Raw genomic sequence first — 62,082 nt, forward strand, 5'->3', positions numbered from 1 at the left:
GGCCCGGCCAGCGCGGCCCGGGAGGGCTGGTTCGAGCCGTTCGTAACCTGGAGGATTTAATTAATTACCTGGCGAACCGGACCACGTGGTGTCACATTCAGCACTTAAGAGAACGCAGGGCAGGGACTGAACACCCACAAATGTGCGAACACAAACAGGGACCTAATTAAAACTTGTCTATACTCCTCACGCCGTTTTTCCTCTTCGACCAGGACTTTCCTCTTCGACCGCTGTCCTGGGTTTTACCCGTGGCGGTTTCCAACCGTGTAACTTTGGACTGGTTTCTGTGTAAAATACCAGCCCTTGGCAGGATTGGAGCTTGTCAGGTTTTTGTAATCCTTTTTCTTCAGCCTTGAAAGGCTTTGGCAAGCCATGTTATACTTCTTTTTTTATATATATGTATATATACACACCTTTGTGGCTTTGATAGCTAGACTTCATTTAATTTACGTTTTATTATTGTGTGTGTTTTTCAGCTCGTCGCACATATTCTAAGCTTTCAGAAGCTCTACCAAGATATTTGCATGTAGTACTTGAAAACATTCTGAATTCTTAATGAACTAAAAGCGATCCTACGTAATTTTTCACAGTGTAAGTATTGGCAAAGCCCAGAATAAGAGACTGGTCCAGTGTTAAGAGCAAAGGCTTTCCAAGTGTCCGTATTTATGCCCCAAATTTGTTGTAGCTTGTAGTGTCCTGGGAGAGCAGGAGTTAAAAGCTCTTTGGAAGTTAACTGCTCTAAGGGTATAAAAGAAGCCTCCCTGGCTTTAGTTCCTAAACTCATGTTTGGAAATGCTCTATCTGCCCTAAGAAAGCTCTTCTTAGGGGACAAACTTCTTGCATGTTCAATGAGGTAAGTGCACAGACAGTCTCTGTATTTCATTCAGCATTCTGCAAGGAATTATAACTGCTACAGAACCACCAGCAGTAAAAGATAAACTATGTGTATTAGTATTATTTGCATTTTGCCATTTACCCTTCAAGTTGTTGTGATGTTTAAGCAAACCAAGATCTGAGTGCGAGTCATTTATTCAGGCAGCGTGTAAAGAGTCCTTTTGGCACCAGCGCTAAAGAGGTTGGGGTCAAAGGACAGTACAGACTGTCCAGCGCTGGAAAATACGACTTTACTGCTTTGTTTAATAAATTACTTACTATGATTAAACATCTGACAGCTTCTAAGTACAGCAGTAATACAGTTGAGTGTTTTAAGTATGCACTCTCTCCATACTAACTTGCTGTAAGGTTCCGCAAATCTGTATGCATAAGCTGAAACAGAGAGAGCAACTTTTGTAGGAAACATATTCCTGGCAGAACTTATCTAGATACATCCTATGTTTAGCTTTCTTCTCCTAGACCTACGGTCTGTCAGCCCGGGTTATAAACCCTCTCCCAGGCACTAGCCAGATACTCTCTCAGTCACTGGAATGTAATCTTAAAAAAAAGGAATTGTTACATAAATATTCTTTATTCTCTTGCAAGGTAACATTTTTTTGGTATTTATATTGTATGTCGGATACTAATTGCAAATACTTCTGTCATTTACACAGTAAAACTTATTTTCTATTATTAAGACCTATTCTAAATGCTTCAATCCTCGTCATGGAAGTTACGGCTGCTTTTTGGCACAAGTTTCAGAAGCCTATTTAAATGCTTTTGAAAATGGAAGAAGTCAAGTCATTGACTAAGGCTGTTTTGGGGGAGAACATTACTGTTGTCCCATTGCATTCTATATCTGTTTCCTATTTAGTAAGGGATTGCAGAAGTTAGACGGGTCATCGCTGGCAGAAGTTCTTTTAGTGTGTTAAAGGTTTCTGTTAGCAGGTCCCAAGATAGAGCTAAAGCCAGGAATACTGGGTAAGTCAGTCGTGGATAAATTGCACTTTAATTTCAGCTAGTGTTCCTTTTAATCACTGTTCTTCAGATATTATAAAACAAAAAAGGTCACGCAAGCAACAACATGCTTTGAGGAACTCAGCTGTTCTGGGTTTTTTTAGATGAAAGTCCGTGATGTTTCAGCATTATGTGTTGATCTAGAGCCAAGATATGATTCATATTTTGCTGGTTTCGTTCACTTTAAATCATTCTGCCCCTGTATACAGTAATGTTTATGTAACGTGAAACACACTTGAGTATACTTGTTACATCTAGTCTGCAATGCAAAAATGTCAGTGGTATTAAGTGCATTATTAAAGTTTACCTTTAAAAAGTCTTTCATACTGTCATTAGTACAAGATTTACCTCTGTATCATATATTAATAGAGCTTGCCTGGAGCAGTTAACTTTTGAACTGTGTAACAGTACCATTTACAGACTTGGAGATATTACTAAATATGGTAAATGAAGGGGAGGGCTCCTCAGGAGGGAGGAGTGTCAGGTTAGCAACTCCCTGCCTTGCAACGGGAGTCTCAAACTCTTAGAGAAATGTTAATTCGCTTTCATTCACATCTGACCTAAACAGGCTTAAAGAATTTCCTATTAGAAAGATTTATTTCTTTTTCAGAGACAGAAGTTTTACTTCACCATTATTTTCTCTTGCTTTCAGCAATTCTTAGAGCTGCTGGAAAGCATGACTTCCTCTTCTGTTGTTGATAAACCTCCGGTAAGACGGGTTGCAATCTTCGGGGGAACTCATGGGAATGAGTTATCAGGGGTGTTTTTGGTCAAGCACTGGCAAGAGAATGGAGCTGAGATTCAAAGAACAGGAATGGAAGTGAAGCCATTTCTTACCAACCCAAGAGCTGTGAAGAAGTGTACCAGATACATTGACTGTGATCTGAACCGTGTTTTTGACTCTGATAATCTTGGGTAAGAGTAGTTGTACTTTCTGTTGTTTTACTTCCCTGTTTTTAAAAAATGTAAGGAGCTCCCTTCCCAGATTAAAACGCTAACACAAGTTCCACTACTATTTTAACTGTGCAGCCACATAACTGAAATTACTGACCTTTAACCCAAAAAGAAAAATTGTGGGAGTGTTAACAGATTAATCTCAAAACTGTAGTTAGTAAAATGAGTCTCGAACCAATATATAATCCTAAAAAAGGAATTTAATATTAATATTAGATTAGCTATATTTGTATAAACTTAAGTACTGATGTTCTGAGTTGCGAAGTCAGCATTTTTTATGCCTTGCGCAATTCTGCTTTGGAGCTCTTCTGAAGGCAATTATACTTGCAGGAAGGTAGCAGATAAAAGCAGTTTAAAGGTAGTATCGGAAAGAATAGCATACAAATCAGGAAAGTGTATTAATTTTAGTTATATACAGTAAAAAGATGAAAACTTGAAATCAGCTAAGGTAGAAATAACGTGTTCTATGGCAAAATGATAGTCAAAAAGTCTTAATAATTTAACTCATTATTATAGATTGTATTTCTTCTAAAATTACTGTGAGCTAGTACTTTATTTTACATTTTCAATAGGATGTTATGTTTCTCTGCTTTTGAGACACCTATTGCAGAGGCGTACTTTGCTGTACAAACATTCTTAGGCTTGGTGTAGTTGCATGCTAAACAGGCAGTTACGCTTCGGAAAGGACATAATGGTAAAGGTGAACATCACTGAGAGAAATATGTATCACATAGATTTTATAAGCAGGGTTATTTTTACCCCTATCTTTTCATCTGGCTTTTCACCTTAGAATTTTGTTCTTTATTATTATATATAAGATAAACGGACTTTTAAACACGTAAGTGTTGAGGCCATTCTTTTTAATTACCTACTTAGGACAAACGTATTTTTAAAAAAGCAGGTTGGTTTGTTTTCAGCTGCTTTGAACATAGAACGCTTAAAAAAGAACAGATTAATACCCTGAAGGTTGTTTTAATTTTTTAACTATATTCCTCAGTAAATCCTATTAAATTGCTCAGGCCTATTACAGCACTACTGCCTGTTTGGAACACGTTCACTTGATCCCTTTACTTGTAGACCTTTCAAGATTACAAATGATTTTATGAAGCAAGAAGGAGGAGAGTGAAATCCTGATAATACTGAGAGTAATGGTGGGAGTCCCATTGGCTCAAGAAATTTAACAGCCTTATGTGAAGAGCTTGGCAACTTTTTCTAATCCTTAAATACCCATGCAGTTAGTAAGGCGTTTTGTTAGTATTTAGCAAAACTTCCTTTATGCAACTTACTGCTAATATTTCTTAAAATATTACAAAGCTTGAGCTGTACCACAAAGAAAACTCTATATTGTACTTGGGTAGTATCCAAGTTGTTGAACATCAGTTTCCTATAGAGCCCTTATACAGACAGGAAGCAGATCTCAGGCCTTTCCTTAGGCCAAGACCAGATTTTTTTAAAAGGGTAGTACAGACCTGGTCACCTGGGATTATAAGTATTAAAACTTTAGAAACACAGATTTGGGATTAAAAGTATTAAAACTTTAGAAATACAGATTCGAGGTAGCAAAATCTATGAGCTTTGAGGGTCAGGAGGGCTCAAACCAATAGACTGTGAAAGTCTGATCAGAATAGGAGAAGACAAGAAATAAAACAAGTTACAAAAGCCCTTGTGAGTGATGTCCAAGGTTAAAGGGTATCTACATACCATCTTTGGCAGGAAGTAGATCCAGTCTTGGAAGTGGTTTAAATTGTGGATAAATATTGAATTAGTTTTTGGCATGGGGGAAATCCTGGGATGTAAAGAAATAAAAGTGAAATAAATAGTCTCCAGCTAAAATCAGATAAAAAAATTCTTACTACCCTTCTACATAAGATACAGAATAATAAGAGCTGTTTAACAACCATACATGCTTTTTCCAGGCACAGATTTGTCAGGTTTTAACAGTTTGGTAATTAAATAGGTGATTTCAACTCCAGTCAGTTATGGAATTAAAGTAAAAAGAAAAGGGTATACGTATTTTGTTGACTGTAAAGCCGTGGAATGAGTTTACTAATTTCTTTGTACTGATATTAACAGCAGGACAGTGGTGGAAGATATTCCATATGAAGTGAGAAGGGCTCAGGAAATCAATCATATATTTGGTCCAAAAGGTAGTGATGATGCGTATGACCTTATTTTTGACCTTCACAACACCACTTCTAACATGGGTGGTACCCTTATTCTTGAAAACTCCAGGGATGACTTTACAATTCAAATGTTTCATTATATCAAGGTAAAATTAATTTAAATGAACTATTAAAATAGATTATTAGTTGTAATGTTGTATTACTATATATTACTTTGTAGTTTCTTTAAATATACTTTTTATCCTGCAAAAAATAGTTAATTATTCATAGGGTGGGTTTTTTTAAATCAGAGATGATTAATAATTTGATTATAATATTAGGTAATTCAGATTTAACTCATAATATTCATGTATTAAAATGAGTGTTAGTAAGACTGATGGGCAAAGAGGAATGCTTAGAATAACATCTATGAAAATGAATGTAATTTAATCTGCTTTCTCCCAGATACGTCAGGAACTTGGATAGATTTGGGTCACACATGCTAAATAATGTAACATTAATTTTATGAAATAAAGACACGTAAAAACTAATGGAACTAGGTAATGACAAACATTCCCTTCCTCAGTATTTATAGGAGTAGAGAGATGTCTCTAAATGTCATTTGATGCTGCTGTTCCGTTCCTAAAGCTGATAAGTAGCGGTGAGCGAGCGAGTTAGCAGCAGTGCCGGCTTAAGCGTGATCTGGCTGAAGTACTAGTGACCTAGACCATGACGATGAAATCAAGGTTAGGCCAGTAGCCTGGGATTTAAAATGTTTTTTTCCGTAGAAACAAGGTCTGTTTTAAACTTGGAGGTTTTTTCTGATTATATGTATCCCATTTAAATGTTTATAAATTATTTGAAAATATAGAAAGCTTATGACTGAAATTGCGTGGAGAGGAATGGTAGGCAATCATCAGAAAAGAGGCCAGAAAGAGGTTTCTATGTTAAAAAAAAAAAGTTAAAATAAGGGTTAATTTGCAATCTATATCCCCATAAGAGAATCCAACACAAAAAGTACTTGAAGTCTGCTTTAAGGTATTTTGATTCTAGGTTTTGAAACTCTGACAAATAGATTTTTCTCCTTGTTAGCTCTTAAAGACTAGAACTGTCTTCAGTTATATTAGGAGACAGCAAAGTTCAGTGGAGCGTGCCTGGCATGAGTTAAGGGAAAGGAGAGCAACAAATACAGCTTTGTGTGCTTTCTAAAGATGTCCTACTTCTCTGAGGGCCATGAAATAAGGACAACACATTGAAAATGTTGTGTAAATCACTTCTGCATCAGTAATCTTTTGTGGCACAACATTCTGAAATATTTGCATAACAAAGCAATTTTTTGACAATCTCCACAGAACGCTTTGGCTCCAGAACGCTGTCCTGTTTTGCTGATTGAACATCCTAGCTTGAAATATGCAACAACTCGATCTGTAGCAAAACATCCTGTTGGTAAATATAAAAAATTTAAGACTATATGAACTCATCATAAATGATTTTAAAATATGCCTGTTTCTCAATGTATTAATTTCTTAGAGTGCTCTGATCCCCAACAGTCATTTGTATGACAATATATTTACCAAATCAAATGTATACTATTATATCTTCTTCAGAGTTCTGATTTATATTTGGTTTACAAAATACAGAAGCCAGATGGAAATTCTTAAACTCAGTTAACCCACTGTTTGCAGAAAATATTTATAATACATGAGGATAAGGAAGGAGCAACAGCTTCAGAAAAGAAACATTTACATCCTCTAAAAAAGCCTTGGCTGAAAGGCTGGTTGCTAGCCAAGAAAGGGAAACGAGGGGATAAAGGAAGGGGGAAAGGATGCTCTGCACACAGGTCCAGAACTTCCTGATTTATGGAATCAAAACCATAGCCATAGGAAAAACATGAGTTTGCTTTTCATATTAAACAATGAGTTCTGTAAAACGCAGCATGGAAAGATAAGTTGAGGAAAAGAATAAGGCAAATAAATTTACATAGTTTGTCTTTTTTCGCTTGCCCTGGTAGCACACTCAGAAATGTACACGTGGTTCTTTAAACTGATCCTGACTGGTGAGCTAAATTTTCTGCTTGCCTTTAAAAACCACATAAACTCTGTACTTTACAGTTCCTCTTCAACATGAAATACAGACCCAATCAGACATCTATTTTCTGTGTAACCTAGCATATGGTATATTTCAGCTCTACTGATAATCTCCCTCATCTGCACACAGGTGTGGAGGTGGGTCCCCAGCCACAAGGTGTTGTTAGAGCTGATATTTTGGACAAAATGAGGAAGATTGTCAAACACGGCCTTGATTTTGTGCAACTTTTTAATGAAGGTAAAGTAAGTAATGAGGGGATAGAGCCTCCTGTGTCATGTCAGTGGACTCTTTCAGGAGAACATTTTGCAGATAAAGAGGCAAAAGGGGCGGGGGCAAAGGATTATTCTCTACACCACCTAAGTGTGGCATCCGGAAGTCAGAATTCCCGTGTAGCTCTAGGAATTTTTCCTCTTTCTGAAGATTCAGTAAGTATACTTGATCTTAATCTTGTAGGTGTTTGATAATCTGAAATACAAAAATTCTGGAGCTAGACATTTTTCTGCGGTATGAGCTAATCACTAATGTGTTAGCTTTGATGAGGTATAACCTCATGACTTAAACTATTCTAAAGAGAATAAATAATGCATTGTTCTTTCCAAGAACCAGTTGTTCATTCTGACATTAAATTACATTTATTCTTTCTAGGAAAGGAGTTTCCACCGTGTACAATTGAGGTTTTTAAAATAATGGAGAAAATAGATTATCCCAGGAATAAGAATGACGAAGTTATTGCTATTATTCACCCTAAACTGCAGGTAAATTCTAAAAGAGTTTCCATTTGTGACATATTATATCTATTCCTGTCTTGCTTCTGCTGCATTGTAGTATCTTATAATACTGAATATCTAAAATTACAATATTGCCCATAGGCTTACTGAATACTTTAGACCTTGCCGATGGTAAGGTCTGTCACTAAGGTCAAACCGTATTTCAGTAACCGACTTGGGAATCAATGTATCTAACATCCCTTTTAAACCTAAAGCTGGAAAGCAAAAGGCAGTAGGATAGCTTATATTCAAAAATATAAATCTATTTTTGCACTCTAAACGAGGGTCTATTTTTAATCAATTGTGAGCACATGCAGTTTCCCTTTAGTTCACCTTTACCAGTGAGCTCTATACAAGACTGAAAATGGGGGCCAGAAGCCTGAAATTACATACTGGAGACTAAATGAATCCTTTTAAAAGCTTTTGCCATAAGCCAGAGAGAATATAATTATTGAGCATAAACTCAGAAAACACATGAAATATACAAAACCTTGAGAATAAATATATTCTATTTATTTTCTTTCTCAAAGGATCAAGACTGGCAGCCACTGAACAATGGCGATCCTCTATTTTTGACTCTTGATGGAGAAGTAATTGCATATAAAGGGGACTGTACAGTCTATCCAACATTTATTAACGAAGCTGCATATTATGAAAAGAAACAAGCTTTTGTAAAAACAGTAAAAATGAAACTCAACGCAAAACACATCAGATCCTCAGCCTTAGACTGAACACTTTGTAAAAGCTTTTCAATGTGAAAAGTACATTTCTTCACTGTGAAATCCAGTGTCATTCAGTAGTAATGGAATAAATGCATAAATGTAGAATCTAATTTTAAATTCTAATTTAATTAACATTGCTAAGCACTTTTAAGATGAAACATACTGTCATAATGCTAATTATGACTGTTTACTTGTTCTAATACATTACTACAGATGCGAAGAATAAATACTATTTTTATAAAGTTAGTTCACACTACATAAAATGATTAAACAATGTGCCACATGGCGGTTAGTGGCCATAAAAGTTATATCGAGTGACATATAGAAAGCTGCTCATCCACAAAACTACATTATATAAAAAAAATACAGCATTTCTGATTTATAACCTCACATCTCCAATAACTTAAACAGTTAAAATGAGGTGATCCTTGAAACTGATTCCTCAGATGAGCATGCAAAAGGAGAGACAAAGGAGAAGCTAGGGAGAGAGAAACAGAGTGAGGGTATGTATCTTAAAGTTATTTTATATTATCTGCATTTATGACTAACCCCTACTGTGCGCTCAAGTGGGAGCCTTAGGGTTTGTTCAGTTTTTATTTTATATCTTTCTAAGTACAAAAAGAAAACTTTATGACTTCTGAGAAAAAATAAAGTTCTTAAGTATTACAAGTTTAATCCCAGCTGTTCCCAATTTAGCTTTAACTTAAAGATAAAAAGGTTGAATTTAGAAAGTATCTCGTAGTCGAAAACATACTGGAGCAGTATTCAAATTCAGGAAAAACACTGCTTATACCATGGAAACTTCTGAAGAAAGTTTCTGTTGCAACTGAAACAAGGTTATAGCTTTCTAACTCTCTAGGTGTATCCAGCTGCTGCTTGTAACATTTTGCAGTTAAAGTTTTCATCAGCTGTTGTACCCCCAAAAGTTTTCAGTGAAGAAGGCACATTTATTTAATTACTCAGGTTTTGAAGAAGAGCAATGCACAAACCATACCTGAGTATTTCAGGATGGAAATTAAGAAGAATTCCATATGGGGACACTTCTCAGAATTTGGAGACTGACTTGTTCTGTAGTTGGAGAGAGAAAGCCTGCCATAGGAGCTGAAAAAGAAAAGAAAATGGAGATGTAATTTTCTGAAGCTTTTTAACATATTTGGTAATAATTGAGGATAGAGAAAACAAAGAACTTTGCATAAGGATACAATAATTAGCTATTTAATGAAAGATTCCTTGTTTCGATAACCCCCAAATTACATACTTTGAAGTGTGATGTCTTCCTTATTTACTACTAAGCCAAAAGCCTTTTTTTCCTTCCTTTGTGTAACTCCTACAGCATTAAAATAAAAACACAAGACGTTTATTGAATTACAAGTTTTATTTCTTTAATTTAAATAAGACATTGTATAAAAAGTACAGTATTATGTGCTCTAGTCATTATTCATAATGTTCTTAAGAACCTTAAGACAGGAGACAATACATGTGATCTCTCTGCACTTTCTCAGCAAAGAACTTTTAGAAGCAGCCTCCTGGCTTCTTCCTCCTTTTAATCATTGAGTTTTGTACCCGGACACTGGCACAGCACATTCCTTACATTTTTTTGTGCCTTCCCTGTTTCATGGCTACACCTACAGCGTGAGCTCAGTACAGGGTGGAGATACCTACCCCCAGCAGCACCGAGTACAGCGCACGCTGGTTTATTCTGGTTCCTGAGCATACGTGAAGAGGTATTTTTATTTTTGTACAAAAACTGGCACTCAGAAGAATCCAAACAGAACTGCATAGTCCTAAGGCAACATTCTCTGTTGGCAGTTTCAGTGTAAAATTAACCAGCAAATATGAAAGATTCCAAGCCCACAGGAATTTTTCTTCTCCTACTCACATACCCTGCTAAGACGCCAAACGACGCTCAGATATTACACTGGTGTCCTGACACTCGTAAATGTCTTTCTGCTCAAACTCCTGTGCCCTGTGAAAACCTCACTGAAGATTTCAATTTGATCCTGGCTGCACGTGGTAGGAAACGCAGGGAACGGCACCCCTAGGAGAGCAGTTGGGTAGTGAGAACCGTGTTCACCATCCCTGCGAGGAGCTCGGCACCACCCTTTCCGCTGGAGAGTTCCCTCAGGCTCTCTTCTGCGTTAAGAAAGTCTTTTGGATCGTTTTGCCCACAGCAGGCTTGGCTGTAAGAATCCAGTGCAATTCATATTATCATTCAAATGCAGGACAGAATTCACCTGAGTCTTTCCTAAACAGCACCTTTAAAACAGGTACCAAATGAACATATATGATGAAAAAACATGACACTGAAGGTACATGATGTATTAACTGAAATTTAAAAGTACATGGATTTTTTTTTTTAATACATATACACATAAAATAGAAAACTAAAAATCTAATTCATAGTACTAGGTCATCACAGGTAGGGATGTAAAAAGTGCTACAGAAATGCATTACATCGTCCTCCGAACAATAATTAAAAGAGCCGCAATTATATTGTATTTAACTTATTTTGTTCATTTTGGGAAGAAATACTGACATCTTATGTACTTAAAGTGGTTGAATACAGAAATTAATTTACTTTTAAACCAGAAGAACTTTCAATGTGCTAACTTATACAGCAAGACGCAACAATGTGGAAAAGCCAAGACATTGCAGCTGGAACAAACTCGGAATATTCTCCATCACGAATTATATTTCTGCCCTGTTATTTTACGGGAAGGCACATAGACATAATAATAAATAAAAAGCAGTAAACACCCATGCAGTTCCCTAGGGATTGCACACAGGAAAACAGATCAGGCAAAGCTAACGAGAGCTGGAGAGGCTTTCTCCAGCTTGCGGGAACAAGCCTCCGATAACACTGACAGTCAATATGAAAGCTTCAAATGTATCCAGAACATTGTTATTTCACAATAACCTACTTCATTTAGCAGTCTTCAGAATTGAAATGCCTTTTTCCATGACAAGAAGTTAACTTCTTTCAGCGTACAAAATATTTCTCAGGAGTTAGACATGTCAAAGGACAGTGGATTGGGATCACGATGATCTTAATTTTCCACAAAAGGAAGAAATAGCTCACATTTGACCTTTTTTATCCAGTAAACAGTCTAGAGCCAAGTTAGAGTAACATCACACAAACTTGGACAGCAGCGGTTTTCAAGAGGCTCAAAACTGAACCAGTGAAACAGTCCATTTCAGTTTAGCTGAGCTGCCCTGATTAAATGGGTTAAAGTCATCAGACCATGTCACTGAAAGTTTGTGTTGCAGCTGGTTCCAGCTGTCCAAAATATCAGCAAAGCTTTCAGCATCCACTGTTGATGCTTTTAACCTTCCGAACAAGCACATATCAAACTTAGCACAGCTAAACAGAGGTTTCGGGCAAATCATCCGTTTCTTCAAACGTGTTCAGGGTGTTTTTGCTATTAGTTCTTGAATTATCTTGAACTTTGCTTGGATCTGCAAAGAAATGCATTGTAAACAACATGGGATATGGTAGAAACTGTATTTGCAAGATCAAAGTTTTGCACATCTATTTTTTGTTAAAAGCAGGCCTGTATTTAAACAGCACCTTGTCAGTTTACTACCATATCGTACACAGAATTTCTTCTGTCTGCCCTTTTTCCTTATTACCGAGCTGATTCTCCCAGGCAATAAAAATGCTAATTGACTCAAGAACAACGTTCAGAACGAGTGTCTCAGGTCCTCACTTGCCCCTGTCCCTAACTTGGATGTCTGCTGCCAGGAGGACACCTGACACCTCAAAGTCAGGGCATTGCTCTGTTACATTTCCAACACTGTCAGCAGGTGGCTATCTTGAATTTCCTGGTCAACATTCACAAGGGACAATTTGTCATCTGATACGTATTAACCGCAAAACATAAACATGAACATTCTAGGGTTAAAACAGCGAGACTGTAGTATTGTCAGGGAGAATTGGTCCAAAATAATATTTTCTATCTATTAAAAAGCTCTCTGGCCTTACATCATTCAAATGCCATAACAGAATGTAGAACTTAAACCAAGTGTAACTGCTTAGCGAAAAATAAACCCACCATGTTTTGGCTCCAAGGTGCCAACAATGAGAGGTTTTAATCAACTGTTTCTTCAAATCTTTAAAAATAATTTAACACCCCTACCATATCAGCCAGTGAAGTGTGGTTGAATATCTCGATTACGAGAGTTTATATTTTAAAACTATATGAAAACATTTCTAAGAAAAAAAAAAATTTTCACAAATACAGTGTAAAATTCTGCAGTACCTGTTGGCCCTGGATCTTCATTAATAAATGAAACATGTGTTTTCCACTCAGTCCATTTCACTTCATTAATCCTGTTTATTTTGTACATAAGATGGGTTATTAACATGCATCACCTCCCAGCTACAAGGCTGCACTTCCCCTTTTATTGCTTTATTCCTTCTTGGGCTTGTCAGACTTTACCACCAGCCCCTGGTTTGCAGGTATGAAAAGGCTGAATGGCCTTTGCACTCTTATGTGCTCTATGAAGATAAGTACCAAGATTGCTTTATATTTTCACATATTATGAGTAGAGTCTTGAAACTCACCTAAAGTATTTAAGTACTTTTTCATAAAACAGCAGAGTAATATATGCTTTAATAAATATTCTTTGATAATTAGCTAAATCAATTAGCAGTTTAAATATTATTACTTTTAAGCTAACGTTCAAAGGAGATTGAGAAAGTGACATTTACTGCAAGCAGATTTGATACTTGTACATGGAAAACATATGAAGAAATCTCTTTTCTTACCAAAAAAGTCTACATTAAAAAAAGAGAAAAACTATAGGTTTTTTTAAACAATTGATCACAACTGAAAAAAAAATAAATTGATTTTTGCACATTTTAAGGAGGCTTTTGAGGAGAAATAACCTTGAAGAAACATAGAGAGCAGAACTGATAGCACAGTATTCTAGTTTTGCTTTACCTTAAACACACCCTGGTGTCATTTTCAGCAACTTTACACCGTTCTCCCAGTTGGAATTTTTTCCTCAAACATTTTGGTAAGAATTTTTCAAATTCCAAAATGGTTCTGGCTCTCTGTTAGCAAAGAGTAACACAAGTACGGTTAATCATATTCAAGATTGTCATTTCCTAGCACACAGTTTGCAGGCTCCACAGGTCATTAAAACATGTCAATCCTCCATCCACCATCCAGAACCAACACTGATTCCAACAGCACTAAATAACATCGCATGCATAGATATTTTATATATACATATAAAAATAATTGAAATAATGTTAGTATTAATTATTACAATACCCTAATACTAGCATGACTTATTTCCATTATTTGTACACATACACAAATGGGGATTATCATTGTTAATACCTCACCCGTTCTGTCAGCACGGTAAGTTACCGTACGGACAGCTCAAAAGATTTTAGCCAACGCATCTACGCTTCACTGAGCAAACTAACTCACAGACCAACCTGGAGTTTCCAGATGTGCTCGCTCTCTTTAGAAATGTCTTCCACCGTTTCTCCCATTAATGCAATCAGCATGTTCAAGAGGAGAACAAAAGTCAACACAACAAAAGTTATGAGGAGCAGAAGAAATAGCACAGGATACTTTGAATTTTGCTGGATCTCCAGATCACCCAGTCCTAGGGTGAGCTTAAAGAGATCCATCAGGACAGGTCCCAGACTGCTGTTGGAATGGCATTCGCTGCCCTCTTGGCACGTTTCAATCAACGCAGCAAGAGCTGAGAAGAAAGCACGAGAAAAATTTAATCACTCTAATGCTTTATATATACATGGCATTTTACCCCAAAGGATTCAAAAAGCGCTGCATAGCGAAGAGCTAGAGCTGCCCAGCAATAGATACAGCAGCTACAGGACAGATTGCCAGGAAGGAGAAAGAGCCCACGTCCAAATGAAATTGCAGACAACCAAGAGTCAAATTGACTTATCTGTTCAGATAGTCTCTAGACAGTTTAAATCTCTAAACTTGGATTTTTAATATCCAGCAGAAACCCCAGCATGAGCTCTCATCATGACAACAGGGTTCTTATTCATAACAATGCCAAAATTTTTACTCACACAGAGCATCAGTGCTTTTCTCCAGTAATATTTACCTACGCCAAATCCCAGCAAAAACACGATATAGACAACTAAAAATTTTATCACATCTTGCAGGATGACCTAAAAATTAAATTAAATATTTATCAGAAATGAAAATTGAGAACTAGTTTTATACGTATGATTTCTGCAGGGATACAGGTGTGGTAGAACTAAAGTATCAGATTGCTTTCGTTAAGCAAACTGGTTGTAGTTTTGGTGAGAAACCCAGAGAAGAAGATTTAGGTCTCATTTTTTTATCTCATGACTGAAAGCTTAGTGTGTTGTCCAAGGGTGACTAACTCTGTACAATCCAGGCATCACAGCATACGATGCAATTAAATAGTAGAACTACATTAGCTGAAAACCCCACAAGTTATTTACATATTTCACATAATGAAATGTTCATTTTGAGGTACAGACTAGTGTCTGCCCTTGAAGTTAAACAGCGTATTCAGCTGAAATAATATGCATGAACTTAAAATGAGAAATTTCCATATAAATTTTAAAATTCGTCTAAATTGCTGAACATGCTTGACTGAGATTATATCGTAACAAGTAAGCAAGGTAAGAAGGCAGGTAAAACAAAAGAAAACAAACTTGCCTTTTGAATCATAACACTGTAAATGCCCATGGACTGGAAACCTCTGGTGAAATAGAGCATATTAGCCCATCCTAGGGCCATTGCCAAAACAAGACACACAAGGTGTTCTTTGTAGGAAAACAAGTACAAAAAGACAGAGAAGATCACAAGCAAAGCTTGTATAAAACTGTTAAAAAACAAACACATGTATGTAAAAGGGAAATTACTAGCACACAACCAACAACATAATGGAAAAATACGAGAACAAGAATTCTTCGCTTCTTACACTGCAATTCTAATTTCACATTATGTTCTCCTCTATGAACGTTACTATTACAATTTAACAATAAAATAGACGATTGCAGGTAGCATATTAACCTATTAGGATTATATTTATTAAAGCTTACTTTAAAGTGAACTATTCTCCCCAAAATAGCTGGTCAGTCCAGATTTTGCTAACATTAAGAATTCTTCAGAGTATCTTTGAAGCCATTTTATTCAAGTTTTAGCTTAATCAATTGCTCCATTCATCACAGATTTTCCGTGAACAAGGAAGACTCTAGTGGAAGGTGGGACATGCTGAGACAAAATGTAGACCAGAATCTCAGCAGCACAAGACTGGTATCAGGATGGTGGTGGGAGGAGGAAGAACCATAGAGTTACGCCACCTCTCTTTTTATTGATCCTACAATCATATGCTAGAAACAAGAGGGAACCATCTGTGCTTCATCTAGGCCGGCTGATGGGACACTCCCACCTAAACCAGCGTCGTGCTATTTTTCTTTCCTGAAGGAGTTAAGGTTTCTAAAACACATTTCATTCTATACAGCTCTAAAGAGGTAACAGCATCAGGAGAAGCTAAAGACAGTGCTGTACTTCAGAAAATAATTGGTCTGTACGCATCAACCCCCAGTATTGTTACTGGTTTTGCAACCATTAGTGTGCATTACAGAAAAGCTGCGTGTAATATTACAACCACCCCCTTTAAAACTCAATAATCTAGAGAAAAAGCGAGTATCTCTGTGGCCCTGAGATAGACAAGCATTTTATATATAGTGTAACATACACGCACGACAGACTTACAATGCAAAGTGGAACCACGCGTCAGAGAGAATTGACTGCAGGTCTGAGGGCCGAAGCAGAAAGATGGCTACGCTCTACGTAGACAGAGATATAAAATACAGAGACAGTGGTAAGAGAAAACAGGCCTCAAAGTTGATTTTTCAAAATAATTTAATTGAAGTTGGTCTTCTAAAAAAAGAAAAAAAGATATCAGTCTACTGGTAAAACACAACTTCTAGAATTAAGAATCTTTTTATGTGGTCATAACTTCAGGAGTTTAAATTTCTATCATCTCTGGCACAATCTAACAGTTAGTTACTGATTTTAATTACTTATACTATATGGTAAAAATTATACTTTTTTTTAACCCCATTAAAAGTTCTAATGCAACAGCATCCTTAAAACCAGTAATTTGAAAACATTGATCTTATATAAATATAAAAAACTGATTCTTCAGAACTTCAAAGGAAAAACCCTCATATCTGTTTCACAGAGCGATAAAGTTACATTCACATACATACTCCCTGTCATTCTGAGTAAGTTACGTGTTGTGCCGAAGACCTTCAGACACTACATATATAAAGATAACCCAAATGTATTGCAAGGCCATCATCAGCACATTCATAAAGCTAGGGAAGTTCTTTACCTATTTTGTTATGTATTTGTTATTAAAAAGTCTTACCTCTTTTATGGCTAAAAATATTGCTCCCAACATAACCAGCAACTGTCCCGATAACTGCAGCCACCCCACACCACGTGTCAGAGCGAGCGGATAAGGTGGAGCCTGCAAGACACATCCAGAGTGAAAGACTGAGTTGCACACCCCAAGGGTAAAAGGTAACAGGAAGCCTCACGTACGTTGGGAGCTCTCTGGGTACCCAATTTCTTCCCTTTCCCTGACCGTTTTCTTCAAGGTGGATTTACAGAATCAGCCGTCTAACATGTATAAGAAAGAAACTTCTGGCATTTCGATTAAAAGAAAAAACAAAACCTCTCCAGACAGTTTTAGAAATCCAACTGGTTTTGTATGATGTATTTATATTTTGGGTCACTTCCACAAAATTCAAACCTCCTTTATTGCTGCTGCTCTTCCTTCCAGATATAAAGACCTGATGTGGGAGAACCTGGTCTCACTACAACCAGATATTCTCACACCTGGGTTTGGTTTAGCATTTTACGTACAATTCAGGAAATACTACTGCATTTTAAATCAGTAAAATTTGCTGAGGTTAAGCTGCCATACTCACTTCATTTTCATTAGGCCTGTGGTAGGAAACTAACGTTAATGTTACATTGTATAGAAAATAAAACCAGCATGACATAAAAAACATGTGTCTTGCAAACTTCTTCCATTTCATTCGCAGGAGTGAATTCAGAGGCTCCAGAGTCAGCATTTCATGACGGTTCTGTAGAAAACAAACAGACAAAAAGAATATAAGACTTGATCTCGATACAAAACTGAGAACCAAAAATTAGTTTACTCTTTCACAAGTAATTCAGTCAAATGTATAGCCTAAACACATCTGAAATGAGTGTACTGCTAGGAAAAAAAAAAATCATAGAAATAGGTAACTTACACCAATATTTGTATTATACACAATAATTTCCAACACTGAATTGTCGGCAGTGGTATCTAGTTCTGTCAGATCATAAAGAGAAGATTGAACAGGACCGTAAGCCCAGTCTGTGAATTTTCTTGACAGGCTCCTGTTAGGCTTATCTCTTATCTCTCTGCTCAGGATGTATTTCAGAATCTAAAATATTAAACAGAATCATTTGTAAGCAAAAGGGTACTTTACGGGAAAGGAAAAAGCACACGTGCATAATTGCCAAAGCCCCTACCTTGTAACTATTACATTTTCTACACTAGTGCAATTCAGTGGATTTGTAACTCTGTTATTCAGTAAGTGATGTCAGAGATGACAGACCTCTAGGAAATAAAGAATTGATCATGGCTCTGGATTTTCCATCAGAGACATTTTTCTAAAGAATGAAAGCACACTTTTCCATGCATTCATATTTACATCTTCCCTTAACTGATTACTTTCTAAATTATCCCATGGTCAAGTGTATGCCACAATACAGTTTGAGACCCAAATTCTACAGCAGCATAACAGAGCAGTTCTAGGGAGTTTTCTGAAATTATTCAAAGACTGTATATTGCATAAGTGTAGTACTGTAATAAATTTCTGAGTTTCTGTACGACAGAGGAGTTGGCAAGGCTGCTTTGAAGAGCATGTGTATTTTGTACAGAGTAGGACTGTTAAAGGGAAACCTTGAAGGGTAGAAAAAACATTGCAATAGAAATACTTGCTCGTATTTTGAACAAAATCAGCCCACCAAATACGACCGATCCGTACTAGAGCATAACCAGTGTGGAAAACGACATGTCAGAACACTAATGGCTGAGTATGTAGTTGGCCTTGACTCTTCCTCCATACTTATTTCTCTTAGATGCTCCTGAAATAATACCCACCTCTAATTTCCCAGTTTTTGCAGCTAATTGTAGTGGTGTCAAACCCTCCTTGTTCTTCGTTGTTTCCAAATTTCTGTCTTTGCTTTTCAACAAAATCATGTCGTACATTCTGATTACAAAGTCATTCTGGGTTTTGAAGTCCTCTGCCACAGTAACTAATGCATGGAGGATATTGTTTCCTCTGGAATCCTGAGAAGTAATATTAGTCCTGGTATTGTCCATTAACAGTTGAATTATGTCGGGTTGATTGGTGCATGCAGCTAACGCCAGTGCAGTTTCACCTACAAAATTTTAAAATAAAACGTGTTCTTGGTTTTTACAAGCATTTAAATCATATTATAAAGAGAGAGTGACTCTGTTAAGCACCTTAATATATGAAAGTGTATTTACATATTGATTGTATTGATTTTAATTCTTGTTTTATAAAAGCTTAATTTGTATGAAAACATTATTTGGAGAAAATCTTCCAAATCAAATTTGTTACCTTTCATTTGCCATTCAGCATTTACAATTATTTCTGAGTGTTTAGAATATGTTGCATTCTGCCAAGTTACCAGAAGTACTGTGCTGGTTTTATATATGGTGATGGCAGTTTCCTAATACAAATTTGACTTCAGTAATGACGCTCACTTGCCTGTCTTCCATACTGTCTGAATTGTTCGGGTACTCCTTCCCAGCCTTTCCAGACAGGTCACATTGTCACTTACCAAAATAAAAGCCTTCGTGCTTATGTTTGGGATTAAAGAAGATACCCTGGGCATGAGCATTGACATCAGCTCCTTTTTCTATAAGGTTCTGAGTTATTTCATACTGTCTTCTTTCAATGGCAATATTTAGAGCTGTCTGGCCTGAAACAACAGATATGGGTATTTAGTGTTGCACCTGGTGAGCACATTATGAAACATTAACGATGTTTCACAGTGGATAGTACCAGTGATAACAAATAAAATTCAGTTTAGAAATTTAAACTATCATTAGAATGTTGGAAGAAAACATTACTTATGGGTGGCATATTTAACCATATACCTGAAACTGGTATCAGATGGCAATACCTTTATATGCCTCTTCTGTATATGCTGCATTGATAAATCTCTCCAAAATACCATTTTCTTCTGCAAAGGATAGTAGCATATTCACTATCTCATTTGTGTTCTCATTGATGTTCAGCAGAGCTTTCATCAGACAAGTTTTGCCAGTATCTGCAGCTGTGAATTTTTTCATCAGGTAATCTACAAGAGTGAATTCTGAGATTAGATCATAATTATTCACTGAAGTGGATGGAAAAAAAATCTAATATTTTGTTTATTACAGGTGGAACCTGAGGGATACATATGAATGTAAATTGCCTGCCAGACAGTTGCTCCACCCTATTCTCTTTATATTTGAGCTACACAGACTTGGTGAGACGACGCATTCAGAGGTGTGATACCAACTCCTAAGGTTGGCTTTTCTTTCAGACATCCTACTGCCATGGTAATGCCAGACAGACCCAGAACCTTTTCCTAACTTCTCTCCCTGTTCTGCCACGCTGCGGACATCACAGGCCCTGTCTGTACCGCACTTGGGACAGAGACAGTGGCTCTGAGTCTCGTGCTGCAGAAGGTGAGCTGAGGTACGGCTGTGGGAAGGCCACGCAGATGGACCCTCCGTGCATCATAAGCAGGAGACAAATACTCTCCAGGGTTGTCTTGGAGGCAGCAAGGAGGTACCTTGAGCTTTCATTTAGAAATAGGAAATGTGACATACAGTACATTGCAAACAAGCATCTGCAAATTCACAGGGAAGTAGCTGCTGCACAGAGACATTTTCCCAATCTTAGACCAGACCTGTAGTGCCAGAAGAGCTAACAGCCTGCCTTCAGGTAACTCCACAGCTTACCTGGCACGGTCATGTTTGTACACGCGTTGCATCGCTCCTTCAGCTCTGCCAGCAGATGTTGCAATTCTTCTATATTCCCCTCAGATACTGCCCGAAATATGTATCTTTTCAACTTCTTCCGGGCACTAGTGTGCTCACGTCCTTGTGATATGTTAGCACTGAGTTACAAGAAATAGAATGAATTTAGCGATTGAATTTATTGTGGTTTATTTTCTACTAGAAGGAAAAAGAACTACATTTACTGGCCCTGCTTCCACATACGTCTTGGCACAGATCTCAGACTGCTGCTGCACATTACTTATTTGCAGGTAAGTAGCTATTGAGAGGGTTTTTATAATAAAATTATACACTTTTAAAGTATTTTGGTTTGCTTTTTTTTCAGTTTGTCCATTCTTTTAAAACAAAGGCTAAGAAACACTGCTCTGCTGCTCTGATCTGTCCACAGCTTGCTGCCTACAGTGCCTGAAGTTACTTGATGCTGCACTCCAGATGCACCCATCCCACCCACAGCAGAAGATAATTTTTAATCTCGCACCTTCTTACACAACTTTCCTGATCATACATTATTCTGGAATGGGAATGATTTAATATTTCCGCCTACAATCAGAAATACTCCTAAATTCATGCCTAGTTGCACATATATGACCTTATTTCTAAAGCATGGCAGGCAACACAGGTAATATCTACCCTATCATAGGCTTAATCCATTGAAAACGCGCTAAGAAATATTTCACGTCTTCACTCACCAACAACTCTCTACATTAGGGCTGTATTCAGTCGCATCGTCCTGAAGAGACTGTGGGGAATCCATATCTTCCCCATTTCCAGATGCACTACAGAAAACAGAAAAGCCCAAGCGCTAAGTCAGGAAGGTATCGGAAGACATTTTGGCAAACTGCATGAAGAATCGGGCAATACTAGGAAGCATTATCTGCAGAAGAGCTGAAATTAATTTGACATCGTGCTTTTTAATTCTATTATTTTATCTCCCCCATGAATTTTAAAGAGAGTGATGAGACTGAAGAGACTCACGGGATTTTATTATATTTAAAAATCATTAGCAAAAGAACCTGTTTTCTGGTTTACTATGCTATTTCATTACAGATCCTGAAAATGTGGGAAGTTTTTTCATTTATTTTTTTAATGACCGCTGCTTTTTATGCATCATCTTAAAGGCTTGAAGCTTACATTCCTCCTTTTCACAAGATTAATTTGTCATCTGCCACAAAACAAGTGCTAAATCAGTACCAGTGCAGGGCTTGCAAGCACACAAGTGATTCACCTCAAGATTTACTACACAGTACACTGCAGGCAACTCCAGATCATTTTGCAACTAACTTGAATGGAAGCTTCAGCTGAAAGAAAGAGGACTGAACCCTAAATACCTATTTAGGTAATAAATACGGAGGATTTCAATGGCTTTGGTATTTTGTAATGGCTGTACATAACTTGCAGACATTCTGAAAAGCAGATCTGACTTTAAAATTAATTTGCTATAATTTTTCTTGTATTTTTGGTTTCTATAAAGTTCGGATTTAATGAACTACCTGAGGGTAATAACTTATGGAGCCTTAACTATTGGTTATTGACAAAACAGATGTATGGACAGCAATGTACGGATTCAGCAACGCAAGGGTTCAGCGCTGCTCTGCAGATATTCCCTTCCCTGTGAAATAAAGCTGGTAGCTCAGAGTCCATTCTTATTCAGTCCGTCACTTCTCTGCAGAAAACCGTGAGGAATCTGGTGACAAAGAGTACGTGTCTTGTGCAAGTCAGTCCCTGAGCGAGAGGGAAAGATTTGGATACCTTCCTCTGAAACCAAAATGAAACGGTCAGCTCCTTGCAAAAAGCTGACCAGAGCTCCACCAGTCACAAAAACATTTGGCCATTCTGGGCTTATGCTGCTTTTAATGCATATTTCCTTTATTCGTAATTATTGGCTGTTAGTATCCCACACATTTTTAAAAACTATCATTCTCCCCAGTCATAATTTTTCTCTATTCATTTAGCATAAATGGCTGCCTTTAAATATTTCAGACTCAGCATCTTCATGTTCTTTGATTGTTAATGACGTGTAGAGGGAGGATGGCAGCACACAGCTGGGAATAGGGTTTGCTAAATCGAGCTGCCTTCTTCACACTGTAGAAAACACACAAATGGGTGTGCGGAATTTGTCCTAACATATCGTAAAGAAGAGTACAAGATTAAAAAAAAATAAAAATACACACACCAAAAAATCCTGCAGTGATGTTAAATTTATTCAAAACTGAGGCCTGATTTATTCAGTGTAAATGACAGCAGTGAATATACTCAAAGATAAGTCATCTGGCAACAACTGACCTCCAAGAGAGTTCTGACTCTGGAGTCACCAAAATCTAAGAAAGGCCATGTGAAATTATAGCTCTGAAGTCTAAGGAGGAATAAGAAGCTGCTGAAAAGAAAATAGATATATTTGCTGTACGACTATTGCATATGCATCTATAACTTACCATGGACGAATGTTTGAATCCATTGGTTTTGAAAACACAGGGGGAGACGTATTATTTGGAGTTGCATTGCTTTCAAACCCATCAATCTCCAGAAAAAAGTGTGAACTGTTGAACACAGTGCATTTAAAAAAATATTAGTAAAAAAAAGCAAGCTCAATCATAAAATAAGCAAAGTACAAGCCTAGGACAAGGTTAGCAATTTATGTTTTCTGGCATTATACCTAGTGGGATGCTGGAACAGTCTTATCTACTTTCCCCTGGGGGGATCCCAACCTCCAACACTGTGCCCAGCACGTTCATGCTGGCAGATGGGCAAAAGATCCCAGGATATTTTTAGGACATGTGGCATCAGATCCTGACATGTCTAAGCAGCTACCCCAGCAACGTAAAAAATCCCCCTCGCATCTGATGTCTGTGCAAAGAGCTGAACGCAACACCAGACAGTTACTGACCAGCCACAAATGTGTGCACACACACACACACACACGCTTTTTAATCTACTGCATTCCAGTCCCTGTTTCTCCATCCAGGAGCCATCAAGATGGATCATTCTGAAGCCATCAGCAGTGATAATCATTAAGTCAGAAAGCTGGAAAGGTCACATGTTAAATGACATCAGACATTTCCACCATCCAGGACTGAATGTGTAATCTTGCCAGTCCACATATGACATTTAACTATTTCTTTTCCCTATAAATAACTGTTTACAGGGGAAAAAAATTAAATTTGAAACAACACAGGGAAGGGAACATGAGAGTAGGAAGATTTCACCTTTTAAAAGCCTGCAGAGTTGCGGTAAAATATCGATGGCTTGATATTACTCGATCTCATTAAAACATTGCTACATTTCACCAGAGACAGAGGAGTTTCAGTGATGAATGCAGCGACTCCCACATGACCTATTGTTCAGAAACTGCATCTTCCCCAAAGAATCACGTACATGAACGTACTTTAAAGTACTGGTGCTAAAATGCAGTGTATCATTAGGACAGTACTGAACAACGTGTTGATAACTGCAAAAATAACGTGATGATAGCTCACCTCATTTTTCCACTGGCTTGTGTTAATTCACTAGGGTAGTTGTTTAAATATACAACCTTTTTACATTTGACATGTGCTTGGTGAATATATTCTAAACAGGCAGCAAGTAAAATGCCACTTCTGGTTAGCAGGACAGTGGCCCTGAAATAACCCAGGCAGGAGGTGCTTTTCAGAGCACCAGAAAAGCCTGGGCAGAAACGGGGCCACTGCCATCACTTACGCCAGCTGCTGTAAATCCCTGTTGTTTCTCTGGGATCTAGGCTTGGCACAGAGACTAAGGAGGAGTAGAAAAAACATGGTTTCATCCTGCTTTTTTGCATTCCCAGACTATGAAGTGCAGGAGCTGCCCCAACAGGCAAACACCTGTTGGAGGCTACAGGGAAACTCCACAGAAGCAGAAGAGCCGAGCTCGAGGCTTTGCTGGACGATCTCGCCTGCCCTCGGCTCAGCACCAGGAGGGGACAGTGCGCTGCAGGCTGGTGTCACCAAGAGCAGCTCCTGCTCTCCCAACAGTGTGATCATGCTGAAGTTTTTGGCATCCAGTAGAGGCAGAGCAGCTATGAAGTGAACCCTGCTTTGGTGGCTGACGTACCTAACCTATCATGGCATGTGGGTTATCTGGGGATACCACAGGGGGAAAAAAAAACCAAATAAAAAAATTCCAACCCCCCCCCAGAAACCCCACCACACCACAACAAAAGTCATCATGCAAACAAATACCCAAGTGCTTACGTGGCCGTGGTACACACTGTCAGAAACGCTGCCCACAAACATAATGGGGCTCTGACAACACTGGCAGCACCCCTCCCAGCCTGCCTGTCAGTTCTCCTGTGCTTAATTATACACTGCGAGGCCACACAAATACCAGGACCTTCAAGAAGGGGAAGTTGTCTTTTGAGAAAGTGTGTATTGCCCGTACATTTTGTCAAGTGAGAAATGCCACCCGTGGAAGAGCACTAAGTGCTTGGTACCACAGTAGAAGGAAGCAGTTTGAAGCAACAGAAGCACAGAAACACGTAATTAAGAGAACACGTTAAACCTCCGCGTTCAAATTCACGTGATCTTCGTTCCTTACATTAGAGGAATGTTGGCGGTCACACCCCAGTCACTTGGTTGAGAGGTGTCAAAAACCCCAAGGTTACTGTTACTGATGCCGCAAAATTGAATGTGAGATACGAGCTTAAGTAACCGAGGGGCAGCGCTTGCCAGTATTTGTTGTAACTACGCGCTTTTCCATGGAATTGCCCATTTTTGAAGCACTGGGCGTCTTGTGAGCTCCCCCTTAGGCAACCAAAGAGCTTCTCCTCTGGAATCTAATGACAGAAATAGAAATTGGGCCACCCAGGCAGTGGGTCTCAAATAACTAATGACACCATTTCTGTGGAAAGTGATTGCTCTGATTATTAAGAATGATAAATGTCGGAACAGCCGCAATTGCATAGGCCTTCGGAGTTTCAAAAAAATTGCTGTAATAGCTAGTAATTAGCCAGAGAGCGAAGTTTATGAATGAAATTCATCCTCACTCTACAGTAACTTAGTTGACTTCAATAGCATAGTATCAGGGATGAATTATTGCTTTATTTCTCCATTCACATTAAATACAAACCCTTACTCAATTAATTCTCTAGGATAAATTATGAAAGTATTTTATAAAATAATGAATAAATCTTGTTAATCAGAATAACGAAAAATTGAGCGAATTCAGGTTTCTGCTTGTGATAAGATTTTTCTCACCTCTTGCTCTCTCAGCCCTCATTTTTCATTCACCTCTGCCTCTCCATTATCTGTCACATCACCATGTAAGGCTAAATTTAAATGTTCCCTTTTTCAGACCAGCATCTCTTACATTAAGCCCAGTGTACCCTACCAAGTGATTCCTTTAAAAAAAGAACAAAAAAAAACCAAAAAAACCCCACCCAAACCCAACTCTACCTTCTCCTATTGAAACACTGACCATCAAGTGGATGCAGAAAGCCCAGGTGATATGAGACAAACTTAAAACACTGGTGCATGAGGGGTTAAATATTTGTCACTTTAGGGTAAACCCATCATATGTCTCCCTGGCCAGGATACTCTTTCACTTCAAAACAGCATAAGCATGTGTGTTCTTGAAGGCACCTTGTGCTCATCAGATCTCTCTCATTCATACAGGCAGTGTGAATAAAGACATTAGTGATTTTTCAGTACAAACATCTACTAAAGGAGATAAAACAGGGAGTTGCAGTGGTTCTGACTGCGTTACAGTCCTACCTTTTCTTTGTGGGCGTGCTTTCAGTCGGCTTTCTCTCCTGGGGGGGAGTACCAGATGGATTTGTTTTCTTGCCCATTAGTGGAATAATTTCGGTGTTATCTTTAATCATGTTTCTGCAGTAGATAGATTCACAGTTACTTAACTCCTGTTCATTTGAAGAAAGTACAGTGACCAAACTGCCTATTTACAGTCTCTTCACATGTAAGCACACAAACGTGGTATTCTGTCAAAGTTTTTAGTTTTTCAGTTATTAAGCACATACACACCATTTTTTTGTGTCAAGGCTGGAGGGTTATATTCATGACTGATTAAATTACATTCTAAGGAACGTGCTCTTAAAAGCGATACCATAAATCCAGGAGAACCATAGAGTTAAGTACGCACCTAAATTAAAGCGAACAGAGCCTAGTCAATCCCAATGACAGCACATGGTATGTAGAGAAAGAAAAAGAGCACAATGACTTCTATAACAAGCCCCGAAGTTTGTTCATATTTACAGTTAATCCAAGCGCCCTCCATACCCAAGGAGAACTGATAAAAATCATTGGCCTGGAAGTTTGAACAAAATTAACTACACACTGTTCCTCTCCTACCTCTGCTTTCCTTAACGTTACAAACGTACATGCAAACTTTATACTTCTGTCTCAGTTTTGTCAGCGTGCCTCAGCACTACAATTTCTTTGTTATCAATGAATATCAAGATAGAGAAAGCAGGTTGAAAAGACAAGACACACCTAGGCGAGAGAGGAGACTATTAATTCATAAACAGCAAATGTTTAAGCACAGAAGATTTTCAATCCCAAGTACAGGGAACTGAGAATTTACAAGGCCCAAACACATGTAAGTGCAGCTGTAACTTTGTGCCACCAAATGAAATAAGAATCTGAAATATTGGAAAATACTCCTTGCCTTGAAAAGGTTGGCTTAAACAGGCACGGAAATATCTTACTGTGTTTTCTACCAAGTACACTGTAGCTTTCACTGCAGTAAATGCACAAAATAACTCAACTTGGATATTACATATTCAAGGTGGGACAAAGGGGGTTGTCTACACCTTTGAAAATGCAATTTGTGTTGTCTTCAGATACATGTTGTATCAGTGAATACACCGATAAACATTTAGTCTTAACACAGCTAAAACAAATGACTGTTGCCTTGCTTAGTTCATAAATAATTCTGCTATTTACTTCTTACCAAATACTTTAAGAATATACAGCAGTTTATGAGCAAAGACATTTCCATCCACAGGAAGAGACAAATGTAACACTTGACATAAATACGGAGACTAAAATTAAATGGAGATAGGCGTTAAATAGCTTCACAAAAGAAGTGACTTTAAAGGAATAGTTGGAAACAGATGAACAGGTCAAAACGTGTGTCAGCAAAAGGAGTCACCAAGTTGGGAGCAGCACAGCTGGCAGGTGTGTGAAAGTGGAGACATTGGAGAGAGCTGGCAAAATAAAGGCCAATTAAAAAATCTCTAAAGCACACAATGGACACAGGGAAGAGCCTCTCCTTTGCGAGCAATGCTGGAGCTGCTTAAATATGGCAACACATTTCTGCATGGACCAGCTGTGGGGGGAACAAGGCAAAGCCCCACCTGCAGCCAGTTCTCACCACAGAGATTTTAACAACAGCTGGAGTACATCAGGCACATCATTTAGGAGAGGTGAAAATAGTCAGATAGCCTTGAAGTTGTTTTGGATGAAGAAGGACTATGGAATCACCAGTGATTTAAGGAAACATTTTGGGAAGGAAAGAGAGGAAAGATTCACTTTTTGAATAAATGGACTACCGCTTTCGAAAGCTCGTAGATTTGACTGCGTAGTCTCAGCTACAAAGACATTTTAAATGAGATCTCAGTCTGCACAAGTAAATAACTGCGGGCACAACAGTAAAAGTACTTTGCTACAGTACTGAAGTAGCGTCTGTTTCTCATTTTTAATCACAATTAATTGCATGCTTAGATGAAAACTAAGCTAAGGCTTTCATCATCATCTTGCATTTTCTGTAATCTATGACATACAGAGAAAAATAGTGCAACAGTCTGAAGAATGTCAAGTCGTAAGTAGCAGAGCTTATGTAACCTGATTCAGAGTGTCTTCTTTTGCTGTAACTATTTTCTACTCCCAGTATCTCGTTAGTTGTTACTTACAGGCCACCAGAGAAGTGGCTTATTCAAAGTGGGCAGCGAGACAACAATACCGCATTGATTTATAGTATTAAGAATTACTTTGAAGGGGATTCTGAGGACATTGAGGACTTGGTATCTCCCCTCCAGTGTGCTGGGCTGAGGGCATTTCTCTGTAACGGTGAATGGGGCTCCACCGCTCCCAGAGCGAGCGGCATTTCACACACTGTCACAGACTCACCTCGTGCTTATCTGAGAGCAACAAAAAAAATTAAAAACCATACATATCTATCTCTCTAGCTCAGTAACACTACAAACAAAGTGGATAAAGAGATGAAGCTACAAATCAAAAGAAACACTCCGCTGGGATACCATGGGTCAAAAGCTTCTCTTCTTCCTTAGGGGCAGGGGGATGGAAGTGACCATCAGTAGCTGTTTCATTGACAGGTTTCTTCGAACATCCACAGCAGAGACCGTGACGCTTCCCAGCACCTACAACCTAATTCTTACAAGCTCATAAAATTACAAAAAAAATCCCCTACCGGAGGGGAAAGATGAGAAAACTACATTTTGGCTTTTGTGCATTATTTATGGTAGGTGAAAGTTACACTTAATAGAAAGTATTTCATCTTTCTGTAAGATTTTTTTAAACTTTTGAGGGGCATTAGTAGACATCAAAAAGTCATTTTCTTCTTGGTGAAATTTGCTCTTTCCTACAAAGATTTTTCCTAACAGAAATCTTAAAGGACTCTGCAAAAAGCAATGTTTTTTTCCCCTGAGGAAAATACTTCAAGATTATTTACCTGCATCTCTGAATTAAATTGAAAGGAGAAATTTTACTGAGTTGAAATAAAAACTCTTCTACTAGGCTAGGTATTTTATTTTCAACAGTCACTAGAGTAACTGAAACTTTTAGTGGAAGATGAATGCATTATTTAAGTTTAGCTTGTATGATAGTGTATTTTGGATCCCCCTGGCACAGAAACTAGGAAGCATAACAGTGCATCAGACTGACAAACACAAATGAAATTAGGTCTGTCTAGCTTCACTTCTGAAAGCCCAAGGAGTCGGCATGGCATGGCTCAGGAGAAAGACAGATTTATGAGTTAGAGAAACAGAAACAAGCACAGCAGGAAAGCATTCTCCAGTTGGAAGATCAATTTAGTCTTTCCCTTGAAGATTTCACTCTCTACAAAAGCATCACACCTACACCGAACACCCACAGAAGCTCCCGGAGAACTTACCCTGCTTACGAAACGCATTTCGGTAAAGACAAGGCACCTCAGAATCGTATGAAAAGTTCAAAGCAGGAGCCCGCTGACACTGCAGCAACATCCAAAGAAGCTAATCTGCCAAAGGAGTAAAACCCTATTCAAGCTCAAAACTATCCTAAAAACGCAAACCCGCCCTTCTTCAGTCATCCGGTTTGCTCGGCTGTTGGAAAGCACAGCAAGTACAGTGCTGGAGTACTGCAGCCTTACAGGGTTTGCTACATCTGAAATTAGGGAGCAGAGAGAAACTTGCTAGACAACAAACCCTTTACTTCATAGCTGCCAAAGTGGGATGACACACACACAATAATTATATAGTGAAATATTACTAGGGCTGAGTCGCTCACAGATGACTTAATGTCAGCAGTAGAATATCTAAAGCGATCACTGCTCTGCAGTTTACATACAGTTTTCAAAAGAAAATGGTTATGCACATGCATTTGGGTTGTAAATGACACCTCTTTATGTCAAGCTTACTTTATTATATATTATGGAAATACTCCCAAAAGCACAAAGCAAGAACGAGAAAACTATCATACTAAATGCTCTGGAAAGCAAAACATTTCACTATGACTTCGAAAAACTAGAAACAGCCTTAGTAAATCTTACAGTTTCACAGTGACAATGTCAGCGAAAACCTGGTGAGTGTGTTTAGATCTTTCCCTGTCTGTAATAGTTTGTGATGAATGCGTTCCCTTAGGGTCTGCGAGAACACAAACGGGCATGTTTCGCATAAACAGTACCGGTGTTACTTCTTGCTGTGCCAGCTGCAGGGAACGGCATTTTTTCAGCTTTGCTAGTTTTGAGCTGTTGAGCAAAGGTTAAAGAAGAGCGACCAGAAGTTCTTCAGCTCTTTCTACAGTCTTTCCGTTATCACCAGAAATAGTACGTTTAAAACTTGTTATGTCTCTGCAGTGAGGCCTAAGAAATGTACTTACAGCTGCTGGTCTTTCCTTTCCTTGATTCACAGATGGGAGTTTAAGGGGAACGATGTAGGCCAGCAAAACATGGATCTTGCTCCAGCTGTAGACAAAAGAAGAAGTTCAGGATTTCTTTGGTAGGAGGTAGACTGAAAGCTTCAAGAAAAAATAAATCACAAAATATCTTAGGATACTGAAACCTATGGGCATTTTAATCTGAAGAATAAGCCTTTAGAACATATCCACAAACTGCAAGTGAACTCATCCTGCCCATCAAGTAAATACCTTTAAAACCAGGACTGCCGGGTATCACATTTGCCTCCCATCTACTGCGTGAAACACCAGGAGCGCTGCACTGCTGCTGGTAGTGAATCAGCTTCCCGTGAGCAAGGTGGTGAAATGGGTCATGCCCAGGCCAGTTTGATGGGACATTAGGGGGGACCTTTAGCTGGATGTGCTGAGCCCACATCCAGCTTTGCCCAACACAAATTTATGATGATATATTCCCAACGCTGTACCTGGAAATGTTCACATCTTGTCAGATGACTGTGCCTAAGCTAATATATGCTACAATCTAGGTTCAGTTGCTTTGATGGTCTCTTACCTTCTGGTCTAACAACCTGAAATAAGAACCGACAACTGCCATTTAATCTTGCCTGGGAGAACATCAGCTTAGCTCTCAACACAAATGGTGAGAGACTGTTTAATTGAAGTATCTAGGAGGATGGAAACGTGAAAATAGGCAAAGCTAGAATAAGTCTGGGTGAAGGTGCACTTGAGGACTCTTGGATTAACCCCAGTAAAAGACCACTTAAGATATTCTTTTGCCAAGGAAAGAAAATGAGTTTGGCAGTAATCTTACTGCCAAATCTTACTTTCTTTGAACTCCGAAAGCAGCTATATCTGAAAGCACCCAGATCCTGTGCCTTCACAAAACATAGGACTGAGCAGTGTGCTCTATTTATAATGTAGTGGCAGGTGTCCAAAGAGAAAAACCGGGACAAGCTACAGCAAGAGAGTCAGAGCCTTGTTTCAAACCTGCCTATGAAAAGGAACAGAAGGTTGTATGAGCATGAGAATTCCTCTCCATCCTGCCTGGTCTGAGTTAGCAGCTTCTTGCTCCATTCCAAGGACAGCCTTGACTCACTACACCTGAGCGTGGCCTTTGCTGTGCAATTGTCAGATGCAGGAAACACGAGCCCAGACTTTTTCTAGCTAATCTTCCTGAAAGCAGCAAAAAGGTCACGTGCTGCACATAGGTGTTGTGAGCCCAAAGTGAGCTATTTTTAACAGCAGACAAGTCAGGAAAATGAGAGGCAGAGCTACAGTAAGACACATCTGTGCAAACATTTTCTTATAGTTTTAATCATTAGCCTGCTTAACCTTTATGTTCCCAGATCTGCTCTGCCCTGGATTTCTGACAAGGCCAGCATTCTTCCTAAGTCAGGGAGGCTTTTGCAGTGGGCTCTGTGCCACAGACCGTTTTAGAGAGTTTTACAACAGTTACCAGCTGCCTCAGTTACTAACAGAGATGCCATAAGATCAGGATTGTTAATAACTAAACATGCATATCTTGTGAAAAATAACTTGAAAACATTAGTTCTGGATAGTCTGCACACTGCAAATAAGCAGCAGAAGCCCTATTTGGCATTCTTTTTTTTTTTTTCTCCTAGCAAGTGCTAGATTTACTAGAAGCTAAAATGAAGAAGATGAAGGAGGGATTGAGTATTTGGAGATCTGCCATCTGACATCAGCAAGTCAGAGCTGCATTTTCTGTTCTGCTAATACATGATATGATCCCAGTCAAACTTGCATTAGAAGATTTTATATTTAATTCTGTGATTTCATCCCATCGGAAACAGACAGATTGACCTTGATCTTTAGCACTTGCCTTCACAGGGCATTTTACACAAATTTTATACGGGAAAAAAATCATGCAGCAATTATTGCTTAAGAGATCAGTGTTACTGTCTCATTCCTCCCTACAAAAGAATGGAAGCCTGTAGCAAATACAATTCTATCTGAATTCAAGGAGCTGCACATTGCTTTTTAAAGGTTTCTTTTCTGTTTTCACAACATTTCAATGTAAGTATCATCCTAGACGAAAAACCTTCCTTTAATATGCATGTCAACATTTCCCCATTTTAAAGATATATTTAGTAACTTCTATAAATTACTTAGGCTTTTTTATTAATTATACTTGACTTTTCACCAAATTATTCCTTGTTTTATAGGTAATGTTGAAAGAACATTTTCTAATTTTTACTATTTGTTTAGCTTTTCTTACTCTGAGGGCTGAAAAATAAGGGATTTTTAAGAGCAAAAGTCTGTATCGAGTTTAGTTTTACCATGCTAACGCTTCTGGCCACGTACACTGTGCCACACCCCAAGTAACGAGTAACCAACATTTCAGATTCAGGGTCTGCAGCTTGTAGAATTAATACAGCGTCCTCCTGACTGCTCTTCAAGCACATAGCTCCATCAGCATTACCTCTGATATCATGATCTCATTTCTCCAGAGTTAAACTTGTTCTGGGATCCTGTCTGTGTGCTGCTACACACACGTACAAAGTGCTTTTCACACCTCTCCAGACAACTGAATAACACTTGCAAATATTTAAGTATTTTAAGTTTTAAACTGCGAGATAAGAGATTATTTCGCACAGAGAAATGAATTAGCCTGTGTCTGACGAGCACCTAACAGGAGACAGCCTTGTGAAAAATCATTCCGGGAAAACACTGGGTTATCACTTACCGGTTGGTACGGTCCAGGTTGCAGGGACAAATCAGCCTCTTTAGCAACATCGTTATGCACATTTGCATAACGCACATGCCTGGAGATGTTATTCCCCAGAGATTCCTGCTTTAAAAGAACAGTCCCTTTCACCAAATGAGAGAGAGGAGTTACCACAGCCACCATTACAAGTATAGTCCATGCAACTACCACCATTATTGTTGGCACCGTCAAAAGTACCCACTATTTCCTACTCCTCCAAACTACATTTTCTGGACTAAATCCAAGCAGCTTACTTCAACCGCAGCGCTGATGTCCTGAGACTCCTGCTTGTCACAATGAGCAGCGCTGCCCATGACACTCGATCTGTCTCTGCTGTTGCCTTCCTTTCTATGGCCAAGCTTGGGAACATGGACATTTATATTCTGCATTTGAGTAGCACCTAGCAGAGCAGTGCCCTGCTGATCACAGAAGCTGCTCTAATATATGCATGAAAAGAAGAACAGAGATCCTACATCTCAGCTTCTACCCACTCCCCCCTTGCCAAACAAACAAAGCTCTCTCCCTCCCTTATTATACTCTTCTTCCACCTGATAGTGCACTCACTTCCACCCAAACCTAATTCTCACACCTGGGGCCACTTCCCTATGCAGGGGTGGGCTCAGTCATGAACGAGTTGAAAGAAGTGCAGTAAAACTCCATGTAAGTGGCATCAGTGTTTGATTTCAGGTCGTAGTTATCACTTCTCCTGGCAAAGTTACCAGGGACTACTTACGGACAAGATGGTAATAAATGACGGGAAGAATGACTGTCATTCTTTTCCAGCATCTGCGCTACTGTTGTCATCCCCTGTTACTCCTAAGGCAAAAAGAAAGCACACAACCCTACAAAGACCTTTGCCAGGCCTCTCTGTGTCGATGTGTGGGGTATTGGGTATTTCTGTCCCTGTCCTGTGTGCCCGTGCTCTCTGCTGGGGCTGTAGGACACAGGCGATGCACAGTGGGCAGGGCTCACACAGGTACGCAAGATCTCGGGGCTGCTATTTGAGGAAAAAACAAAACCGTGAGACGGGCGCTTTTTACTTCTGTTGGCTCTCACTTCACAGTCACTGAGGAGGATGTTGTGGCTCCCGTGCAAAATAAGATGTTGAGGCCTTTCAAAGCACAAACTTTGCTCGCCTGTTCTGAGCCTTATGCTCCCAACCAGGTCAGGGTTGTTCTCCAGCTATTTCAGCGTGAGGTTGTACCCTTGGTAAATCCTCAGCTGTGGTGCATAGTTTCTGGTAACGCTTAGCAGCGCAGGGGAATTAAGCAATATGAAAATGCCTCGAGGAATACACCGTGAAGAAAGCTTGCCCCGCCTATATGCTACTTTTTTTTTTGCTCAAGTCTGTACTGCCACTGTTTGAGTCAAGTAGTCTTTGGAGTGTGATCATGAAAACTGAGGAGGAACCTTGATGTTATGATTTCAGGCTGAACTAATAGTTCACTCATTTGACTTTGAGAATACCAAACCTCCCTTTTTAAAAGGAAAAGGATTTATCTGTCTCATCCATCTAAATCTGGAGACTAGTTCTGTCCCCCTCCTTCTCCAGAGATCTGGTTAGACCTGTAGAAAGGTAACTAAAGGTAGCAAAAATTCACCCATTATCAGGTCTTATACTGAAAGCTAAACTGTGCATCCACTGTAGCAGCGTATGAGATGCTCACTAAGTAATAACAAAGTCCCTGCAGGCCCTTTCCACTTTTTGTCACGACTTCTGGGAAATAAGCTAAGCAGAATTAGAGACAAACATCTACCACTTGAAATAAAACCTCAGATACTCTGGTTCCCCAAAATAAGAGAGCTGAAACGTGCAGGTCCCACCCTGCTGCAGCTGGGATGGCATTGGATATATTCGCTTATGTGGGATGAAGTTTGAAGCTTCCAGCGCTTCCAAAGGAAACATCCTACATGCCCAATAGAAAGATCATCTTTTCAGGATACACTTTCCTTGTCTCAATTTCAACTCATTATTCTAATTAAAACCCCTTTTACTCTTCTGTATCTTTCGGGTAAAGAGGGACATTGTCTTCCTTGTGTCTTCCTTTATGCCAGTTTAAGATTCTTGGCTTCCCCCCTCTGACTAACAGGAACTGAGGACACGATCCCTTTTCCGTAGGTGGTTCATTACCCACATTCTTCTTTGGAATAAGAGGATCTGTCTGGGCTAAACCTACTCTGTCAGCTTGGAAACAAATGATTTTGACTCAGTGACATGGCTTACAACCAAAAAATGGCCTAGTGAGTGGGGCACTTCCTCCCAGTTCCTGTAATTGGGAGCCGAACAGCCAGCTGACATGGCAATTCCAGGTGACATGAGTTCACATACCAACCGTGGAGTGACTAAAATGTTGATTTTCAAGGCTGATTATAACAATCACCGAGAAGCACTGTTCTGGATGATGATGAAGTCTGAAAAACCTTGGTGATTCTGTAAATGTTCATGAAATAGGAAGTGTTACTAATAGTGATGTAGCTCTACTGCAGCGTCACAAACACACCAGAAGGAGAGAAGCAGGAAGTGTTACTAATTGTGATGAAGCTCTACCGCAGCGTCACAAACACACCAGAAGGAGAGAAGTCCAATGAGGTCATTTGGTGGATTTTTCCTCCTTCTCAGAGAAACAGAGTACTCTCCACCATGTATTTTTAAGTGCTTGGCACAGTTTAACATCTGATATGGGAGAAATCGAGTCCATATCTCCTCTGTGGAAACTATTCCAGACTCAGAAGTAATCAGTCTGCATGGTGTGGGTACTGGAAAGCACTTCAGAACCTTATAACCACATCGAGAAGACCCACGATGTCTGTGCTGCATCTGGCAGCATCATTTAAGATCTCTTCCTCCCAGGCCCTACTAAATCCACGCCTGTGACCTAATGGAGAAAGAAAGACTTGTAGGAACTATCCTTCATTGATAGAGGATTCTCTCTAATGCACCAAAACATGCAAGCTGGTGTGGAATATCCAACACACTGGCTGGCAGTGGGTTGCTCTGAACAGCAGATTATCTGGGGCTTTTAATACGTATAAATTTTTTGGAGTTCAGAAGATTTACCACGACGGTTTGTTCACAATCACTGTATAACATTCCCATTGAAAGGGGTTCTGAAAACTACAAGAATCCAAGCCCGAGTCCAGTGGCTTTATTCCTTAAGGCTCTGGGGTTGGCAGGATCTCCTGCGTTTCAGAGCACAGCAGCACTTCCTGGGCACACACCTTGTGGATTTCTGAGTACAGAGGACTCCAGTACAGATGCATTACTGAGTAATGTGCTGGTGTGGTACAAATGCCACAGAAGAGTGACAGGATTAGCTGGCATTTGGCAAAGGTAAATAGGATTCCGCATAACGAATTTGATGAGAGGCAGCAAAGTGAGACAGTGGCGTCAGAGGGAGAGGGGCTGCCTGTGGCAAGTCAGCTATGGGGTACCCCAGCATCCCCGCACATGGCGTGGGGGCCCTCTTGTGGACCCTGGTGTCTTGCGTGGACCCCATAAAAACTATCAATGTGCTGCCAGAGAAGGATTAACATTAATGTTTAATTAGGACAAGGCCTATTCAGGCTCCAGTGCCAGCTGTTGCAGAGGGCACGATGAGTGCACACAAACATCAGGCTGTGTGGCTCCAAGTTTGTCAGGTGGGATGGATATTTTTCTCAACTAATTCAGAAATTATTGGAATTTGAAAAACTCAAAGTTCAGTTTACATGGCTGACTAGACAAGCTGCATCTCAGGTACGGCAATGCTATAAAACACGGAGACAGCGTTTCTGCTTTTCCACGTGTTCGTCAGCCCATTTGCAACTCCCAGTGAAGCGCAGCCCGACTCACCTGCGGCCAGCTCACCTCTTCTTGCTATCTCACATCCCACACGCATTTGCAGTCGTTGCTAATTACAGTCGTCACCCACAGACAGGAGGTGAGCACATCAACGCCCTTCAGTTCTTTGGCGTTTGTGCCAGTGCGGTTGTTGGGAGCTGGTGGATATATTCAGTTGTCGAACCTGATAATCTCATGTTAAGCACTTAGTGTGGACACAAATTAATGTGCCTAATAACTGTGAGAGGACAGATTTTTACCACCCAGAAGCCTCAAGGAGTAGCACAGGAACTATGTGCTGTTTCTTACCATGTTCAGCGTGAAGTAATCATGCAAACTTCAAACTACAAAACTCCCCAAACACTCCAGACACGGGTTCTGCAAGACCATACCAAATTTGCCCTCCCAGGTGAGCAGAACCTCTACCAGACAACTCAAGTAACAATAATTTATTGCAAAGCCATGCTCCTCCTCAGCCAGTGGAGGTGTCTAGCAGTAGCAAAAGTGCTGGTCCTAGCAAACCTATTCTTAAAGCACAAATACTTCCTGACAAGCCATCTCTCTTCCCTGGGCCTTAGTTGCAGCCCTCCACCTTGAGAGCGAGTCTTTGCGCTCCCTCTTTCTGTTCGGCACAAGTATGTCCCCCGCAGGCATCCCACCCAGTCTGCCAGAACAGGGACACGCCTTCATTTCCAAAGGCAGTTCCACACACCTAGGTAGAATGAAGTCGAAGAAAGTAAACTGTGGCAAAGAGAGCCCTGGCCGAGTTTGAATAAATGTGTGAGACTCTGGGTTGGAGTCACTGCCAAGCTCCACCTCCCCATCTGCAGGAAAAATTTCTGGCTGTTGCAATAACTGAGCGATGATTCAGGTGGAGATTCTGAGAAGTTAGTAATAATTCACCCTAGAAAAGTGGGAACATTTCCTTTGCTTCCCAGAGGAGACTAAAGGATTTTAAAAATGTAACCAAAGGAAAAAAAACAGCACCACCCCATCCCACAACCACAGAGCATTTACATATTTAACCACAGCATTACATTGATGTATGTTCTTATTCTGAATCCTAGCATTTGAGTTTTTTATTAAGAAGTCCCCTGCAGTCTAATCTTGTTGGAGCAGAAAGGGCCAGGAAGGCAGAGGTCTATGCTCAGGTCACCCAGGACAGCTGGTTGATCCTCATGGATATGCACTCAATGGAAACCAACGTGGAATTCAAGCAATGGATTAGGTCTCTACTCAGGCTGATAATTATGAGAAATGAATCCCTCACAGGGAATACAGCAATTTCACGAATGCTTTCCAGCTGCATCACCATCCTGCTGTGCTTTCAAGAATAAGTTTGCCCTGGCACACGAAAGCTTGGAAACAATCAACTATGTTTTTCTGGTCAGTCCCTTTCTACATTTATTCTGAATAGTTTGAATAATAAATAATTTCACTATCTCAGCCTGTCTTGTCTATGTAGCTGTACTTGTTGCACATGTGGACTGTCTCTTGCCATGTTCTGTGTGGAGCATAATGAGATTTTAATTGGAACCTCTAGAGATTGCTACTAAATGTTTAGAGATACACCTCTGTAATGGCATGAAACTTAATATATGTACTTTAAACACTTTTTTGTGCTTTCCCACAAAAGCTTGCTGGATTTAAATTCCAGGTTTTTCTTAAGCAATTCTTTCAAATCCTTTGGCAAGTTTCTCTGGTTATACCCTATAAAGTTACATTTGTCCTGAACGATATTAACAAAAGAAGTAAGAATTACTAGTCCTCTAGATGGTGCTACTATTTCAAATAAAGCCCCTGGATGCTTGAAGGTTTTGTTGAAATATATTGCTGTAGTACCCTATGAGAAAGGGGCACTGTGAGTAATCCTGACCCCAGTAAAAGAACTGATGTCAAACATCCCAAAACTCCATCCAGCAGTGTTAGCAGCAAAGGGCAACCTGTATGTAAATATACTAATCGGTTGTCTTTTGGGATAGTGAACATTGCAGTATCTTAACTACATGCAGAGAAATTATAGGATGTATTGATGAAAATTATCTTTCAAAGGCTGGCTCAATTTTCTATGCCTTTGATTTCAAATTTTCCCAATAATGTGCAGCTGGCCCCTCCAGTGTACCACATGTCAATGTCAGTGACTCATATGGACGTTCTCTGACCGCAGCTCCTGGATGTGGCACAGGCCAAGCACGACGGGCTTGCCCCGGCGACGGCCGTGCACTCTGGCCCCATTTCACAGAAGCCCTTTAGCACAACCGTGCTGCCAGTGCAACCACAGAAACAGTGCGCGTGCTCAAACTGAAACCCAGGCTCAACAGCCTTCCTGGCTTACGGATACTTGTATCGTACAAGTCTAAGTGCCTTAGTGACACATAACAAGAAAGAAGGTAGAACAATTTACCTTTTCTTGCCCAACATGGCTGCACAGCTCCACCACTGAAACATTGAGCCAGCTGCCTATAACAAATTTTCTTATTAGGTCCTTTCTGTCCAGTCACTTCTCAAGAGCATGCCAAAGTCTGTCCTGTTCTTTCCTCTCTTTCCAGGGGTCCTAGCTGTAGTTTTGGAACATCTGCCTATTTTCTCTCTCGGATATTTTTCCTGATTCTCTTTGTAAATCCAGCCAGGTGAATTTGCAGCACCAGATTTCTTTCCTCTTGTTGTTGCTGTCAAAGTCAAGAATAAAAACTTTCTGATTTCAAGATTATTATCATTATATTTTTATACATCTGACCTTTGAAACATATATTCTCTATAACCACTATCTCTTACTTTGTGCAAAGTTCATCTCTTATCTAAATAAATGTCAAATTTGGAATCTTGTTAAGTCTTCAGCCTCAGTAAAAATAACTGTGAATTCTGGAGTTTACTCAGTGTAAGAGAAACATTTATTTCATTGATTTTGACTATTCAACCTTTAAAATTTCAGAGTATATTTGGTCTTGTGTTATGAGAAAAGAACATCTCTAGATCACACATGATTTTGTATTTTCCCTGTTTCCCCATTTGTATATCTGCTTTCCAAGAAACCTTCCTCACGGAAGCATATCTCTGGGCTCTTGGTGATTTTTACTGCTCTTTTGAGACAGCCTAGGTGCAAATATCCAGCCAACTAAACACAAACCAAGTACTATAGACAGCTTCTTGCCAATTTATATTAAAAATAACCATGAAGACATGAGCTTAAACAACAAATAGTTTATTTAGTGTATGTAATGAATCCTTGTACATGGTTATTTCCTAAGTACTCTGACCTTTACCCAAAAATCCCTGTTCTTATAAATTAAGTGCTCTAATTGCCCTCTCTTAAAAATAAAGTAAGATTACACTGACTTTGGAAGTGATTCCTTCAACATCTCAGAATCTTCTGGCTCGTAATAAGGTTCCAAAACAGGTTTTAATTTGACTTCTTCTGGCAGTTTGTGAGTCTCTTCTCTCCTGCTTCCATCTCTTAAAATCGGAACCAATGTTTTCCAGTTTTTCCCTGAAACTAAAAGGGAAAAGAATGGTTAATTTTTTCCCCTCCACAGAAACATAAGAAAATATACAAGTGCATTAAATGAGAAACTGATGAAAGAAGAAGCAGGAAGAAAGGGCTTTGTGGTTTTCTTCCCTATACTCTTCCATAAGTTTTCCATATTTCAGTTGCCAAGTACAGCAGAGACTGATTGTACAGTTAAATAAACATCTGTGCAAGATGCTGAGCTCCCAGACTTTAGGGTTTGGGGCCTCCAAAGCAGCTTCTTGGCTATCTGGCTGTCATCATACACTACCCCATCTCCTCAGGATTTACACATAATATCTGCCTTGTAAAATCTACAATCAGATTGATGAATCTACCGGGCTTCTATTCTAGAGAGTAAAACTGTTACGTGAATGAGCCCATTTAATCCTTTATATTTTGTACTGACTGCCATTATTATTAAGGGCATAAACTGGCTGCCCTCTAACAATGAATCGACACTGCTTCTATCACCAGCGTGTAGCCCACACTAGGATTTAGGTCCCTGAAGCTCTCACCTCTGCCAGGCTTAACAGAGTAACTGGGATTTCGTTTGAGGTCCCCAGAGTACCCAGGGTCTTCGTTGATTATTCCCAGATTAGTATTCCATGTAGACCAGTTCACTTCATCAACCCTGCAGAGAGAACAACAAAAACAAATTATTTTAAGGATCACCAAACAATTCCAGGATGAGTTTCTATCACATACTATGATTCTACTGCAACCTCTCATGTCTCAGATCTGACCCAGAAAACAGATTATTCTGACTAATGTGGAGAGCATTAGTGCGCTACTTTTCAGAACAGTGCTCTCCAGGGGAAAGTTCTGCTTCCCCAATACCAAATACTTTAATGTTGTTTGTCGACAAAAGATTGCTCATTTGACACACAAACAGGTTACCTAAAGCACCATCTGTAATCATCCTGGCCATCAGGTGTGACCCCCACCAAGACTTGCTTCCCAGACCGGAACGAGCGCCTCATACAGTTCAAGTAGCTGTTTTCAATATCCAAGATTGTGATGGCTCTCTGTCAGGGAAAAGAAAGCAGACCACTGAGAGGATGCGGTTTCAAAGTCACGCAAATTCTGCTCTTATTTTAAAAACCTTGAGCTTTGTCACCATCTTAGAACAGGCATCATAACCTCTCTTATTATGTCACTAAAATGCTGAATTCCTGCCCTGCAATTAGAATGATGAAGTTCCCTTTTTTACCTCAAGCAAAAACTGATGTGCCTGTGAGAATCTAGTAAAGATTGGTTTTCTCCTTGTATAATCCCTGTCTTCACAGTCTGATCAGGATTTTCCATCATCAAAAGCCCAGATAATTCTGTCTAATTACAAAAGTGCTTCTTTTCTTAAATTCTGAACATCTGTGGAACACTGGAAACATCTACTCGGGCAAAATATCAAATATGCATGGAAAAGGAACTAATATACTCTTTAGAAAGTGTTCAGGAGAATTAGAAAGATGCAGTGATCTGTTATTTACAAACATGCCAGTTCCTAAAGCTTATCTCTGAAATTTCTTATGATTCCCCACACCTTGTTTCTTGGACAGGAGCCTCACAGAACCAATGTACCTGCAGTTTCCAGATGCTCTTGCTCTCCTGTGCAATTTTGCTGACAGTTTCCCCCATCAGTGCAATAAGCATGTTGAGCAGGAGGATGTAGGTAAGGATGACATAGAGAACCAAAAGGATGACAAACACAGACTTGAACCGGTAGTTCTCTGTGAACTCCAGGTCCCCCATCCCAATAGTGAACTTGAAAAGCTCCAAGCAGGTATAATAGAGACTGTTGTAGGAAGTGCGGCCTCGTTTCACGTGGCAGCATCGTGCGTATTCAGAGCTATTTGTGTCTTGCCCCTCATTGTCTTCTTCAATTAAAGTCACCACAGCTGTTGCAAAAGAAGAATCACACATGTAGGATGAAAATACAATTTGAGATCATAATTCTATTGCAAGCAATAAAAATGAGCATAAAGGTAAGACATGTTATCTTCACGGTGCATTGCCCTTGGTGAAATTGCTCTATAAAATATTCCCCATAACTGACACCCTCTCAGAAGGTTTTGTCTCAGCTTGATCTATACAGAACAGGAGGACTGTTCCTCCATTCAGCTTTGCAAAGCAGTTTGAGACCCAGGGATGAAGAGCTGTATAAAATTACCATATGTAATTGTTATTCTGATTAGATCTTTTTTGTAATTAGGTTAATTTGTTAGTTTTTTGTTAAAAACAAGGACTCTAAGCCACTTGAAAAATAAAATTTTCTAAGATTCTTTAAGATAACAAAAAGTAACTACAAGTATGATATTACCTGTAGAAAATCCCAAGAGGAACACTAGATAGACAAACATGAAGCGACATAAATCTCTAAGGATCATCTGTAACAAGGAAATAGAATATTTTTATATTGCTAAAACTTGAATATAAATTGCATGAAAAAAAAATTAGAAAACACTGCTTTGCCTCAAGAAGGCATTCTCTGTGAACGGGCTGTTTGTGAATTAAATGGTTGTTTATCCTGCTGAGATGATAGACTTTAATATAGAAAACATTCTTTTCTGTTATACATGCAACAGTTTACACGCATATGCAAGACATATGGTTTCATCTTCGTGAGTGTAAACCACATTGAGACAGTTGCATTGTTCTTCCCCTCTTGAGCTAGTCGTCTACATCATGTACAGTTTATTAGCCAGCTACTGCCTCTTGGCTAATTGCTCTGTTTGGTAACATTTAAACTAGAGCTAAAGAAATATCCAGCTGGTAGGGAGCTGTGCCATTTCACACCAGACCAGGCTGCACCGCTCTCAGTCTACTTTCACCCATGTCTATCCAAGTCCAGTTATTTTAAAGCACGGCAGGTAATAATACTATCAAGACTGCTATAAAATGTATGGATGAGGAGCGGGAGGTTTTTATAAATAACTTAAATTGTGTTACTTCACGCAGAAGATAATGGCCAAGTGTAATAGAGCGATGAGAGATTTCCCAGTGGCATCATGAAGGTCGATACGGCAACTTCCCTCCTGGAAACGAGGCTGTTGGCAGCAGCGTCCTTATCTGAGCGCTCTGCTGGCCTCACCGCCCACTCGCTGGACTGACCTTGGCAATCATGACAGAGTAAATGCCCATCTGCTGGAAGCCACGGGTGTAGTACAGCATGTTAGCCCAGCCCAGCGCCAAGGAGAAAACCATGGAAGCCACGTACAGTTCCTGGCCACAGAAGTACAGCACGACAGAGCTCAGGAGCAGCAAGGAGTGAACAAAGCTGAAAGACAAGCAGTGTCTGAATGCAGAGCGCTGAGTTGGCCACGGGTGGTGGGAACAGAGGGGCCCCATGAGGTATACAGGAGAACGAGAGATTCTCTAGAACACGAAAGAGCCTTGGCAGACACTTCCTTTCTTCATTCTTTCCCTTCTGAAATCCTACAGTTCCTCCTGCAAACTCCTCAGTTTTCCTTCATACAGACTTTTGTAGTTTCATCTCTGCTCTTCCTTGTAACTAGAAGGAAGAAAAGTCCTTAAAAATACTAAGTTCTTCAGCACTCCCTCTCTTTCCACGGACCCATGAAATTTCCCTGTTCAGCTGCACTCCAGCTGGGAAGAGAAAGGGCTCAAATTATTGAGAGGCAAAGCTCCCTTTAGGAATGGGAGGATTTCTGCACGTTCAATGCATACACTTTGCAAGTCCAGCTTGGAGATCTATTCCTAACTCCGCTGCAGGACACAGTCACTGAATTTCTAGACACTTCGTTTGCTTTACCTCCAAAGAATGTTACTGATCCAGGCCTACTTCTTCAAGTGCTATGATATCCACTGGCAAGTACTTTGTAAGGACTCAGGAAAATCCAGCAAAGCATCTACCTATTACAGGCTTCAGCCAAAGCTACAGATCTCACACACTCATCTCTTTCAAGCTGAAAGGCAGTCAAAGATATTGGAGCTTACAAAAGAATCTCACTGTAGCTGTCAACTATCAGTGTCTTGAACGACGGGCGCCTCTGCACAAAAAACTGTATCTGGAAAAAAAAAAAAAAGAAAGGGGGGGAATGAAGACCAGGTTTGCACCCAAGGAGGAATTAAGTATCCCATGTGAATGCATCAGCTGTGCATTCCTACAGTATCTGTGTCAGGGAGCGGGTACCTACAAAACGGCTCACAAGAATAGCTCAAAACCAACAGAGGCACCGGATCTAGGGAGAACCCCTCCAGTAACACTTGATTTCTCTTACATCTGGTGTCTCTTTCGAACACAACAACCTATTCAGTCACTGGCTTGAGGACCTGTGACTCACTGTAGACTCTCCTTTGGCTGCCAAGAGGAAGGAGGGGAACAGGTAATTTTTAAGAGGCCTGGCTATTTGCAACACTCCGCTCTTAAGCTTTGGCGTGGCTCACTGCAGAGATTCTCATTGACTTCTAAGGATCGTCTTTCTTTATATACAATAGATAAAACCGTATCTTAGCTCATCAGTAACTTGTGTTACTCTTAGTCAGACCATGGAAAAAGATTTGTAGCTCTTGACTAAAATATTGATTATTTTAGCAGCCAATGCTAATCAATACGAAAGGCATGCTGGATTCTCTCTCACACCTACTCAAACAGCAAAAAGAAAAGTTTCAAATATCTTACCCCTCTGAAAAAAAAATAGAGACCTCCCAGGACACTCAGGATCTCTCCAGTCACTCGAAAATATTCCCCAGTTCTGTGACTAAACGTGAAGGGAGGCTGTGTAAGACAGGAAGATAGGTACGTTCAGCAGATGTAGAAACAGAAAAGAGCTGGCCTTGCCAGCAGCTGAAAGCAATGACATTTCTGGGGGAACAGGTTAAGTTTCTGAATGTGTTGCAGTAAGAGAGCAAGACTGGGAAGCAAGCAAGCTCAAAATCTCCCTCCTAGCTTCAGGAAAGAGGAAAATTCTGATGTTAGGAGCACACGTTCAAGTGGGAGCGCATGTGGGATCCCATACTCTGGGTGGTTCCCCTGATATATGGCAGGAGTAATGTACCTTCTCCTTCTTGTCTACAGGTCTGTAGTAAGCAGCTGCGGTGAGGATGGTGATATGCATGGTATAGACAAAGAAGTTGAAGTAAAATAAATGCTTGACGAACCGGTCCCACTTGTCTTGCAGCAGCCTATTAAGGGGTTCCACCAGCAGCATCTCATGACGGTTCTGAGTGGAAAGAGAAAAAGGAGAATCTTGATAAGACTGATACGCACTGGGCTTTGAAAACAGCAAGTAATATTAATTTTCAGCCAATGTTCCCTCCAGTCTCCTTAAACTCAGGAGAGGAGATTGCTGTTTTATAGAAATGAGGCAAAACTGCACGGTGTGGAACAAGGAGCTCTTCCCCAGGAGCCCCCCAGCCTGTGAATAAAATGCCCAGAAGGTGCACACTCACCGGCGTTTCACTGCTGTACGCAATAATCTCAAGCACTGAATTTTTCTCACACGTGTCTATACAGGACAGGTCATAAAGAGATGAGTGGACAGGTCCATAAGCCCATTCAGTGAACTTCCTAGACAAGTGTCTGCACTCAGGATCTTTGATCTCTCGTCTGAGGATGTAAGCGAAAATCTAATCGCAAAAGAACAATATAACAAACATTTCAGTGCTAATGGACTTCAAATTCCTCAGTATCTCCACAAGACAGGATGGATAATGACTCCTTAGTTTAACTGTGCTGAAGTCAAGCCACTGGAGCACTGCAGAGATCAAACTCTGAAGTAACCACAATTTTCTCACTGGATGCTGGGAGATGAAAAATACAAATACAGCTTACACCTCTACATCATCCGTTTCAAAACTGCGTAAGAAAAGCTGAGATATATGCTACACATTTGCCCACCTACCCCTATCTTCCCTGTTTTGGCTGCCAGAGTTAATGGAGTCAGCCCCTTCTTGTTAGTGAGTTCTTCAAGCTTCAGGATTGGATTAATTTTGGCACCAAGGATCAGTATGTTATTGTACATCTTGGTAACAAACTTGGTATTATCCTTGGTGTTATCTGCAATCTCCACCAGCGTGTGCAGGACCATATTGCCCATGGAGTCCTCGGCGGCGATGTTGGCTGCCTGGTAGGGGTTCTCGAGGAGGAATTTCACAATGCAGAGCTGGTTGGTGCAGGCAGCCAGGGACAAAGGCAGCTCTCCTACAGGCAAGGAATGGGAGTGAGTGGTCATTACTACATGTGCATAAATAGAAGATATAGTTGTTTTCAGCATGAGAAGAGGTGTATTTCTTGGTCTGATACAGCACCAATTCTTGTGATAGCTGTCAGAATCACATTTTCTTTGGTTTTACTGCACCACAGAAACACGGCTGCTTAAAAAAGCACTGAAAGGGAAGTTAACAGAAGGCTACAACCTTTCAAAGGATACAGTGCCCAGAAGACAAAGGCACGCAGACACCAAGCTCATGCTGAACACCGTCAGCTACCAACTGTGTTTCTTTATAATCTCAGCCTTTGGGAGTAAATATTTGGACTAAGTGGTTGAACAGCCCATTTGGTACTTCTGAGCCTCCAGACCCACATAAACAGGGTTACTTATTTAACAACTAGCACTTGGGATAATGCTAACATAAATCATTCAATAAAGCCCATATTGCACTCACTCCTACCAAAATAAAAGCCAGGTTTCCCTTTAATTTTCCTGAAAAACTCCCCGCAGGCTCTTGCATGAACATCTGCTCCATTCTGGACCAAGAGCTTCACCAGGTACATGTTCCTTCTCTCGATGGCGATGTGAAGTGCAGTCTGGCCTACAGAGAGACTCATCAGACAGAAATTTTCAACATTTAATACAGACTGAGAGTTTTGGGCACCACAATTCGTTCAGCTCCATGTAAGATGATGGATCTGAGAGCTTTGTAGACCAAAAAGCTCTAGAACTGAAAAAGAAAGATGGCATAGACAGCACGTCAAGTCTCCTGAACATGCTATTAAATCATTGTATATAAAAAAATTGCAGAATATTGCACCTAACAAAACACTGCCTTAGCACAAATGCACTGATTGCTAATCACACACTGGAACTTCGGGGTGCTGCATCCTCTGGCATGAAGACCTCATGCAGAAGACTGAGAGTCGTGCCTAACCCTAGCCTTATCACCAAGAGTATTCACTGCATCAGATGTTTCTCTTACCTTTGTAGTAGTTGTCAGTATACTCCGCATTAACAAACTCTCTCAGGGTTCCAGTTTTCCTTGCAATATCCAGCAGCAAGGGAATGGTATCATTTTTCCCATCATGCAGATTAAGCATGGCTTTCAGCAAGCAAGTTTTCCCAGTTTCTGGCTCTGTAACACAAAGAATTGCACCTATATAGAAGTGACCACAGACCTACCTACCATCTACTCCGAGGCATGCAGGAATGAATGAGGTTCTTCTGAAACGACAAGAAAGTTCATTCAGTTTTTCACAGAAATTTGCAACTTTTCTGAATTCTCCTATAATGTTGCTGTCAGTGGGTTGTCCAATCAGTAGGGAAGTACTGGCTATTAAAGGACCTCCTGTAGACACTCAAAACACAATTAGGTTTTTTTTACCTCAGGAGCACTACTGGAAGAAGAAGAGGACACTAAAGGGTACCTTTGAATTCATCATCTGTGAGATGCTTCAAGGTTCTGTTAAGGTAGAGTAGCAGATCATCCAGGTCCCTTGTGTTGCCTTGGGCTACAGCATCAAAGATCCTTCTGCGGTCATAAAATTTGAAAGCTTTTTCTGAGCAGCCTGTGATGGAATCTGTTGATAGGAGCCTAACAAGGGTAAATTTCAATTACTTAAAGTCAGATATTTAGGAGGCTTTTTATAAACTACCATTTTATAAACTACTATTTTTCATTTGCTTGTGTGAAGAAGGAAGCACTACAGATTAGTATAGATGGATCTGCAAAGTCTACAAGATAATCAAAGTCTGCAAGCAAATGTCCTGATAAAATTACACACCTGTTGCTGAAAAGTTGAGAACAGAATTTAAAAGAGGTGAGGTATGGCACTCTAACTGTAGGCCTGGGAGCCAGGAAATCCCACGTTCTCATTCTGAGTGGCATCCATTCACTGAAGAGTCTCAAGCAACTGAATTAAGGCCTACCACTAATTTTAGCTAAAATATCCATAGATGGAATTTTCAGAGATGCCAAGGGACAACAGCTATTGTCACTTCTGGATGTAACCCTCCTTATTCTGGCATAAAAAACAGTGAAACCCTAAAAATGGGCACCCTAATATGGAGAGAATAAATGCTGCTCTAAGAAACACAGTCTGCAGCTGTCAAACTGCTCATTACAACTGCATCTTACAAGACAAACTTACTTGTGAAGTTTCCCCCTCTCCAAACTGGCATGAAATTTAATGAGAGAAGGGGCCATCAGGTGATCCATCTGGTAAAGGGAGTCCATGGGAGCCATGTCTTTGTCACTATCTCCCATCACAAACCGGCCACGTCTTGCAAAGATGTTGCTTTTGGGTGGCTGCACCTTGGTGCTGAGCGTACCCTGGAGGCTGTCAGGCGTTTCCAGCACAGAGTCCTCCCCATCCGTGTGCTCATCTGTCACTTCGGACTCCTCCATGTCAGAACTGCCAAATTTCTTCATCTTCTCAAGAATGGAAGACATAACGAGCAGGCAGTCTGTGTGGAACAACGCAGAGACCTCAAGTCAGCACTTTAGGGGGTCATGAGTCCCTTTTTGCCTAGGACTGCTCTCCAGAAACAGCAGGGAATGGATCGGCTGCTCTCATCCCAGAAGTGAGACAGATGGACACGTATTCACTACGCCCAGAGCTGGAACAGGTCAACAGCTCATTACCTCCACACTGTCCCCACCCATTTGAGAAAGGAGAAAGCAAGACAGTGTCCCAGAGCTTGTCGGCCTCCTCACTGCAGATCTGATTCCTTCAGCTTAAAAACTAGAGCCTCCTCCTCCTCCAATCACTGTTAAAGCCTGAACGATCTCAAACTTTAACAGTCTTTGCTTTACTTCTCTACTTTCTAACTGTTTCATGCCATAATACATTCAAACGATTACATCAGGTATGCGAAAAAAGCCTGCTTGTGCCATCTCAATGATGCTGAGCACAGAGAGCTTCCTGCGTATAGGAAAATTATTGCTTAATGGCTTTACCAGAGCTACAGCAGTGCTAGATGAAAATTGGGGTGTGTGATTCTGGGGAGATGAATGTCACCTCAAACATGAGACACAGAAACAGAAAGGGATGACTGCAAGACCACACATCTGATCTTGTCTGATTTACAACCATGGAGAATTTGACACAACTTAACAAATATACTGTACTGAAAGTAAGGCAGGCTTGTTTCCCCCCTCCCTCCCCTTCTTTCTTATAAAACTTTTAATCAGACAAACGTGGGTCTTTTTGTTACTGATCGCAAAATATTCCGAAACAGTTCAGATATGGTGCATTCTGGTCTCCACTGCTGCATAGCTGGCTCTTAGAGAACTGATCAGCCTTGGACACGCACTCTGAAATCCTAGACTGCTTGGAAATCTTAAGGCTTGGAGCACACGAATGTTACAAAATCTTTAAAAAGTCTTCAATGACAAACAAAATTACAGTGGTCAGTAATCTTCTCTGTACAGTCAGTGTGAAAATAATGTTATAAACATGCTTCAAGCTTGCTTCTCTTCACAAAAATATTCTGAGGAGCTGTCTTCAAAACTACATCGTACATTAAAGTCAGATTTTCAGTTCTGCAGACTCGGACATGTCTCCCTGGCAATCTGCTCAAGCCTAGTTTAATCATTATATGGGCTTTCATTTCCAAACTGTTGGTAATATCTTTGATAATGAAGACAAAGATGCATTTTGTCATAAGCATGAACATGCAAAGGAAATAACCTTCAAAATTCTATAAAAGGATTCTTTAAAAAAGAAAAGAAATATTATTTATCCTAAGAAAGGCATAACCTACTAAAACTTTTAGAATCCTATGTTCACTGAAGTTTGATACAACAAATAAGGAAATATTTTTCATAGAATATCTAACCACATCACAATTAACAATAAATAATAACAAGCGTTTACAAGTAACTAACAACCACACTATTCAAATACACATGCAGAACTTACAAATATTGCAAAAAATCCTGTCTTCAGCAAAATAGCCCAGTCTCAGCAAACACCCCCTGGTCTATAGGAATTTGGTGCTGGATATTCCTCCTCCAAGGTGCCTGGACTGAAACGCCCTCAAGAGTTTGCTTCTGCACTTCCTTTGTCTGCGAAAGCGTTCTATTTATCTGGCGATTTTTAGATTCAAAGGAAGTTCACTGGAAGAACAGAGTAATAAGATCATTAAGAACAATTCTGAAACCAAAAACATCAGTGGCTTCTATTCCCAGGAGTTTAGCAAAGCTCTTTACAAGAATTGCAGTAAGTTGCTGTTGTTTTTTCCTCCCCTTTAATTGCATTTAGTAATGGGTACTCTTCTCCAGATTTCCTCTTCATAAATACACTCAAGCTTGCAAAAAAATCCAAACCACCAGACAACAATTGTTTCTGTGGATCACAGTTTCATTTGAATTTACAAAACTTTGTAAAATACGCCACAGCTCTTCTCTGAGATCAGTCATCTCTCTGGACATCTTTCTAGAGTGGCTGCTGTAAAGCCCCACCAAGTATTGAGAAGCTGGTTATGAACAGAGCTGAGGGAGAACCAATGACAGAAAGTCCTAAGGCCACGCTATCATTCCATGTTCCTCCTATGCTCTATTTATATAATATATACATACGTAACAGTCAGTTAAATATTAACATCATTAGGGAAAAAAAAATCTAATCCAGGATGGATCTAACACCTTTAAAAAAACCTGTGTCATATATTGTTAAATACATAATTTACGCAAGATGGTTCTGCCAAAAACTAGTCTAGAGAAACAGCTTTTCCAGCAGGCTGTAGCTGCTAGGCTAGAAGCAGCCTCCAAACCTCCAGCTCCTGAGGTCTCAAATTAGATTATGAAATTATTTGATGGTTTATGTTTTGTAAAATATAACTGTCTTTTCAGTCTTGCCATCTATCTACTAAATGTATAAAACAATAATACAGTTGCCTATTAGCAAACTAATCATACTACTTAAAATGCCCTACAGCATTGTACTCAGAAGAAATTAAATGCTTATTTATTAATGCATAAGTATAGATTACCAGTAAGCCAGGTCCTTAGGTGGTACTCCTGGAGCTTTGTGGAGCAGAGCATCTCAGTCAACATCACAATTAGCTCCTTCATCATTTCCAAAGCAGACACCCAGTAAGAAAACTATACAGAGCAGTGGAGGGTCTCCCCGATTCAGTGTCTAGCTTCTTGCTGGTCCCTTTTGCTAAATACTCCTTCTCTCTCTTCCCCCATTCCAGGCATCAGCTCCTTTCAGTCTTACTGTGCTCTGATGTACCCACTTTGAGAGCTTTCTTCTATTTTCTGAGTTTCAATGCCTCCTTCATCAGCCTCCTTGACCTGCTGTTCTTGTGAAGATGTTCTCTCTTACCAGCAGCACTCCATGGCTTTTTGCAGCCGCTGTTGGACATATCATATTTCATCTCAGCAGGGACCTAGTTTAAAGGTATAAACTCACAAAGAGTTGTGAATATTTACCAAAATAGGCCAGTAATAAACAAGAAGGAAATTATTTCTTGGGCCTGCATCCAACACACTGCATAGGCCTCGTGTGACTTCTGTGCTTGAGAGTGACTTCACAGGCTAAGAGCCCTCTCCACCTTTGCAAATGGAAAAACATCAGCAGATGTGCCAGAGATGTAAAGAAGTATCCAAAGCTGGCCTGTAGGTCAGAGATAGTCTTGCCTTGGCTGACAGAATCTCAAGCCAGACCACAATTCTACCAGCTCCTGCAAACAAATACCAGTTTATCACAAATTCTGACTATTTGAGAGACTCTGTGAAGTGAAATAATTACGTACACCGAATAAAGAGAATAGTTACCTCCCACCCTATAAATACATATTCCACTGGGAGGCAAGACCAGCATTCCAGGGATCTCCAGTCACGGTACTGGCCTGGCCATGCCTTCGACCTTAGTCCACTGCACCTGACCTGGCTGCCCCTGCCCTGGTTAGCCACAGAAATAATCCTCCATGTTTTATTTTGGTTTTTTGTCAACATCCAAGCCAAGGCTGTATTCCATCTTTTACAGAGACAACACGCAACATGTGGCACCGATCCTGTGCAGCAGCCACCAAACTCCCCAAACGAGGCTGACATCCAGGTCTGCTGCTATATATATGTATATTGTAAGAGACCTTAAGGACAACAAGTCTCTAATGAAAGCATGAGACTAAGTTACAGACAGGTACTCGCCTCTCCTAGTCTTTCTAAGGAAAATGAGCCTCACATGAAGCATCATTTTATGCAGAAGGTTAATGGATCTTTCCCAGTCAGTCAGTCAGTCAGTCAAATTTAATGTGATAATTACTTCTCATTTCAGAAACGGGAATGACAGACCAACAAAATGTGTACACTCAGAAGCAGACATTAAATACAAGGGTTGTGATTATTTTCCCACTGTAATGAGTGCGATTGTGTGTTGAATACAACTCCAGAACAAATCAAGAAAGTGAAAGGAAACACTCTACAGCCAGGAAAAAAAAAAAATCAGCAGCTGTATCTCAGGATGTTTTAAACAACGATTTTATTTTCTGTGGAACATCACCATGGCAGCCCCCACAGCAGCATCGACATCCTTCCCGTAAACCACGGGGAATGGGAAAATCCTTTCCACTTCCTGCCTCAGCACCTCGTTCCTGGCAAGGGCACTCCCGCTCCCCAGAATCCTCCTCACCCCCGTTTCCTTCAGGCGCTGCACGGGTAACATGGAACAGAGGTTTTCAACGATGCCACGGCACAGAGCTCTGGTTACGTGACCCAGGGAGAGGTCAGAGACAGCGATGTTGGTCACTGATGCCAACTGCTCGGGAACGTGTCTCTCTCCAAATATGGTTGGGAGGACTGAGAGTTTGATGTCGGTTTGGGCCAAGGCTGCTTTGATTATCTTTGTATAGATGGCCGACTCCTGAACCTGAAGTCCTGCAGGTGGGAAATATGATGTTACTAATCTGAAGGGGTTAAGTGTATCTCACATGGGGAGATGTAAAACGGACACTGATCCACCTGTTCAGTAAATTACTCTGTAGATTTTTCCATGCCCCAAAGTCGATTGTTTCTCCAGGATTATGAAACACATTTCTCCCACCCAGTTGCATCTAGAATAGCAGAAATCTTTTTCTGATTACAGAAACTGCCTTTCCTGCTTATACAGGTATTCCTCTTCATCCATAATGTGCTAAGTTACACAAAACATCTTTACAGGCACTAATGGCAGACTTTAGCTTCAGTGGTCGCACTGCACATGAATGCAAAGTTCATTTCAAGTACTCACTCAAACAACAATTTCAGAGTTTATTTCTGTATTGCAAAACTCAAAAGATTATTAGAAAAAAAAGTGAAGACCATGTTTAAAGCACTTAGAAGATATTACATGAGTTTGAGCCTTAAAATCCATTAGAGTGCTGCAAAATATGCAGCAAAAGGCAACTGATCTAATCAAAGGACTCTTTTGGACTGCACTCATAAAAATTTAGAGGCTGTCCTCAAATTTGCTGGCCTTTCCTCTTGAAAAACAAATTGAAAAAAAAAAATTCTCCTGTGTTCTTGAAACAAAAGAAAAGCCCAAACCAAGAGGCAATGTGAATGCAGAGTCCAAGCATGCCTGTCCCAGCACGTTCATAAAAGGAAATTCCAGTGATCTAGGAAGTATGACCCAAGAGTTACATCCTTGTTCCCTACATGCTGTAAAACCAGCTCCAGGCTTGCTCCTTTGCTTTAGTTTCCTTTTGCCTTGCTGCTCAACCTCCATTTTAAGCGTTAACTGTCCTTGAAATAGCTTACCTAGCTCTTCTGTCCACCGTGCCACCATGTCCACAAACGCTGCTAGCACATTGCCTCCATTAAGTGATGCTGCGACTGCCAAGTAGTCACCATTGAAGTAGGGAAAATAAGCAACAGCCGAGGAAGGATCTGGTGTGTCTGGAGGCTGGAAACCCGCAGGCATTGAGATAGTCAGCTGAGCAGAGGTACTGATATTAAGAACTAGAATACACACACACACACACAAATAAACATCAGTGTTTACTACGTCACCCTGAAGGAGGGCAACGAGAAAGCAAAATAAGGTACCAAAATGATTATACCTGCATCGGTCCTCTCAGTCAAACAGGAATAAACAGAGCACTGGAAATCTCCCAGAGCAACTCCTACTTTTGCTCCTTTGGGTATTCCATGCCATTCACAGATCGTCCTGCCTGCAATGCTGCCGGGGTCTCCCACCTCTGGAAGCAAGTGAACAGGAAAGCCGGACTTTTCCAATCTACAATCAGAACAATATTATTGCAGGCAAACAGTATGGGAATGTGTGGCATGACTACAATGTCCTCTTTGAAGTCACAGATGAACCTGGTCATACATTTATGGCTAATGGATTTATGGATGCTTTCACCTATTTAGAAAGCTTTGTCTTGGACAGAGGCAGCATTCCAGTTCAACAGGCTGGGTAAAAAAAAATAGTCCAGAAGAATAAACAGTTTTCCTTTATATGCAATCTGATTACCTGAGATTATACAGCAGTACATGCTCAGCAAGTTTAACCTACCGATGTCATATGGACAAGCAGTCCTGGGGTAAAGGGACAATCACAAAAAGAATAACAACAACAAAAAAGGAACTTCTAAGTGCTAAAGAACTTTAAGCTCATGCAGTTAGCTGTTCAAAACCAAATGACAAAGAGTTAAGTCCAACACTCCTTACACAATCAACTGCAAGATATACTAAATTGCTACAGCAACACCAGATTAGTATAAATTCAGTAGGCCAAATGCAAGTGTCTGTCACTCTTTCATACCTTGATAAGCAGATCTTTTCACCTCGGAGTCCTGGCCTAACCTAAGCCCTGAAATATATAAGGCCTTAGCACTTAGCCCTGAAAGAGTAAATCATTGAAAAAAAAAAGTAAATAAATAAACAAGAGAACAATTTGGTAAACAAGGCCTCACTCAGCTCTGCTGTCTTTCTAAAAATACTGTGCCAGACTTTAAATAATGTAAACATTACAACCTTACAAACCAGAGCAAGCTCTCAATAGCTCTTCAGTACAGGCCACAATACAATTGATTAGGAGTAACTTTTAATCACTTTTTATCTGTAGCACATTCATACTCAGGGCCCAAAGGGGTGTTCATGTTGCCTGACAGAAGCAACTCACAAAACCCACGGAGTGTCCTTAGCACTTACATGTCAGTATTCCAGCTTTGGTTTCTGGAATTAAAATATCCCCAGCTGGCGGCATTCTGGACGGACATGAGCGGCTTCTTCAGGTCACACAACATGGCAACCACATAGTCATGGATAGTGCCAGCTGCATCGTAAGACTTCAGAAAATCTGGTCTTTTAAACAAAACATTTTAAAAGCAAAAACAATGAGGGGTGCTCTAAGGCAGCGGGAGCAAGTTTACTTCCACTGCTACAGGGAACTTCAGACATGTGATTGCATCTCACAATGAAACAGCTATCACAGTGATCAACCTGCATTTTTTTCTTCTGGTTTGGCTTTTTAAAAATTGAAATTCTTTTTCAAGATGTTACCATAGCAGCAATGCTTATCTCCCGATGGGAGATGGAGAGAGAGCAGCTTTAAGGAGTGAGCTGCCTAGGTTCGAAAGAACACCACTGCAAAAAGTTACCAGGAAGACAGCAATTGTTTGCACCAAAAAAAGTTACTTTGTTGATCCTGGAGTACTTGAGAAAAATAGGTAAATTCCTGCAGACACTCAATGGAAACATACCAAAAGGTGAAACAAAGTAGGAACAAAACAAAGCAGCTGGACTCAGGAGTTACACTGCACTAAAGCACGAGCATGACATGCTCCATGGATTTGCTGGACTCACACTGGAAGAAACCAAGATATCCAAGATTTGCCCCATTTATTGAGCAGAGGAAGACACTGGCTCTTTGTGAAACACGGCACACTGCAGACAAAACCGAAGAGCAAATCTTGCTGATGCCACGTCACAAAAGGAAAATTATATCCTCTGCAAACATGCCACAACAAAGCAGGCCCTTCCTAACACCTCATAAGGATCTCAGGATCTAAGGAAGGAAGGAACTGAAATTAATTTAGGGACTGTTTGTTTTAGCATCTGGCAGCAACCAGACAAAGCAACTGTTACTGTTTTAGGCATGTTTGTAATTTTCACAATTTGCACGAGGCAAAATTAGAGTGTTCCAGCTGCATTAGCAGAGCTCCTCTGAGTGGTAGGATGGAGTAGAACTATTCTGATACTTTAGGCCTCTGTTATAGACATCTGTAATATTTTTATGTGGTCAAATACTCCTGTGTGCTCAGCTGCATATAGTTTATATCAAATAAACTAAATATTCTTTGACTACTTAATTAATATTATAATTACAGAGAAACACAGCCGCTCAGCCTGTAGTGGCATTAACATGCTACAGGAATACTTGTTACGTAAATTCCAGATGCGAAACTGTCAGTGAAACAGCCTGATACAGAAGCGCTTTTGAGAAACAATGTACCTCTTCTTTAAATACCAGTAGACTGTGGCACAACCAAATCCTGTGGCCAAACTGATATGTGACTGTGGCAGAGGAAGAGAAGCGAGGAATGCGGGACTGCAGCGGCCGTCTTGCCAAGTAACCAGACGACTGACCTCCTCCGGCTCAAAGGCAGGGCCTGTACCACACTCTGTCCACGTGCAACCTGAAACACGCACAATCTGAGAAGGCCAGTGATTCCCACAGCGCAGTCTGCCTGGCATTCTTTGTATCCAAACACTCCTGATAATTTGTCATATATATTGGGGAAAAAAGAGTGAAACAGACCCAGTAGTGATTTCGACCCAATGAATTACTAGCATTTTTTAGCCCTGCATAATGTCATAATGCCAGTTACCCTTTGCTAAAACAGAGAATGGTATCCAAGTGAAACAGACCCAGTAGTGATTTTAATCCAATGAATTAGTCATATTTTTTTAGCCCTACATAATGTCATAATGCCAGTCACCCTTTGCTAAAACAGAGAATGGTATCCAAGGCCTTTCTTCTCTATAAGCACTCTCAGCACCTGGGGAACAAGCAACTTGTACCTTGAGATATTAATGATAAAACTTAAATAAGCACGCAGTTCTGCTATGGGAGGTAATGAGCTGCTATGACAGCTCTCACATATGTAAACCATCCCAACCCAGAGAATGTTGTATTAGTAACGAACAGCCTACGACGGACAGCACGTGCTTGCATCACCTTTTCAGCCACAGCAAAATGAAACCTGGATCTGTGGATACCCTACATTGTACAGTGAGCTGTGCCAGCAGCACTGCACTGCAGAACTAAGACTTTCATCCCTGAGCTCTTTTCTAAACAAGTACATAACTCTTGCTTGCTAATAATGAAAAGAGAACCTGACGAGCCGAGTACAGCTCATGTTGGGAGTTTGTCTGTGAGAATGAAAAGATAAGACGCTTCTCGTACACAAGATGTGCCTGGGAGTGAACGGGAGAGTGTGATCAAAACAGACCTGGGAAAGTCTGTTCTCCCTGTGTGATAAGAGAGTGACTGAAGAAGTACATGAGCTAATAACAACCCTGGCTGCACAGTCTGGTCTCCTGTTTGTAACCCACAAATAGTGCTTCTTGCTAATAAGTATAAATGCGTGTGTCTGCTTGCAATAAAGCGAATTCCATTTCCCACCATCTCGGAGTTCGTGCGTGCTTCTCCACATGGCTCTGTATGCAGTAAGCAACCCACTGCACAGTACTAAAGAGCATTCTTGGCCAGTGCTGCTCAACAAAGCTTCATCAAAGGTAGGATAGGGTTTAATTTCTTGTTTTACCCTTCCAGCATGTTCCTTTTGAACAGAAAACACTACACCTTTGATGAAACCTTCACATTCTTTCATGTGAAGGCCTCAGCTAAATTATGGCAACTTCTCAGCAACGTCTGCTACTGCTTGGGCCCAGCGTGCTACCTCCCGCCCTGACACGCTTACCACAGCATCGCACAGAGGCAGCGTACGGTGCTGTCAGAGCAGCAGACTGAGCGGAGGCTGAGCTCAAGCACTGGCATGTGACATTTGCTGGCACGCTTCGTGACACAGCTCCAGCCCCAGACAACTCTTGCTCTCCCAGCTGACGCCTGGCCACGGTGCGGGATACGCTCTGCCTGCAGCCGGCTCTGTACCTGAGGCAACCTTTTGGGTTTTGGCTGGGGCTGGGAGCAGAGTTTCAAACCGTGCTGGCCACATTCCGCCACAAAACCCTCTCTCAGGCTAGATGCAGAGATTGGAAGTTACACCTACACAGTAAAAGACAGCTGTGAAAGCTAAGAAATCCTATGTGAAACATGCAAAGCAAACACCTGCTTTTTCCCATTCCCTTAATTCTCTGCTCTATCAAGTCTGTTTGAACTGAGTTTTCAATTGGTTTACTCTTCCAGTTTTAAATGGATTCTAAGAAACATTATTAACCATAAATCTAACCCTAAAGGATGCTATTAAAAATGTAATTTGTGTCCCAAAGTGCACAGATTCACTTAGTATACTCAAAAAAAAAAAAAAAGAGAGCAAACACTCCCTTTCACTTGACAGAAATGAAAAAAAAAGAAGTGGCATGCGGCTTTAGGAAATAAAATATTAACCAATATGACATAAGGATCTATGTCTATCATGAACCCACGAGGCTGTATTATGTAGCCCTTGGGACAGCTGAAAAGCAAGCAACAGTTCCCTCAGTCCATCAGCCTTTGAATTTCTTTCTTTATAATCATTTTAGTATTTAATGTAAAATTACAGGCAGTAATAAATAGCATGTCTCTTAAAGCAACTTTTGAAAGGCAGTGACAGGCATTTTCGGGAAATCTGTTCTGTGGTTTACAATAAATTTTTGCTTAATCTGCGTAACTGCTGGTATTACAAGACTTGTGTAATTGTTCAGCCGTGCGCATGAGAAGGTGAAGAGAAAGAAGACATGGAACCACGTTCTGAAAGCCGTATGCTTCAATGAGTTTATAGGATGTTAGCCAAGAAGATAATCTCTCCCGATCTCATAGGGTTGGCAATCCAAGGTCTGAATTTTTCGAAAATCCTTGCAGACACAAAGATTATTTGAGTATCTGCACAATCCAGCCTCACGTGACTATTTCACTGCAGTTGATTTTGTCTCGGAGGTCTTGGCCCTTCATTCTACAAACAGCTGAGTATTCAGAATCACAACCACAATCCTTTTCTCAGTTCCTACTAACCGAAGCATAAGCAGCAGAATGAATGCAACATGACAGTCTGTGACTTGATAGGTTAAAAAAATGCCTTCAGATTTTATGGGTGGGGGTAAAGAAAAACAAAACAAAACTGAAAACAGCACTTACTGAACCGTATTTTTTTCCTGTACCCTCAAACAGCACTTCAAAATAGCACAGAGATACTCACTGTTGGATCGTTACTGCTATGCACACTCTAACATAAAGACCAAGCAGAGCTAATTTTCCAGGGCATTCACAGAACTGCTAATACTGCTACTGCGGAATGGTTAAGAGCTGTTGAGATACTGGGTAACAGCTAGTTAAGCATTTTATGAGGTGAACAACATTCCCCCGCTCCCTCAGTCACTCACATGATGCAGAAGTTCTTTCAACTGGCAGCAGATAGCATATGATGAACAAATAAAAAACCACACATATTTTTTTCCTCCTTCATTTTACAATTGTGCTGACTCTGCAGGGATCTCATAACACTAAATAACTAATCTGTGTAAACAATATCATTAACTATAGTCAGTAGCTGAAATTCTAGCAATTAAAGCAACCCTCCCACAGAAGATCTTCTGTTAACTCTAACAGACGGACATGCAGCAGTTTCCTACCTATCACTTAAGTGTTAAAAAAATAGTTTCTGCATTGTAAAACTCTGAACTGCAACGCCAAAGAATTAATGTTACCTTTATTTCTTTTCCAAAAAACAATCCCGTGCATTTGTCCCGAAATGCCAATATGACTGACTCTTTGAAGCTGCTGCTGCGGTAGAGCAGCAAGGCACTCATCCAAGGCTCTTATTATTGTCTGGACATTCTGCTCCATTCCCTGCAATTGTAAAGCATTCTTCTAAGCAGAAAACCATTAAAATTCTCTCAGTGTATTTATTAAACAAGGCTGCTCCAGTCAGAAGCAAAGAACAGAATTCATTTAGCTTAACAGCACATACTAGAATAACATTCACTATAAATTGAAAAAAAAAAATGCAAAAACCCCCACAAAACCACAAGAACTAAAAAATTTTATTAGCAAGTTGAGAACAAGGTAACAGCCTCTTACACTGAAGGCCAAGGAATTCTTTCCTAAGTTATCATAATTACACAATTTTTAAAAAATTCATGCTTTCATTAGTTCACCTTATATATTTTTCTTCTTCTTCCCCACAGAGAGGATCACCTGTGTGTTCTGAGTGACACGTAGTCTGCTTTACACCTTTCTAAAACTCATCTGTATCTGCTCACTGGTGATTTTGACAAAGGCTGATAGTTCATTTTTGGATACTTTATTCCTGGAACTACCCAGCAAATTAATCTACTCACCAAACTGAGCAAACAGAACCACAAGAGAAGCTGTGTTCCAGTTTTCACCCTTTTGAAGATTCAGACTATTTTGTGACAGACTAGTATGAACTTTACTCCAATGCAAACTACATATAGATGTAAATTATGCTGCACATACATACTTTTGGCTGCATAAATACGACTGGAGGGAGGAGGGTTGGCCTGTTTGGTATTGTTGCTCATAGGTATTTTTTACGATTGATTCATCCTTTTTTAGACTGACCAACACAACGAATGTAAAAATCTTGAACAACAGTACACATTCCCAGGGATTTCCATGGGGAATTTCCAGTTATGATTCCATCTCATGCGAAAGTGCAAAGTACCTTTCCGGTTGGCAAGCGGCTGCTGTTTCCTGACTGGAAGTGTTAAAGACAAGGTAATGGTTTATGGGAGAATAGTTTTAGATTATCTTATGCAACTTTTCAAAGCCTGGGTCTTTCTTAAAGCAAGCTGCTTTACCCAACTGTCTCAAACAGTAAACAGAGAGCATTTTAGTTCTACTTTCAGACAGCTGGACAACCATCTTCATCGTTCTAGGCTCAAAAGCAACCCAGGAAAGCCACTAAAATCTCCGTAACATAGAAAC

The 62,082-nt window shown here is 40.1% G+C and overlaps 4 protein-coding genes across 4 annotated transcripts in view; 1 reads left to right on the plus strand and 3 right to left on the minus strand.

Moving 5' to 3' along the window:
- Positions 1-2,566: 2,566 nt before the first annotated feature.
- On the plus strand, positions 2,567-8,605 carry ASPA (aspartoacylase). Its single transcript, XM_009877887.1, has 6 exons — positions 2,567-2,805; positions 4,918-5,113; positions 6,299-6,392; positions 7,164-7,271; positions 7,680-7,789; positions 8,332-8,605. Exons 1-6 carry the CDS (start codon positions 2,567-2,569, stop codon positions 8,530-8,532), a joined length of 948 nt encoding a protein of 315 aa, XP_009876189.1. The 3' UTR covers positions 8,533-8,605.
- Positions 8,606-11,884: 3,279 nt separating this feature from the next.
- TRPV3 (transient receptor potential cation channel, subfamily V, member 3) lies at positions 11,885-26,488 on the minus strand. Its single transcript, XM_009877898.1, has 17 exons — positions 26,379-26,488; positions 23,088-23,192; positions 21,345-21,431; positions 20,599-20,756; positions 19,773-19,949; positions 19,428-19,568; positions 18,721-19,001; positions 17,822-17,998; positions 17,492-17,650; positions 16,927-17,028; positions 16,266-16,339; positions 15,204-15,369; positions 14,617-14,683; positions 13,973-14,244; positions 13,467-13,579; positions 12,783-12,853; positions 11,885-11,979 (listed from the first exon to the last, which is right to left on the minus strand). Exons 1-17 carry the CDS (start codon positions 26,486-26,488, stop codon positions 11,885-11,887), a joined length of 2,355 nt encoding a protein of 784 aa, XP_009876200.1.
- Positions 26,489-40,594: 14,106 nt separating this feature from the next.
- Positions 40,595-49,437, minus strand: TRPV1 (transient receptor potential cation channel, subfamily V, member 1). The gene is made up of 15 exons (XM_009877908.1): positions 49,129-49,437; positions 48,406-48,572; positions 47,961-48,113; positions 47,436-47,576; positions 46,667-46,965; positions 46,215-46,391; positions 45,821-45,985; positions 45,445-45,540; positions 44,760-44,830; positions 43,914-44,079; positions 43,123-43,189; positions 42,384-42,700; positions 41,703-41,830; positions 41,321-41,436; positions 40,595-40,790 (listed from the first exon to the last, which is right to left on the minus strand). Exons 1-15 carry the CDS (start codon positions 49,428-49,430, stop codon positions 40,624-40,626), a joined length of 2,532 nt encoding a protein of 843 aa, XP_009876210.1. The 5' UTR covers positions 49,431-49,437; the 3' UTR covers positions 40,595-40,623.
- A 4,010-nt stretch (positions 49,438-53,447) lies between these two features.
- Positions 53,448-62,082, minus strand: part of SHPK (sedoheptulokinase) — an 8,873-nt gene continuing 238 nt past the window's right edge. Inside the window, 7 exon segments of the mRNA XM_009877919.1 lie at positions 53,448-53,864; positions 54,726-54,926; positions 55,028-55,203; positions 56,124-56,276; positions 57,427-57,610; positions 60,840-61,002; positions 61,435-61,502. Of these exon segments, the coding sequence (XP_009876221.1) occupies positions 53,470-53,864; positions 54,726-54,926; positions 55,028-55,203; positions 56,124-56,276; positions 57,427-57,610; positions 60,840-61,002; positions 61,435-61,502 (1,340 nt within the window). The 3' untranslated portion in view covers positions 53,448-53,469.

Source organism: Apaloderma vittatum, unplaced genomic scaffold (genome assembly GCF_000703405.1).
Source record: "Apaloderma vittatum isolate BGI_N311 unplaced genomic scaffold, ASM70340v1 scaffold19330, whole genome shotgun sequence".
Lineage (NCBI taxonomy): Eukaryota > Metazoa > Chordata > Aves > Trogoniformes > Trogonidae > Apaloderma > Apaloderma vittatum.

What these genes read in the sequence shown, in the direction of transcription:
- ASPA (XM_009877887.1), top strand. Translation starts at nt 2,567, where the DNA reads ATGACTTCCTCTTCTGTTGTTGATAAACCTCCGGTAAGACGGGTTGCA. An exon ending in AAATGTTTCATTATATCAAG is followed by an intron (nt 5,114 to 6,298) that starts GTAAAATTAATT and finishes CAATCTCCACAG; the next exon opens with AACGCTTTGGCTCCAGAACG. An exon ending in TGTGCAACTTTTTAATGAAG is followed by an intron (nt 7,272 to 7,679) that starts GTAAAGTAAGTA and finishes TATTCTTTCTAG; the next exon opens with GAAAGGAGTTTCCACCGTGT.
- TRPV3 (XM_009877898.1), bottom strand. Translation starts at nt 26,488, where the DNA reads ATGATTAAAGATAACACCGAAATTATTCCACTAATGGGCAAGAAAACA. An exon ending in TACAAACATGACCGTGCCAG is followed by an intron (nt 19,950 to 20,598) that starts GTAAGCTGTGGA and finishes TCACTCTTGTAG; the next exon opens with ATTACCTGATGAAAAAATTC. An exon ending in CAAAAACTGGGAAATTAGAG is followed by an intron (nt 17,999 to 18,720) that starts GTGGGTATTATT and finishes TTAATATTTTAG; the next exon opens with ATTCTGAAATACATCCTGAG.
- TRPV1 (XM_009877908.1), bottom strand. Translation starts at nt 49,430, where the DNA reads ATGTCTTCCATTCTTGAGAAGATGAAGAAATTTGGCAGTTCTGACATG. An exon ending in GAGAGGGGGAAACTTCACAA is followed by an intron (nt 48,573 to 49,128) that starts GTAAGTTTGTCT and finishes TACCCTTGTTAG; the next exon opens with GCTCCTATCAACAGATTCCA. An exon ending in GATTACAGATGGTGCTTTAG is followed by an intron (nt 41,437 to 41,702) that starts GTAACCTGTTTG and finishes TTCTCTCTGCAG; the next exon opens with GGTTGATGAAGTGAACTGGT.